This window comes from Sciurus vulgaris (genome assembly GCF_902686455.1).
Source record: "Sciurus vulgaris genome assembly, chromosome: 16".
In the NCBI taxonomy this organism is placed as follows: domain Eukaryota; kingdom Metazoa; phylum Chordata; class Mammalia; order Rodentia; family Sciuridae; genus Sciurus; species Sciurus vulgaris.
In genome coordinates, this window is record NC_136477.1 from 74,896,835 (window position 1) to 74,968,923 (window position 72,089).

The window sequence follows — 72,089 nt, forward strand, 5'->3', positions numbered from 1 at the left end:
TAAACTTTAATATTCACTGGAACCATGTGGGATATGACATAGCTTAGGTTCTTTTGACCCAGCATAAAGAGGGATGTCACGCAGACCAAACATTATGTTGTCTATGACTGGAAATTTCTCTCATAGGTTGCTCTATGACTGAGCACCCCTCCAGAATCCCTCAGCCTGACCAAACACTCCCTGCTTCCAGGACCCTCACATCAACTGACTACTCCCTGCCACCAGGACCCCCTGAACAACTGACTGTGACCTATTACCAGACCCCAAACAAATTGATTGCACCCAGCCTCCAGGATTCTACAACCACACCAAACACACTCGACCTCCAGGACCTCTGCCTGTCCAACCAAACCCACCTCCAGGACCTCCAGCTGACCATGTCCACACCCTGAGCTGCAGCTCCCCATTTGCCAACACATTTGGAAGCCAGAGCAGCCATCTTGAATAATCCTGGAAGCTGTAGCTCTGATCTTTAGGTAGCATAAATCTCATTCTGGGATGCCTGCTGAAGACATGAAGCTCATTGTCAGGTACCTCTCATGCATCAGGCTACTGAAGACTGGGATGTTTGATTACTATATGACTGTTACACTGTAGATTTTCTTTTTTCTCCTTATTGAAAAATTTTAAGTTTTTATTTCTTTACTTTTCTTGCTCTCTTTTCCTTTTGTTTACCTGTTCCCTCAGAGTCTCTTTCTCCTTTTTGTATGCTAACATCCAATTTCTTTTGATTACACTCTCATCCACTCTATAATCTAGATCTTCTATCATTTCTTATCCCATTAACAGCTACATTCTACATTCCTCTGCATCCTCTTTGTCCTCCATTAGAAACTGCTGATCTTATTGCAAATCTGTTTGTTTTATTGAAAATAGTATTTGAACTCATTCTGTTTATGAAGACAATATTGTTACTGTCTTCATAGGGATTATTTGGTCTAGGATTGCACAGAGTCTGAATTGAACACTGCCAATATTGATCTCCCCTTAAAGAAAAGGTTTTGAAAACCTATAGGGCCACTATAAGCCTATAAGGGGAAATCTGCAATACCACAGATCTGCACTCCTAGAGGGGAAGATACATGAACAACATGAAAAAACAAGGGAAGAAAATGATCCAAACAAATCTAGATTCTATATTAAAAGAACCCAATGACAGTATGGTAGAAGAAATGTCAGAAAAGGACTTCAGATTATACATGATTATGATGATTCATGAAGGAAAGGATGATATAAGAGATCAAATGCAGGCAATGAATGGTAATACCAATAAGCTGAAAGAGCAACTGCAAGAAGCAAAAGATCATTCAACAAAGAGGTAGATTCTTAAAAAAGAAAAAAAAAGGGAAATCCTTGAAATGAAGAAAACAATAAACCAAACAAAAAGTCAATGGAAAGCATTACCAAAAGTCTGGATCACTTGGAAGGCAGAACCTCAGACAATGAAGACAAAATATTTAATCTTGAAAACAAAGTGGGCCAAACAGAGAAGATGGTAACAAATCATGAATAGAATCTACAAGAACTATGGGACATCATGAAAAGACCAAATTTAAGAATTATTGGGATTGAGGAAGGCACACAGATGCAAACCAAAGGAATGAACAACCTATTCAATGAAATAATATCAGAAAATTTTCCAAATCTGAAAAATGAAAAATCAAATCCAGCAACACCAAATGCACAAAATCACAACAGATCCACACCAAGGCACATTATAATGAAAATGCCTAACATTCAAAATAAAGATAGGATTTTGAAGACCACGAGAGAAAAGCATCAGATTACATATAGGGGGAGACTAATATAGATAGCAGCAGACATCTCAACCCAGACTGTAAAAGCTAGAAGGGCCTGGAACAATGTACTTCACACTCTGAAAGAACATGGTTGCCAAACAAGAATCCTATATCCACCAAAACTAACCTTCAGATTTGAAGATGAAATAAAATCCTTCCATGATAAACAAGAGTTAAAAGAATTTACAAATAGAAAGCCTGCACTACAGAATGTTCTCAACAAAATATTCCATGAGGAGAAAATGAAATACAACAATGGAGGTCAGCAAAGGGAGGAAATATCTTAAAGAAAAACCACTCAAAGGAGAAGCCAAGCCAACTTAAAAACCAAAAATAAACACAAATGACTGGGAATTCAAATCATGTCTCAAAAATAACCGTGAATGTTAATGGCCTAAACTCATCAATCAGAAGACATAGACTGGCAGAATGGATAAAAAAGGAAGACAACAATATACTGCCTGCAAGAGACTCATCTCATAGAAAAAGACAACCTCAGACTAAAGGTGAAAGGATGAAGAAAACCTACCATGCACATGGACTCAGCAAAAAAGCAGAGGTTTCCATCATTATATCAGATAGAATGGACTTCAAGCCAAAGTTAGTCAGAAGGGATAAAGAAGGACATTTCATACTGCTTAAGGGAATCATAAATCAGGAAGTCATAATGATAGTAAATATTTATGCTCCAAACAATGGTGCATCCCTGTACATTAAACAAACCCTTCTCAATTTCAGGAATCAAATAGACCACAACACAATAATTCTTGGTGACTAACACACTGCAGTCACCACTAGATAGATCTTCCAAACAAAAAACAAACAAAGAAACCATAGAACTCAATAACACAATCAATAACCTAGACTTAATAGACATATATAGAATATTCCATCCATCAACCAGTGAATTTACTTTCTTTTCAGCAGCACATGGAACCTTCTCAAAAATAGACCATATGTTATGCCCCAAAGAAGCCCTTGGGAAATGCAAAAAGTAGAGATACTGCCCTGTTTTCTATCCGATCATAATGAACTGAGAGTAGAATTCAAGGACAAAATTTAAAAAAAAGTTATTCCAACACATGGAGACTAAATAATATGCTATTTAATGAAATATGGATAACAGAAAACATCAGGGAGGAGATAAAAAAATCTTAGAGGTCAATGAGAATGACGATACAACATATCAAATCTCTAGGACACTACAAAAGCAGTACTAAGAGGAAAATTCATTGAATGGAGTGCATTCCAAGAAAGAATGAGAAGTCAACAACTAAATGACCTAATATTACAACTCAAAGACCTACAAAAAGAAAAGAATAACAGCAAAAGTAGTAGAAGACAGGAAATAATTAAAATCAGAGCTGATATCAATGAAATTGAAACAAAAGAAAGAATTCAAAAAATTGACAAAGCAAAAAGGTGTTCTTTGAAAAAGGAAACAAAATAGACAAAACATTAGACACACTAACAAAAGAAGAGTGAAAAATCAAATGACTGAAAATTGTCATGAAAAAGAAAATATCATGACGGACACCACTGAGATACATAAAATAATGAGAAGCTACTTTGAAAATCTGTATTACAACAAATTAGAAAATACCAAAGACATTGACAAATTTCTAGAGACATGTGCGCCTCCCAAACTGAACCAGGAGAACATACACAATTTCAACAGATCAATATCAAGCAATGAAATAGAAGAAGCCATTAAAAATGTACCATAGAAGAAAAGCCGAGGACCAGATGGATTCTCAGCCGAGTTCTACAAGACCTTCAAAGAAGAAATCATTCCAATGATTCTCAAAGTATTCCAGGAAATAGAAATGGAGGGCACCACACCAAACTCATTCAATGAAGCTAATATCACCCTCATACAAAACCAGGCAATGACACATCAAGAAAAGAAAATTTTAGACCAATATCCTTGATGAATATAGATGCAAAGATCCTTAACAAAATATTGGCAAACCGTATCCAAAAAAAATATTAAGAAAATCATGCACCACAATCAAGTGGGGTTCATCCCTGAAATGAAAGGATGGTTTAACATCCATGAATCAATAAACATAATCCATCATGTCAATAGACTTAAGGATAAGAACTATATGGTTATTTCAATTGACAAAGAAAAACTGTTCGACAAAATGCAACACACGTTCATGCTCAAAACACTAGTAAATATAGGGATAGTAGGAACATACCTGAACATCATAAAGCCTATGTATGCTAAGCCCATGGCCAACATAATTTTTAATGGAGAAAAACTGAAAACATTATCTTTTAAAATGGGTTCAAGACAAGGATGTCCTCTTTCACCACTTCTATTCAATATTGTCCTCGAAACTCTAGCCAGAGCAATTAGACAGAGTAAAGAAATTAAAGTATATGAATAGGAAAAGAGAAACTCAAACTATCCCTTCTTGCTGATGACATGATTCTATATTTATAGGATCCAAGAAACTCCTCCAGAAACCTTCTAGACATCATCAATGAATTCAGCAAAATAGCAGGCTATAAAATCAACACCCATAAATATAAAGAATTTTTATATGCAAGCAATGAAACATCTGAAAGTAAAATGAGGAAAACAACTCCATTTGCAATAACCTCAAAAAAATATATTTTGGAATCAATCAAACCAAAGAGGTAAAATATCTCTACAATGAAAACTACAAAACATTGAAGAAAGAAATTGAGGAATACCTTAGAAGATGGAAAGATCTCCCATGTTCCTCGATAGGCAGAATTAATATTGTCAAAGTGGCCATATTACCAAAAGTGCTATACAGATTCAATGCAATTCCAATTAAAATTCCAATGATATACCTTACAGAAATACAGAAAGCAATCATGAAATTCATCTGGAAGAATAAGAAACCCACAATAGCTAAAGCAATCCTTAGTATGAAGAATGAAACAGGGGGTATTGCAATAACAGAACTTCAACTATACTACAAAGCAATATAACAAAAATGGCATGATATTGGTACCAAAATAGACAGGTAGATGACATGGACACAAACCCAAATAAATACAATTTTCTCATACTAGACAAAGGTGACAAAAATATGCAATGGAAAAAAGATAGCCTCTTCAACAAATGGTGCTGGGAAAACTGGAAATTCATATGCAACAGAATGAAACTAAACCCCTATCTCTCACCCTGCACAAAATTCAACTCACAATGTTAAGAACCTCGGAATCAGATCAGAGACCCTTCATCTTATAGAAGAAAATGTAGGTCCAAATCTTCAACATGTTGGCTTGGGATCATACTTCATTAACAGGACTCCCATAGCACAATAAAAAAAAATCAGGAATCAATAACTGGGATAAATTCAAACTAAAAAGCTTTCAATCCGCAAAGGAAACTATCAGCAGTGTGAAGAGAGAACCTACAGAGTGGGAGAAAATCTTTTCCACTCATACTTCAGATAGAGCACTGATTTGCAGAATATATAAAGATCTCAAAAACCTCCACATGAATAATACAAATAACCCACCAACAAGTGGGCTAAGGAAATTAATGGACACTTCACAGAAGAAGATGTACAAGCAATCAACAGATATATGAAAAATGTTTAACCTGTCTAGTAATAAAAGATATGCAAATCAAAAGTATCCTAAGATTCCATCTCACCCCAATTAGAATGACAATTATCAAGAATACAAGCAACAATAGGTGTTGGAGAGGATGTGGGGAAAAAGGTACACTCATACAATCCTGGTGGGGTTGCAAATTAGTGCAGCCACTCTGGAAAGCAGTGTGGAAATTCCTTAGAAAGCTTGGAATGGAACCATCATTTGACCCAGCTATCCCACTCCTTGTCCTATACCCAAAGGACTTAAAATCAGCATACTAGAGAGATACAGCCACATCAATGTTCATAGCTGCTCAATTCACAATACCCAGATTGTGGAACCAGCTTAGATGTCCTTCAATTGATGAATGGATAAACAACCTGTGGTATGTATATACAATGGAATATTACTTAGGTATAAAGAATAGTAAAATTATGGCATTTCAGGCAAATGGATAAAATTGGAGAATATCATGCTAAGTGAGATAAGCCAATCTCAAAAAATCAAAGGACAAATGATCCTACTGATGATGACACATAATTGGAGGTTTGAAGAGGGCAGGACTGGCAGAAGGAGGGACTGTATAAAGGGAAAAGAGGGGTGGTAGGGTTTGGGGGAAGTAAAAAATAACAGAATCAATCAAACAACATTACCCTTTGTAAATGTATGATTACACAAATGGTATGCCTTTACTTCATGTACAAAAAGAAACAACATGTATCCCATTTGTTTACCATAAAAAAATTTAAAAAAATCAATACCAGAATTTTTTCAACCTTTGAAAAAAGGAGAAAAAAGAGGCAGGTAAAGAAGATGTTTCAGACGAGGAAGCTGAAAGTACAGAAGGAGCAAAGACTTTTCACAGAATGGAATAAGACAATGCTCTGTGGGTCCATGGTTGTCCATTGATAAATCCTAGTTAATTTTTATGGATATCTTAATATCATGATTTTAACAAAAATGTGAAGTTTGCTTATTTGTTTTTATGTGAACTGTGACATGTATTACAGTGTTTGATCTAGATTATTAGACTGTACATTTATTATTAAAAATAAAAGGTATAAAAGTCTGTAATATGATTTCAGAATATTGTGGTGATTTAAGCAATGTTTAATTTTGGAAAATATCTTGGCAAGCAATGAGATTTGTATTTTTGTTTTATAATAACCTGTTTCAAGTCTGAATTGAAAAAAATTACATTTCCCAAGGTTTTCATTATTGGGGTATTTAAGATTAGAGAAAAATTTTTCTCATTTGATATGATTTTTCTCAGTTTCACTGTGTAAAACAAACAATATATTTCCCCAAAATTGGAACTTTTTGCCCATTGTTTTGAGAAAGGCATATTTTAGTGATAACTGTGGTCTTTTACAGATATAGTTCAAATTTTCTTCATATTTTAAAAATTATGCAAGTAATAAAAACTACCTTGCTTTAGTTGTAGTTTTCTGCACATCATATACATAATATGGTACTGAATGAGGAAGGTTTTATAAATGTAGGTGTTTTCTTGATTCCTTTAATGGTTGACTTCTTTTTTTTGTTCTCTTTGTCAGTGTATTTTTTGAATTTTTAAATTTTCCATGGATTATATTTCTCAAATTTGGTGATATGAACAGTATCAGAGTTTTGGTCACTCAGTCTAGATTTTACATTATTATTATTGAAACTTGTCTTGAATATTTTGATTTTGTTATTTTTTCTTTTATTTGTTTTTTTTTATGTGAAGGTGGATATTCCTCATTTTTATTTAACATAGGAAATCTTTGGTATTTTATACTTTGGAAGTGCAAAGCTTAATTTGATACAAAATAAAGTTTGTTTTCTACTCAGGAAAAGATATCGTGTACTTTATGTTTTCAGAGTATCTTCGTTCTTCTTGTTCAGAGAATTCCTTAATTGATTTTTTAATGAGTCACTTGGTGTTTTAAAAATGTTAAAATTTTATGCTTTCTGGAAGCTAATCCAGTGCAATGATGTCTGAGAGGATATGCAGTAAACAGGACCATAAGAAGTTTGAAAATTGGGTGTTTTTTTTTTTTTTTTTTGCTACCTTTATTTTACCCAGGATCACATATCCCCTGAGCCATCACCTCTTCCCTTTGTACATTTATATTTACAGACATTAAGTTGCTTAGGCCCTCCCTAATTTAGGAAGGCTGGCTCTGAATCAGAGAACCTCCTGCAGCAGCATCCACAGTCCCTGAGATCACAGGCCTCTGGACCTTTCATTTTAGCCAAGTATCTGCTGGTAAGTATCTTTGATAGGGAGTATCCAGAAGAAGGAAGAGTGGGTCAAAAATGAACTGATTGTGGTTTTAAAGGCTTGGGGTTCAGGTTTGAATTAACCCAACAGTCTTCATATATAATAATGGCCTCAGAATATAATGTGCCTGAGATTTTCTTGCCTCTCCTCCCTCCCCAGGCCACCATAGATCAGTGATAAATTTCTTTGGTCAGAGTTCAGCCACAACCCTTTTCTTACTTACAAAGATAGAAGGAAATCTTTCTCTTGTGATACCCCCTATGACAGCAGGTCTTGACATGCAACTAAAGCTTCTGGCAGTATTATTTTAAATATGAAAGTATAACTTTATTAGAAAGTGATTGTTTTGTCTTGGGATGGTTTTCCTAGAAAGTGGCCCACAGAGGCTGACTGGAAGAGGAAAGGATAGGAAAAGAAAAGTGATTGGTGTTTTTGTTTTGTTTTGTTTTTTGTTTTTTGCAGACATCAAAAGTGATGTTCAGTGAGTAGTTCTTGAAAAATTACTCTTAGGACAAAGACAGTAAACAGTGTGAAGTTTCTTCTTTCCATTAAAGTTTAATATTTTTTCTGCAAAATATCCTTTTTCCCTGAGTGGATGAACCTTTGAGTCATTATATGCATTGAAAATGGTGACCTCTAGTGTCTCTGAAGTATTTGAGCAGCCTAATTACTCCCTAAATAAACCAATATGCTCTAGATGCAGAGAGGATCTGTGTTAGCAAATTCTTGGGAAGATGAGGCAGGCTGATGTCAGGTTTCCAGTCAGCCAGGAAATTTACAAACCTTCTGTCTCCAAATTTAAAAAAAGGTCTGGAATTTTCAGTATGTACATGTCCCTGGGAATGATCACCAGGCTGAAACAACAATAAAATGTTTCTAACAGCATAAGCATTCACCAAAAATCAAACTTAATTTAAAATTCTAATTGTAAAAATGAAATGATATGATTATTACAAATATTCCTTTTTATTTGGCTAGATTTTTTACTCTTAAAGTTTTAAGTAATTAATGTAAACCTATGCATTCATCAGCAGAGTCACATTTGCACATGTCACCAAGTAGAAGAGCAGGAGAGGTTGATGGAACAGAAAATACCCAGCAGCAGGTAAGTAAATGTGTCAATTTAAATTCCTGGTCTCATTTGCCTTGCAAGCACAAGGCCCTGGGTTCAATCCCCAGCACAACACACAAAAAAGTAAATTCCTGGTGTCTCTCTCTTCCTTGCTTCCAGAAAGTAAATTAGGCCAAATGAAATGACTTCATAAAATACTGTTTTGGGAATCAAACATTATAACTTAACACTTAAATATAAAAGAATTTAACTAGACATCAACATGAAAATCACACTAGAAATCATGGAAGCTTAATGGAAAACTGTGTCTTAGCAATTGAGGCAGTCATTTGATTATTGTTTCTGCTTTCATCCATGATGACCTCCTTATATGATAAAAAATAAATTTGAGACTTAGGAAAAAACAGTTGAAAGTATGAAAATACATAACTAAAATGGCCAGTGAACACATTCAATGTTAAAAGACCATCATTCCCAAAACCTCAAAATTTTATTTTTGAATTACCAGTTACCCATGCCTGGGTTCAAGATTTCATTCTCCCTTGACAATAGACTTAAATCAGACACACAAGTGCCTATTAATGGAATCATAAATAACTTTATACTTCTTTTTTTCCATGCCAGAAATCAATAAATTACTAAACATGTTCATTCTACCTCTTCAGTGGATGTTAGAAAGAAGATCTTGGATGAAGTTATTGGGAACTTGTGAAATTTTGCTGCTATCTTAATGACTCCTTTTCTTCTCTTTTCTGTGTTAGTAAGCTGAGGTTTTGCATGTATTCAAATGGATTTCTCTTCCACTGGCATTTGTGTGTAATTTTAGTGTGCAGACTTATCTTCAGGATATGTCTGGAGCACAGGTTATATCCCAGCATCAAGTGCACACATGAAAATGTTCTATATTCAAGTTTCACTCACCAGCAGGTCTTTAAAGGAAGAGAGTAAATCCAACAAAAATTGCAGTTTAAAAGAAAACATTTATCACCTATAAATAAAATGTATGCTTTAAATGATTACTATAACACCACAAAATGAAAAGAAAGAATAGAAAAAAACAATATACACCTTACTTGAAAATAAAAAGACCTTAGGGTAAATAAAGTTATCACAATCAATTTTCAAAAAGAAAGATGAATGAAAGGGGTGAAGACAAGCAGAGACTAAAGAGGAGATGATGAAATTCAATAAAAATGAGAATAAGAAATAATTTAAAATGAGAATGAGAAATCCAGGGACCAAAAGAAAGGTGTGAATGAAACTATCTTAAAAATGTAGATAGAACATGAAAAAATAATGTGGAAACCTCATACAAACAACAGACCAAAAAAATGACAAGAACAACAATAAATCTTCAGAACATTCTTATATTAATGTAAAAGAAATGGAGACACTTCCATCTAGGATTTCTAATTTTGGAAACATACAGCTTTTAGGGGATTTGGGGAAGCAAACATGGTCCAGAAGTTTCCTTATCTGCTCTAGCTCAAACAAACCTAACCTGATGGTGGAGCACATAAGCTGAACTCCTTGCTCCCCCACACGAACCAGGAAATGCTGAGGGAACACTGAAAGTTGAAGAGGACATGCAATCTCAGTACTGTTTTTTTTTACTCAGAGATATGGATCTATCTATATGAAGAATTGCATTATTAACCCTCTGGACCATGGAGACTGAGGACTAGTCTGTAATGCAGACCTCACAGAATCCTGTAGTCATTGATCTTGTAGTATGTAAGATTCTAAGTCTGAGTAATTTTCACACACAGTCTTGGAGCATAACAGACATGACTTGATTCCAGAATCTTTGACTTCTGGGAAATGCCTAAAAAATATCATTCCACCTGATCCTCCCCAGCACTTCTAGAATCTTCTGTCACTTGAATTCTCCCCAGCACTATTCCCTCACTGTCATTATTTTTCTTCAATGGAAGTGTGTGTGGTGTGATGTTATGTTTAAGTTAAATATAGACATGTTTCCTTAGTATATTTCCCTTTTTTTTAAATGAGATTTTGACTTCAGTAAATATTTTGCTGAAGAAATTAAATTTTGAAATACTCTGATGACTCAAATGAAGCAAGTGCAATATCTTTCCTACACAAGGTGACAAAATTGAAACTCTCAAATCCAGTATCATAGTTTATGACAAAAAATTTGACCTTTCAGTGTTTAAAATTGCTCTATATAATGAAGTGCATATTTTCAAACAATTTTAAAGTTTTATACAGTGTTTGTAGAACTGTGAGGCAATACAAAGTTGACTAACTGAAAATTGATGCTACTTGTTTTGGATATATATGTACATCAGTGTGTTTGTTGAGAGGGAGCACATTTCCTGGGTTCCTCATCCTGGTTTAACTCCATCAGTAGCCAGAAGAATATAAGAGATCATATCATTCTGGAGTGACTAGGACAGTTTTACAGGGAAGATTTTCTTGCTGAAAGTGTACTCATCTAATTTCCGATTCCAGTGATTTCACTATGACATATATATGGTTATGAATAAAGAGTGATGATGAAATCTTGATGCAGCTCATTATTGACATTACTTTTACCAGAGTACCTGTGAGCAACATCTAGAGGTGTGTGCTATGGCGGGTGAGACCCAGGGCCCAGGGTTACGCCACGTGCATCTAAAGATGGTGACTGGCAGAGCACAGAATGGCATCCTGATTGCACCTGGAGAAAGGCAGGAAGCGTTTACCATTGGCTGTATGATAATCAGTTCAGCCGCCTAGCGCATGGACAGATATACTTTACATGTATGCTTAAGCTAGTGATCGCTTGACCTTTAACAGGATTGGATGGACATATCTGGTTACAATTGCTTATGCGTGAGACTGCTTATATATTGAGGGTGTTATCTGAATAAATGGAAAGCCGCTTCATGAACTTCTGAAGAGTACATGTCATTTGTCCCACTGGTCGGGCCATAAGAGTGAGAAGTAGTGGCGAGCTGCTTAGAGCAACCTGGGCTGGGAACGGAGGAAATCTGCAGTGTGCTTCATGTTCATCTGGTTTGTCCTATCCAGGAGCAAAGAATAGAATCAATGGAACATATAGAAGGTAAGAACCACAAATGATGCAAAATACATTGGTGAGACTATTGCCTTAAAACATGAACACTAGTATATTCTAATTGTTCAAAGAATGTACTATTAAATAGCTAGTAAGGACAAAGAAATATAGTAAGAGTCATATCTTATTAGGTTTTTGTCACAGGTTAAATTGGGGATGTGACTAGAGAAACTGAATTATGAGTTACATTGTGATACATGCTTCAATCAAAAGAAAGTTGAAATAAAAGAGAAGAGGGAGTGAACACTAGGCTTTATCATGTTTTTCTTAGATATCTTCACACAAGAGTGGAAAAAGAAATTTGATGTTGGGTAAACCAGAGTATCCAGGAAAAGAAATCTCACCAGTATCCCATATGGATATGGAAAAAAAAAAAAAAAAACCATACATGTATTAGCTGTTATTATAAAGCATACCTGACCTAATTAGTTCAGAAACTCTCCCTGGTGACAAATGAAGCATACCTTCCCTAGAATCTCATCAGCATTATAGAGCTACAAATTATAAGACAAATGAGGAACATGATACATACCTATAATTAATTGGACTAAATAATTTGGTTAGGTTTAACACAAGATATTTCCTGCATCAATTTTACTTCATCTTTGATGTTGAAATCTTCAGGTTCCTTCTTTCCTTCTCTGTGTACATATCACTATGCTCTCCAGAATTCTGCCTCTTCACATTGGTTATATACCAATGTCTTTGTTTTAATGGTAATTTCAAAATGAATTTACCATTGGATACTTCACTGTGAATTTTACAGAACCTATGTTCCTGATTTTGTTTAGTACTTTTGAGTCTTGTGGCTTTACACAACACATATATGATTTATTTTACTGATTTTATGTAGAATGAATCCATTACTTACAGGAGATTAGCTTTTCAAGAAATTTTGACTAAGTCTTATAAATCAAGGAAATACTTGCACATAGGAATTAATTATTTGTTCATATTTCTATGACATGTTTTATTTCCTTATGTACTTCTTAGTGGTGGGCACTGACTTAGATCCTTTTGCATTTCAAGCAGCTACTCTCCCACAGAGCCTCTCCCACAGACCTCTGTGATTCTGTTGTGGTTTTGTATGTCCAAGTTTCAGAAAAATGCCCACCAAGGTCTTAAAAGATCTCCCTCTTTATAGGAAGATATTACCACAGGAGAAACTATATGGTAAATGAAAGCAACATTCGCATTTGCTGCATTTTATTATACAACACACTTGAAACCTTCAGTTACACTTGGGCAGAATCTCAGTTTCCTTTGACCCAGCTTTTTTCTTTGTTTCTTCATTTAATCTTCATTTTACATAAGCCACTAAATTTTTTCTATCCTCTTATTTCTGGAAACATTCCCTCCAATCAGGCCTGCATCAACTTCCTAGTGCCCTGCTGTCTTCTTGGTGTTCATCTCCACTGAGGCCCATACCTCTCTGTTCACCTTTTCACATAGTATTAACATTGGTCCTGCTGTTCATGCATATACTGTACATAATGACCATCAGCTCTCTTTAAAACGTGGATGTCCAAGCATCTTACATTTGCTGTGAGTTTTTCATAATACAAATTTTGCCTCATTCTGTCTCTTGTTCCCTCTCTGCCTGCAACATCCTCTGGAAGTTCTCTTTCCCAACCCCTATATCATTAGAGAAACACCTTCCATTTAAAAACTTTTCTATGTACAGCCTTTTGTGCTCTCAGCATTTCCTGTCTCTAGCTGATAACCTCAATTTTAAAGTCTGCATTCATCCCCATCTAAAAAAGTCTCCATCCCTCCCTGCATCTTTTATCTCCTCTAGCTATTACCACAAACTCATATATAAGGGGAAATAAATAAAACTCTTGACAGTAATGTGATATAAAAGTGGTGCCCCCAAGTCCAGGCACTAATGGACAAGACAGGAAAAGGAATGCTTTACAGGTCACATGTTGATTATTACCCAGTGTGGAAGCTGTAAATATCTGAGGTAGCCCTAGGGAAAGAACAAATAGTTCATGCCAAGTATAATGGCAATAATCATGGAAACTTCATGAGATAGTGATTTACCTTGAGTGAATCAACCGATGAGTTTTTATAGGCCTTGTACATGGTGGCACCAACTATCTCCACTAGTAGTGCTCTGAAGTATGGAATCACTAAAATTACACCTCAATGATGTCTATATCTGCTGGGTTCAGAGGGGCACACCTGTAATTTCAGGTACTTAAGGGGCAGAAACAGGCCCCTATCTGGTTCCCAGCAAACCTGGGAATGTACAAACACTGTCTCTAAGGATGAAGACCTGGGGTTTAAAGAAATTGCTATGGTACTTGCCAAGGATACACATGTCCCTGCATAAAATACACAGCCCCACACTCTAACAGCAATAAAGTATTTCAAATTATAGATATACTTACCTAAAATTATGCTTAATTTAAAACTATCATTGGGAAAATAAAATTTTATTACAGCTACGTTTGCTCTTTACTTGGATAAGTTGTCATTCAAATCAATTTTTTAGGTAGTGTAATTAAATCTTCATTTTCCAGCAGAGTCACATTTGAACCTGTCATAAGAGGAAGAGCAGTAGAGGCTTCATGGCACTGGATTTAGCCAGCAATGAGTGTGCACATGTGTCAATTTAAATTCCTGATTACTTCCCTTTTTGCTTCCATAAGGTGAACTAGGCCAAAATAAATGGCCTCATAGCATATTCTTTGGGCATTCAAACCTTGTAATTTAATATTTAAGTATAAAATATTTAACTCATCATGAACATGAAAATAATTTTAGAAATCAAGCTGGATTAAGATAAAATTTATGCAAGCATTTACACTGATATTTTTGATTAATGTTTGTTTTCATTTTTGTGACATCCTTAAATTGGGATTGATAAACTGAAGATTTAGGAATAAGCAGTTGAAACTAGGATTGCCACAAATGCAATGACCACTGAACCCATTCATGTAAAAACAACTTCATTTCCAAAGGCTTAGCATTGTCTTTCACATTGCCTATCATCCATGCCAAGGTTAAGAACATCATTCTTCATGATTTCCCCTGTCTTGATCATGGAAGAAAATAGACTTAAATTAAACTCCAACCTGCCTCTTAACAACATCATGCCCACATTCATGATGGGTACTTTTCTGTTAATTTATAAACTGTATCTTCATTTCTATATCCTTTAGCTGCAAGAATGCAATAAAATAATTAAACATATTTACTTTACCTCTTTTACATGATTGTTTTGGATACAATTATTGGGATATTGTGAAATTTTGGAAGTGTTTTCTTGCCTCTTGTTCTCATTTTGTTTCTCTCTTACATGTGTAAGTAGGTGGAGGATTTGCATGTATTGGAATGGATTTCTCTTCCACTGTTTCATTTGGATTTTTTAAATGTGCAGGTTCATCATAAGGATATATCCTTGACAGGATTTATTTATATCTGAGTATCACTTCTGAAAAAGTGCATGTTTTGTGTGCTAGTTTCATTCACCTGTATTTCTTCATGGGGAGAAAATAAGCTCCAACAATGATCACAGCTTAAAGCAAAATATTTATCACCTGTAAATAAAATATATACTTCAAATGATCTCAAGAATACCACAAAATGAAGAGAAGTGAGAAAACACAGCTTCATCTGGATGGCACAGGACAGTGTCTTCTATGGAAAGTATTGTTGCAAAAAAAATGGTCTAATTTCCAATTCCAGAGACATCAGAACTATAAAAATGGAGATGTCTAAAATGTGATGATGAGATCTATATGCAACTTCTTATAATCATTGTTTTTCCAAGAGCGATTCTGAGCAACATGTAGAGGGGTCTGCTTCTTGGATAGCTGGTGAGTTCCATCCTAGCATGAAGAAGAGAATAAAAGGATTTTACAAGGTAAGAACCACACAGGATACAAAATACTTTGGAAAGAAAATTGCCAAAAAAAATGAACAGTTGTATATTGTAATTGTTCAAGGGATGTGCCTGTTAAATAGCTAGTAAATAAAGAAAGATAAGGAGTTGCATATCATATTAGGTTTCAGACAGATTTAATTGAGTATATTAGTAAAGGAAGTGAATTTTGAGTTAATTTAAGACATGCTTTCATCACCAGTAAGTTTTAAATAAGGAAAAGGAGAGAAGATGAAGGAAAGAAGAATGAGAAATGCAGTAAGTACACCAAATCAAAAATGAAAAAAAATCAGTGATACTCAGGAGAGAGTAGAAATTCAAGCAGCATATGAGAAGGGAACAGAGCAGGTTTTCAAAATGTGGAATGCATTTGTGAGTTTCAGCTTCCAAAGATGAATGAAGGGGAGAGTAAATGTTTCCCAAATTTGGTGACTTATTCACATTTTGAAATTGATTGAGGAGTGAAGACCTGATTCCTCAAAGATCAGTTAATTTACCATAAATGAGTAGGAAAGTATAAAAAATTAATGACATGCAATATATTGCTACTCTTTATGTTAAAAAAATATAGGGCAGACACAGCAAATGGAAAATTATAAGTATGAATGGTTATGCATCAGTCCCCAAATTCACAGGTATCTGAAATTAATTTGGGAAAGATTACAAAACTTTCTAAATTTTAAATTGAGGGAGAAATCCTAGGGAGGATTCCATAGCTACATTCAAATTAACCTACAGGAATCAGAAGCTGGAACTCTGAAAGTGTATACAGTCATCTCTTGGGTACCATGTTCAAAAACTCATTATTACTCAGCAGGTCTTTTCTTCTACATGTTCATTACATTCCAAGGTGATTCCAATGCTCCTGGTCTGCAGAAAAAATATTAGGAGCCAGGGAATGGATGCCCTTTTGAGAAATATACTAAAACTGCTATAGATTCCTACAATTCAGGACACAAGCAGTTCAAAGGCAAGTATAAATCTCACTTTCATTCCTGAGAAGTGGTAGGGACACAAAAGACTAAGATGAAGAAATTGTTTTTATTAAGATATATTTTTTTATTTTGGAACCATGAAGGATTGTCAAAAATCCATATGAGGAGTGTAAATAGAAGAAAAAAAAAAAAAAAAACAAGCTCCCACCTCTAGAGATTCCTTTGGAAAACCTAAATGGATGGGCAAATGAGAGAGGGACTAAATAGTTAACTAGGAAATATTAAGAAACAGAGAGAATGCTTTTCACCTCTTTTCAGTTTTTCTGCTTTGAAATCAAAATATAGTGCAGAGGTAATTGGAACCTGTGGAGAATAGAAGAATCAGGGAAACCTACAACTAATAGTTTCTCCCCTTCATATCTAGTAGGCACCACAGTGTGTAAGGCATTCACATGTCATTCAGACGAGCAGCCTTGCATTTTTTTAAAGAAGGCTAATATTTATATTCATACTTTCCTTATAATTATCATTAATAGTTTTGTTTCTGTCACTTTTATTGGTGCTTTGTTGGGAAACCAGGTCCTTGGCATGCCAGGAATGTACAGTATTACTGAGAAAAATTCTGATCTCTAGAAAGCAAATGTTGTGATCACTGGGACTTTCATGCAAATACATGAAAAGCTGTTTAGATATGCCACAGCAGACTTACTTTGTAACCAGAAGCCACTATGGAGTTCCTCAAACACCAGCACTGTACTCTTAGTGTATTTACCAATTTCTTTAAAACAAATGCATCTGTTGATATCTGATAATTCTGCAAGCTTTCAGAATACTTTTGCTTTTGGGTATCTGTGTTTGATCCCCTTATGCTTTATCATACTTTTTTTTTTTTTTATAAATTTTGGACCACTGTCTTCAAGAGTGAAAAAAAGAAATATAGTATTGATTAAACCAGAGTGTACAGGAAATTAAGATGCACCAGATTCCCACATGAGTATAAAAAAACACCCATACATGTATTGGCTGTTATTCTGTGAACATATTTCTCAATTAATTAGTTCAGAAAACTCTGAAGAGCAAACAATTATACCTTTCCCCGCAATCTCATCACAACTTTGGATTTATTAGTTATATAAGGCAAATGAGGGACCTTTCTGATTCTGTGGTAGGTTTTGTATATCCATGTTTCAGAAAAATGCTCACCAATTTCATAAACAAGTTTCCTCAACGTAGGAAGATATTGACATAGGAGAAAATACATGGTAATGAAAGCAATATTCACATTTACTGTGTTTTGTTACACATCTGATTTTAAACTTTGAGTTGCAGTCAGGAGCAGAATCTCACATTCATATGGTCAATCTTCTTTCTCTGTTCATGTAATTAGTTTTCATTCTACACAGGTCATTGAAAATATTTTATTCTCTGTTTTTCTGGAAACATTCCCTCCAGTCAGGCCTGCATCAACTTTCTCGTGTACTGCTGCTTTCACTTTATTCATCTCCATTCATGCCCATGCCACTTATGTTCACCAACTTGTAACACTGAGTTTGGTACTGCGATTTATGCATGTGGTGATATGTGTATATGACCATCGGCCCTCTTTAAAACATGGATGACCAAGCATCTTATCTTCCCTAGGAAACTTTCATGATAAAAATTCTGCTTCACTCTGTAATTTGATCCCTCTCTCTGCCTGCACTGTCCTGTGGCAGTTCTTACTAATCTCTATATCACCATAAAAACACATTCCCTTTTAAACCCTTTCTCTAGATACAGCCTTTCATGTTCTCAGCATTTCTTACCTCTTGTGCATAACATGACTTGAATTTTCCATTCATCTCCATCTGTAGAAAAGACATTATCCCTAGTACCTGTTATCTGTTTTAGCTCCTACCACAAACTCAGTTATGGGTGGAAATAAATACAACTGTTGACAACAACATGGAGTAAAAGCAACCCCCTCAATTCCATGAACTGATGGACTAGACAGGAAAATAAATACTTTAGAGGTCTCCTATTACCCATTCTGGAAGCTGAAAAATGTCTGAGGTAGCCCCAGGGAAAGCAAAACCAATTTATGTCAGGATTTACAGGCATAATCAAAGTTTGACAAGACAGATTGATGGAAGAATCCATATTAAAAAATATTTAAAAAAAAACAACCAAGTTCCCATCTCTGGACGTTTTTTGGACAACCTATGTAAAAGTTAAAATTAGGGAGAAACAATAGAAGTTAACTAGGTAATTTTGAATGGAAAAATGATGAAACTGTGATAATGCAATTCAGCTTTTTTTATTGTGTAAACCTTAAACCAATCTCCCTGCTATATTTAACCAGATTCCATGACCTACATGGTATCCATTTGTCATTCAGATAAGAAACATATCACATTTGATCATAGGTTGTTTTTAAGAAACCTATTTTCTTAATAATATTATTATAATAAATATTACTTATCTTTTTTTATTGTAAACAAATGGGATACATGTTGTTTCTCTGTTTGTACATGGAGTCAAGGCATACCATTTGTGTAATCATAAATTTACATAGGGTAATGTTGTTTGATTTATTCTGTTATTTTTTTTCCTTCCCCCAACCTCTCCCATCCTCATTATCATTATGTTTACCATTATTATTTTCTACATGCTTTGGAATGAAACCAAGTTTTTGGCATGATAGTAATTCACTCTGTTACTCAGCAGAATTCTTCTCTACAGATACTGCTGCGTCTATTTCCTGCCATTCTGACATTTGACACGGTCTGTTGGAGTAGAGGCTCCGACACTTGACACGGTCTGTTGGAATAAAGGACTCAACACTTGACACAGTTCTGTTTATTGTTCTCCCTTTTGGGGGCCATAGGTATGGCATGTCTCCATGTGTAGTTGCTTTTTAATATTAATAATCAATATATTATTAGAAATTTATTGGAAAAAAATATTGGTAGGTTTTACTGTATTGGGACACAAATAGTGCACAATGAAAATTTGGCAGTAGTACACAGATAAAATATATGAAAATAAAAAATTGTGACTGCGCTTGAGTTTAAAGAAAACTGTGATTGTTTTAGTATAATAACAGACGGATAAAGAAGCATTCCTCTGAGCTTGGATGTGGTGTTTAGCCTTTGTTGTTTTCCTAGTTTCAATAGTTGATTCTAGAGATACTTTACATAATAAAAACATTTAGGTTAGTCATAGATATAATTTGTGCTTTTCCTATGTTTAGTCTAATTCTTTGAGAATCAGAATAAGATTGTAGTCTGCCATAATATGAAATTAGAATAGACTAAATATTAATTATAAGTTGATTTCTTTGCCCTTTAATAATATTAAAAGTTTCTCACTGTTAAACACTAGAGTTTGTGGTGGGAGTGATTTCTCAGAAAATCTAGTAACATGTTTGTTCTGAAAGTTAACGACTGGCAGATCATAGTGCCCTCAGTTTAGCTGGGAGACAAGGTTATTTTAGTTTAACTGAGAGAGGGGTTGTTTTAATCTAGCTGGAAAATAAGGTTGTTTTGGTCTGGGCTGTCATACAGAGAGAATGTGTACTTTGAGAAGAAGCACATATTGTACTTTTGAAGGTTTTTCTTATTTTAAACTAACCAAAACTGACATAATCATTACTAAAGAAAAATATCTATAAAACAACTGGCAGAAAAAATAAAAGATTCAGATTTAGCCTCAGAACACTTGGTGTCTCTATGTGCTGATTCTCCACCATGTCGATGCCTTCCATCCACTAGGACCCCAACACCTGCTAGGGTTGGACCCCAGCAAGATACCTAACTTTTTGATCAGCCATCCCTTTTATTAAAATACTTTTATATTTTATTTATTTATTTATTTTGCATTGCTGGGGATTGAACCCAGGACCTTGTGATTGTGAGGCAAGAACTCTACCAACTGAGATATGTCCCCACCCCTATATTTTATTTTTGATAACTTGTCAAGATAGGCCACACCAGACTCATTTTTCAACTTGATTTTTTATGAAGTTTATTCCTTGAATAACAGGACTGTTACTCTTAGAGTTTATACCAATGACTGAAATACAAAGTTTATTGATAATAATTCTGCAATCTTTCAGGTCCCTTTTTCCTTTAGATTGCCATATCTCAATACTTTATGTTTTATTATATGTTATTTCTTTTGTGGGACATGTATCTTTGCAAAAGAGTGGAAAGAGAGAGTTGATGTTGGTTGTGCCAGAGGATACAGGAAAAAATATGCACTAGTTTCCCACATGGGTATGAAAAACACAAAAATCTTATTAGCTGTTATTCTAAAACATATATCTCAGCTAATTAATTTAAAAAACCGATGAGAGGTTAAGTATACCTTTTTCTGAAATCTCATCACAAATTTGAGCTTATAAAATTGTAGGACAAATAGAGGTTCTGTACTTGTAATAAAGGATTAATTTCTGATCAGTTTCATGGAAGATATGTGCAGCTATGTTTTTATTTCAGCTTTCATATTGAATTTTTGAGAATTTTTATTCCTCTTAATACAGATAACTGTGCTCACCAGCATTCTGTATTTTTCCATCGGTATATGTACCCTGTACCTATGTGTTTATGGTCATAGTAACTGATCTTAACATGGGAAACTTAATTGCAAGTTTACTAAACTTATATTCCCAGTTTTTGTTTAGCACATTTTAGACATATGACTGTATTCAACAAAAAGCCCTTAAGAAACAGAGAAACCCCAAAGTTAAAATCATGTTTATTATATGTAACCACTGGGAGAAATATTGAGTGGGAAGATGAGGGTCGTTTTTATATAGTCTGGTGGTGCAGAGTGTATATTTCCTTTGCTTTTCAGGACTCAATGCTTCCTGCAAGTTAATAGTCTTTGATGATTATTTTATATTATTCACTTGACACTGGATTAAATACACACCATATATGTAATATCTTGTCTCCAAGCACAAGAACCCTAACATCAGGTCAGAGAATTTCCTCCATATAAATCAAAATCTAAGAAGGAAATAAGGATGCTCAAATTAGGTAAATTTTAAAGTATATCATCTGTGAAAGTTACTTGAAAACTTTGGAAATACTGGCAGTTTCCTTATTTCTATTTTTTCCCAAATTTAATTAGAGGATTTATCCTCCAGAAGCCCAATATCAATAATGGTATTATTGTTTTCTTAAATGAGAAATAACTGCATAAGAAATTTTTTTAAAAATTGGAACTTTTTCTCAGATTTTCTATGCCTTAAGCGTCCCACTGTAATCCCTTCACCATTTTTGGATTCTCAAAGGTAAATTTTCAGACTGTAATCTTTTTAAAATAATATAGTTTAAAAATTTCTTATTACAGAGATAGGAAGTGAGGAAAACTATAGTCCCAGCAGAAGATAGGGTTTAATTTGGGAAATATAGAGATGACATCGCTAAAATAATTTAGTTTATTTCTAGTATAAGACCCAACCTATTGAGTAATTGCAGTGAATATATGTTGTACTTTAGGTAACAGGTTTTTTTCTTTCCCCTTGAGGGGAGGATTGAAACCAGCCTTTTCACATGCTAAGCAGTTGTTGCTCTAGCACTGAGATTGACTGCCAGCCTTCTCTTTAAGTTTATGATCATGTAAAATTATTTTATCCAATTTGTTCAGAGAAAATACCTAAATTATTTCACTGAAAATAAGAAGATATTTCAATACTGATTATTTCAATAGATGCAGAAAAAGCATTCGATAAAATACCGCATCCCCTTATGCTCAAAACACTAGAAAAAATTGGGGTAGTGGAAACATTCCTAAACATTGTAAAGGCCATCTATGCTAAGCCCATGGCCAATATCATTCTAAATGGTGAAAAACTTAAAGCATTCCCCCTAAAAACTGGAACAAGGAAGGGATGCCCTCTTTCACCATTTCTATTCAACATCATTCTTGAGACTCTAGTCAGAGCAATTAGACAAACCAAAGAAATTAAAGGGATACAAATTGGAAAAGAAGAACTCAAACTATCCCTGTTTGCTGATGACATGATTATATATTTAGAGGATATGGAAATTCCACCAGAAAAATTTCAGAACTCATAAGTGAATTCAGTAAAGTAGCAGGTTACAAGTTCAATGCTCATAAATCCAATGCATTTTTATACATAAGTGAGGAATCTTCAGAAAGAGAAATTAGGAAAACTACCCCATTCACAATAGCATTAAAAAAATAAAATACTTGGGAATCAATCTCACAAAAGAGGTGAAAGACCTGTACAATGAGAACTCCAGAACACTAAAGAAAGAAATTAAAGAAAACCTTAGAGGATGAAAAGATCTCCCATTTTCTTGGATAGACAGAATTAATATTGTCAAAATGGCCATACTACCTAAAGTGCTATACAGATTGAATGCAATTCCAATTAGAATCCCAATGATGTACCTTACAGAAATGGAGCAATCAATTATGAAATTCATCTGGAAGAATAAACAACCCAGAATAGCTAAAGAAATCCTCAGTAGAAAGAGCTAAGCAGCGGGTTTCACAATGCCAGATCTTCAACTCTATCACAAAGCAATAGTAACAAAAACGGCATGGTATTGTACCAAAGTAGACAGGTAGCTCAATGGTACAGAATAGAGGACATGGACACAAACCCAAATAAATACAATTTTCTCATACTAGACAAAGGTGCCAAAAATATGCGATGGAGAAAAGATAGCCTCTTTAACAAATGGTGCTGGGAAAACTGGAAAACCATATGCAACAGAATGAAACTAAACCCACCCTGCACAAAACTCAACTCAAAATGGATCAAGGACCTCAGAATCAGCCAGAGATCCTTCATCTTAGAGAAGAAAAAGTAGGTCCAAACCTTGTTGGCTTAGGATCGGACTTCCTTAACAGGACTCCCATAGCACAAGAAATAAAAGCAAGAATCAGCAACTGGGATAGATTCAAACTAAAAAGCTTTCTCTCAGCAAAGGAAACTATCAGTGATATGAAGAGAGAGCCTACAGAGTGGGAGAACATCTTTGCCACTCATACTTCAGATACAGCGCTAATTTCCAGAATCTATAAAGAACTCAAAAAACTACACCAAGAATACAAATAATCCAATCAATGAATGGGCTAAGGAAATGAAGACACTTCACAGAAGAAGATGTACAAGCAATCAACAGATATATGAAAAAATGTTCAACATCTCTAGTAATAAGAGAAATGCAAATCAAAACTACCCTAAGAATTCATCTCACCCCAATTAGAATGGTGATTATCAAGAACACAAACAACAACAGGTGTTGGCGAGAATGTGGGGAAAATGGTCCACTCATACATTGCTGGTGGATTTGCAAATTAGTGCAGCCACTCTGGAAAGCAGTATGGAGATTTCTCAGAAAGCTTGGATTGGAACCACCATTTGAACCAGCTATCCCACTCCTTGGCCTATACCCAAAGGAGTTAAAATCAGCATACTACAGAGATACAGCCACATCAATGTTCATTGCTGCTCAATTCACCATAGCCAGATTGTGGAACCAACCTAGATGCCCTTCAGTTGGTGAATGGATAAAGAAACTGTGGCATATATATACAATGGAATATTGCTTTGCTACGAAGAATGATAAAATTATGGCATTTGCCGGCAAATGGATGAAATTGAAGAATATCATGCTAAGTGAGATAAGCCTATCTCAAAAAACTAAAGGACTACTGATCTCACTGATAAGCGGATGAGGACATATAATGGGGGGTGGGAGGTGTTAGCATTAGGGTTAGCTTTAGGGTTAGCGTTAAGAAGGGTTTTAAGAATGGAGGAAGAAAGGACTGTATAGAGGGAAAAGAGGGGGGGAAGGGAAAAAAGGAAAAGAAATAAGAAATTTGAAAGGAAACTACATGAAAAACCCAAGCAACTTAAAACAGCTCAGGTGCTAAATTTTACATTTTATTTGTAAAATGTAAAACAATTTTTTTTTACAGTAATGAACAGAAAATAATTTCCAGAGACCCAGAATTTTTTTTACTCATTAAATAAAACTTTATTCCTCACTGGGTTACTGAAAATTTTGTATCCCAAATATTCTGGAAATATTCCCTTAGTTCAGGCATGAACTGATGCATGCATATGCCCTTCACATTCATCTGCCCACATTCTGGGTGATCTACTTCCAATGCAAATATGACATCAACCACTGTTTAGAACAAGAATATCACAGCAATTTACATTTACTATAATTCTTTCTTATGATTGCTGTCTAGTTATCTTATTCCTTTCCTCCCTCTAACCTTTCCTCTGGCATTGCTCTTCACAGATCCCTATATATTTAGAAAAATATAGACCCCTTTTAATAGTCATCTTCCTCAGTTGCTAAGGCTTTTCAAGCTCTTATCCTTTCCTACCCACTGACTGGTAACCTCAATTTTTATTTCTCTGCTCAGGCATTAGTGCTAGACATTATGTCTAACATCATTTATCTACATAACACTTACCAGTAAATCAAAAATAATTAATGAGTCAAATAAACACTATTTTCACATAGATGACTTAGAAGATAATCTCTTCATAAGCTAAAGGGACTGACGAGAAACAGTGTAGTTTAAGTCGTAAGCATACAGTAGAAAAAGTGATAATGTTGGCTTGAGTTAAGAAACACTTTTTATTGTGAGAACTAGAGCACGCATCAAGTAAAAGTGCATGAAACACACTGAGTCTTAGAGTAGAAAAGAAATTTTTCAAAATTTTGGATAAAAATATTTCAGATAAGGAGCAGGATGATCAGAGATAAAAGTGTAAAAATTATCACTCACTTTGGAAACTATTAATGATGAACAGTAGTTGCTTAAAAGTTATTTTTATAAGGTAGAAAATAGTAAACAGTGTGTATTTATGTTTTTTATATGTTTCTAAATTTTGTTTCTGAGAATTGGTTCATTCATATTGACTAGGTGTATTTGTGGAAGAATTTTGATGCATTTCTTTGCGTTGAACATCCACTTTCTCCAGAAAGTGGATATTTTAAGTTTTGGGTAATCAGAAGTATTTCCTAAGGAGACAAGGTTTTTTGGGCACAGTAGAGCACATCCATGAGACTTCAAGTTAAGCAAGAGATTGGGTCTTATAACATCTGTTTGATATATAGAAAATAGTACACATTTTAGGTACTGTACCTTTTTTCAGTGTAAAATAATGAATGAAAATATACATTCATATATGCAAATTACATATTATTAGTGTTTCCTTCCTGATACAGATTCTGTTATCCAATTGAAACATCTGAATGCATATTTGTCATTTCACATAATAAAAAAACTAAAAATATTCACTGCTCACAGTGTTTACTACATATAGAAAAAAATTGCAAAACTGGAAAATGAGTTTTGTGAACTTAAAAAGGAGTATTCTGAAGCAAAAATAGTGACATCAAAGATTGCACAAGAAAATGGAATTTGGAATCAACTCCAAAATTTGAGGTGTGATATGCTACATTAAAAGAAGGGGTGGAAGTCTTTCCTTTATACTACTGGTTCATGGGAGAATGTTTTTAACTGCTCACAATTTTTTTGGAATTTGGCAAAAGAGAAAACATTTTACTCAAGTGGAATATAAAATTCTAGTGAATAAGACAATCGTTACTTCTAAGAATTGAAGGCATATTCTTCCCAATCCCAGTTTAGAGGGTGTAGAGAATGCTATCTTATAGGAATTATTTATTTATTTAATTTTGATCTGGGATACTAAGTTGTTGAGACTAATTTTGTACTTGAGATACTCCTGTCTCAGCTTCCCTAGTTCCTGAAATGAGAGGAATGTGCCACCACACCTGACTAGGAACTAATTATATAATGAATAGATAGTTGGGTGGTTTTTTAATTAATATTTTTGCTTCTTGTGGTACAGTCAATGTTTCAAGGAATGATATTTAGAAAAAAATAATTTTCTGTAATTTTTTACTCTACATTTTCTTTGTAGAATTATTGGTTTAGAGAAACTTTTAAAAAAGATATTTGATCCAGATTTCTAAATTGTTCTCAAGAAAGTTCATGAAAATTTACAATTCTCCTAAAGATAATAAAATAGGTATTTTTCACTGCCCAGAAGCATGTTTTTAAACATATATAGATTTTCTTCTGATGTTTGGGATCAAACACAGTGATTGCTTCAACTAAGTAGATATGCTGGTTCTGAACTAGACCCTTAGCTACAGTTTTAATATTTATTTGAAAATATGTACAGTTTTAATATTTATTAGCTACAGTTTTAACATTTATTTGAAAATAAAATGGAAAGGGATTACTGATTATTTTATTCAAATTCAGTCTAGTTTATTAATAAAATTTCTTATTTCTTTGTTGAAAAGATCATATTCTTAATTATTGGATTAAATATTAAGTTCAGTCTTGTTCCAAAGGGGATTTTGAATTGTTTGTAAAATATATAATACTCAACAAGCTAAGTCAAAGTGCTACCATAAAAGAAACATAAAAGTTGAATAAAGTCTTTTTTTATCTAGAAAAATCAATTGAAAGATAAACAGCTCTTACTGTAGATGTGCCTTAAAAAAAGAGAAGTGATTATTCTTTGAACAAAATAAAAACCAGTTAAAAGAAAAAGAAAATGAAATTAATAAAGAAGTGAAAAAGAAACTTGAAATACCTGTTACAAAATTTGATATAGAATTAAATACTATGAGAAATAAGTTTAATCAGATAAATGAGCTTTCTATAAAATTTCATATTTCTTAAAATTTTAGTGAACTTATTTATAATATCCCTTTAATGTACTATATGCAACCATGTTTCACTTCAAGATGGGATATGATCTGAGAAATGTGCTTTTTGTCAATTTCACCTACATACAATCATCACAGCTGTGAACTTCCAGAAACTTCAGACATCTCCCACAGTTCCGGGAAATATAAATTTCCAAAATCTCCATTGTACATACAGTGTATTTTCTCCCAAAGCATAGTTATGTGGAGTGTGACATTACTATTTAGGTTTAAAACAAAATATTATCTCACTCTGAAATTAAGTGATAACATTTGTGGCAAAATTAGTTATTGCAAATCTTGGCATCTGGTAGATGTTCAGTGTTTGTTTTCTGAATGAAAGAGTTGAGTTTAATCTCTGAAATAAATATCAATTTAGGGCTTTAAATGTTAAAATACAAAATAAATAGATTTGAAACATGTTAAATATTTTGTTTAAATTTTTTTTCACCATTGCATCTCTGCCTGTATTTAAGAAATATTTTTTACTATTTGAGGATTTTTTTGTCATTTATGCAGTCAATATTTGAGTAATTCATGCGTGATAAATGTTTATGTATTTTAATAGTTTACTTCTTTTCAGTGTTGATTTATTTTGAAGATACCACTCTTAATTAAACTCTTAGATTTTCTACCCTCTGCTGAGATGTTTTAATTTGCATTATTCTAATAGCAAGAGAGGTTGAACATTTTTTCACATATTTGTTTCCCATTTGTATTTCCTCTTCTGTAAATTGTCTCATCAATTCCTTTGTACATTTATTGATTTTTTTATATTAAGCTTTGAATTATTGTTTGTCCTGGAAATTAACACCCTATCTGAGGAGAACATAGCAAAGATTTTCTTGTCTTGATTTGCTTATTTATTTATTTTGTGGTACTGGGGATTGAACCCAGGGCTTTATGCTTGCTAGGCAATCACTCTACCAACTAAGCTATATCCCCAGCCCTTGTCTTTTTACTTTAATTTTTGTGTTTTAAGTATATTTTTGAGGAGTCAGTTTCCATAAAAATATGTTGCATTGTTGGTCTAAAAATTTTTTTCCATTATGTGTAGCATTTCTGATCCAGTACTATGCCCTTGATCCACATTGAGTTGACTTTTGTGTACGATGAGAGATAGGGTTAACTTTCAATATATTACATTTGAATTTCCAATTTTTCCAGCACCATTTGTTGAAGAGGCTATCTTTTCTCCAATGCATGGTTTTGGTGCTTTGTTTAGTATGAGATAACTATATTCATGTGGGTTTGTCTCTGTGCCTTCTATTCTACTTTATTGGTCTCTTGTCTCTTTTGGTGCCAATACCATGCTGTTTTGTTACTATAGCTCTAGAGTATAAAGGCTGGTATCATGATACCTCCTGCTTCACTTTTCTTGCAAAGGTTTGCTTTAGCTATTCTGGGCTTCTTATTTTTACAATTTAATTTTATGATTGCTATTTTTTATTTCCATGAAGAAGGTCATTGGAATTATTCACTGTGTCTGAATAGTGCTTTTGTTACTATGGCCATTTTGGCAATAATAATTCTGCACATCCAGTAATGAGAGGTTCTTCCATCTTCTGAGGTCTTCCTCAATTTCTTTATTTAGTGTTTTTTTTTTTTTTTTTCACAATAGAGGTCTTTCACTGCTTTTGATAGATTGATTCCAGTATTGTATTTATTTCTATTTGAGGGGTTATTGTGAATGGGTTACTTTTCTTAATTTATCTTTTAGCTGATTTTTTCTTGGAGTATAGGTGTACAATTGAGTATAGGTGTAAAATTTGAATCTTGATAATTTTCTGATTTAACTTATGAGTTCTACAAGTTTCTGGTGTATTTTTTTTTGGGGTCTTGTAAATCTAGGATCATGGTGTTATCAAAGAGGGAGAGATTTAGCACTTCTTTTCCTGTGATTCTTCAATTTCTTCCTTTTGCCTAATTGTTTTGAGTAAGTATTCTAGGACTATGCTGAATAGATTGTAAAAGTGGGTATACCTTTCTTATTCCTCTTTTTAGAGGAAATGGTTTCAGTTATTCTCTGTTTAGAATGCTGTTGGCTGTGGGGTTGGTGTATATAGCTTTTACAATGTCGAGTTATGTTTCTTCTATCCCTACTTTTCTCTAGAGTTTTGATCATGAATGTATTATGCATTTTGCCAAATGTTTTTCCTGCAGCTATTGAGATAATCATGTGATTCCCATCTTTAAGTCTATTGATGTGATGGATTATGTATATTGATTTCCATATGTTAAAAGAAACTTGCAGTCCTGAAAGAACTCCATTTAACCGTGGTGTATACCTTTTTAATTTTTTTATGTAATTTGCTAGTATTGGTATGAAGTTTTCTTTCCTTAATATGTCTTTCTCTCATTTTCATATCATGGTGATATAAACTACATAGAATGTGTTTCAAGGAGTTCCTTTATATTCTTTTCTGTAGAATAATTTAAGGAGGTTTGACATGAATTCTTAAAAGTTTGATGTTACTCATCTGAGAATCCACCTAGTCCTGGGATTTTCTTAGTTGGTAGTCTTTTGATGGCATCTTCAATTTCATTACATGAAATTTATCTGTTCACATTTTTTATGTAGTCCTGGTTCAATTAGTGTATGTCATATGTCTTTAGCTATTTGTCAATATCTTCAAGATTTTCTATCTCATTGAAATATAAATTCTCAAAATAGCTTTTGATTATCCTCTGTATTTCAGTAGTACATGTAGTAATATTTCCCTTTTTATCACAGAGTTTAATAAATTAACTTTTCCTCTCTTGGTTAGCTTGGTTAAGTGTTAATCACTTTTACTTATTTTTTCAGAGAATCAAATTTTTGATTCATTGATTTTTAAATTTTTTTTAAATCTCAATTTCTTTGATTTCTGACTCCGATTTTAAATATTTCCTGTGTTATACTGATTTCCGTGTTGATTTTTTGTTGTTGTTGTTTGTATTGGGGTTATAAGATGTAATGTGAGATTATTTATTTGGAGTCTTTCAGGGTTTTTTTTTTGATGTATGAAGTTATTTTGATGTACTGAAAGTTCAATGTTATGAACTCTCTTCTTAAAATTGCTTTCTTAGTATCCTGGAGATTATGGTGTTTTGCATCAATATTCTCTTTTGCCTCTATGTAATTTTTATATTACCCCTAATTTCTTCTGCTCTCCATTCAACATTCACTAGTGAACTTTTCAAATTTCAGGTATTTAGGTAAGTTTTACTTATCTCAGCCCTTATTTCCAATTATTTTTCCATTATGATATGATAGAATGCAAGGTATTATCTATTTTTTGAAATTGCCTAAAGTTTCTTTGTGTCCTAAAATATGGTCCATTTGAGAAAATTTTACAGCGACTGTTGAGAAGAAATTGTAGTCAGTTGCTGATGAATGAAATGTTAGACATATATTAATATATGTATAACTATATAGTCTACATTGTAGTTTTTAGTTCTGTATATTGTTTATTTAGTTTTTGTTTATATAATCTAATGATAGATGATTTTTGAAATCACTGAGCATTATTGTCTTGTGGTCTTTTTGATTCTTGGTAGTGAGAAGGGTTTGCAGAAGCTTAATCTTGGGGGCATAAATAGTTACAACTGTTAAATCTTATTATTTGATACTCCCTTAAGCATTATGAAGTGACCTTTGTCTCTTATGATTAACTTTGGCTTGAATCCCACTTTATCAGACATGAGACTGTAAACACCTGCTTGCTTATTGATCCATGTGACTGATAAGTTTTTTACCATCTATTTATCTTCAGTCTGTGTATGTTTTTGCCTATGAGCTGAGTCTCTTGGAAACAGCATATTGTTGGGTCTAGATTTTTAATCCAATCTATATCTTTTGATTGATGAATTGAGCCCATAAAAGCACAGAAATATTAAGAGATAAATTTTATTTCATCATTTTGATTTATTTCTAGTTTAAAATTTAATTTGATTTTTCTTTCATTCTCCTGGTATAGTTTCTTCCTCTGATGGTTTTCATGTTTTCTCCATGTCTTCTTCATAAAATATTTTATTGAATATGTTTTGTAGTTCCAACTTTTAAGCTGTGAATTCTTTTAACTTTTGTTTATCATGGAAGGTTTTTATTTTATCCTCAAATATGAACCTTAATTTTCTGGGTTATAGTATTCTTGGGTAGTGTACATTTAATGTTTTGTCCTTTAAAGTTTTATGTAAAATATTTCAAACCCTCCTAGCTTTTAGCATTTGGGTTATAAAAATGAGCTGAAATCTACAATGGTTTACTTCTAAATGTGACCAGTCATTTTTTTCTAGGTGATTTTCAAATTCTGTTCTTTTTCTATAAGTTAAGCATTTTTATAATAATGTCCTGTAATGCTTAATTTGAATTGTCAACTTGACTGGATTAAGAAATGCCAATGATTAAGAGGCTTCTGGGTGTGACAATGAGGGTGTGTGTAGGAATGATTGGAATGTGGAATAGTGAACTGAAGTGGAGACCCTCCCTAAGCATGGATGGTACCACGCAATAGGATGGAATAAAAGCTGTACAAACAAGGAAGCAGATGCAGATGCAAGCTCCACTCTTCTTGAAGGGATTTTTGATCAGTGCTTGGATCATATGAGGACATCAGACTCTCCCTTCTTCACTCTTTCAAAGCAGACTCTGACAGTGATTCTCCACATAGTTTCCAGAAGCCTTGTTCTTAAACTAGGGTGGCACTGTTGATCCTTCTTATTCTGGGGTTTCTGTGTCTTGGACTGTGCAGCTTCTGGTTCTTACAGCTCTCCTGCTATAGACAGCCATTGTGGACTATCCAGCTTCTGGTCATGTAAGCCAATCTAATAAATCTTCTTTTATAATCATACTTCCTGTTGATTCTGTTCCTCTAGAGAACCCTGACTAACATATGTCCCTTGGAATGGGTTTGTTGTAGTTTTGCATATTTGGAATGCTGTATGACTCCCATATTTGATTTTCCTTTACTTTTTTAAGATTTAGGAATTTTTTCATTATTATTTTATTAAAAATATTGTGCATTTCTTTAATTTGTGCCTCAGAGCCCATGTAAATCCTAGATTTCACCTTGCAACATTATCCCATATTTCTTTTTTTTTTAAATGTGATTTGGTTTTTATTGGCTATTTTTTAATAGCAATTTTAGGCATCATTTATATAAATCCTTTCCTTGTAAATACTATTTTGGAAAACCTTTCCTTCATTTATGAACACTATAATAAGGTACAGTTTATTTTTTTTTTAGTGTCATATTTTTTATTAAAAATCATAAATTTATATAGGGCAATGTTGTTTGATTCATTCTGTTATTTTTTCCCTTTCCCCCATCCCTCCCACCCCTCTTTTCCCTCTATACAGTCCTTTCTTCCTCCAGTCTTACCACCCTCCTTACCCCAACCCTAAACCTAACCCTAGCCCTAACGCTAACCCCTCCTACCCCCGATTATATGTCCTCATCCACTTATCAGTGAGATCATTCGTCCTTTAGTTTTTTGAGATTGGCTTATCTCACTTAGCATGATATTCTCCAATTTCATCCATTTGCCTGCAAATGCCATAATTTTATCATTCTTTATGGTGGAGTAATATTCCATTATATATTTATATATATATGCCACAGTTTCTTTATCCATTCATCAACTGAAGAGCATCTAGGTTGGTTCCACAATCTGGCTATGGTGAATGGAGCAGCAATGAACATTGATGTGGCTGTATCTCTGTAGTATGCTGATTTTAACTCCTTTGGGTATAGATCAAGGAGTGGGATAGCTTGTTCAAATGGTGGTTCCATTCCAAGCTTTCTGAGGAATCTCCATACTGCTTTCCAGAGTGGCTGCACTAATTTGTAACCCTACCAGCAATGTATGAGTGTACCTTTTTCCCCACATCCTCGCCAGCACCTGTTGTTGTTTGTGTTCTTGATAATCGCCATTCTAATTGGGGTGACCATATTTCTTGAAAATTCAGTTCATGGTCTTTTAACATGTTTTATCCATGGTCAAGTTAAGTTTTAAGATTATGTATATTGCCTTTGTTGCCTGAAAATCTTTCAAATGATCTAGTCTATTGGTAATGCTTTCCATTTAATTTTAAATTTGTTCTATTCTTCCATTTCAAGAATTACCATTGGGGGCTGGGGTTGTGACTCAGTTGTAGAGCACTTGCCTAGCATGCATGAAGCACTGGGTTTGATCCACAGCACCACATTAAAAAAAAAAAAAGAATTACCACTTCATTTTTCTTCAAAATCTCTGACTCTATAATGAAGTTATCTTTCACTTCACTTCTTGTATTTTCTCTGATTTTACTCCTTCCATAATATTTTACCTCTTAGATCAACTTACCTGTGTATTTTCTAAATTCCTTACCTGACATTTTCTGCACTGCAGTGTCAGTGGAGTCTATTGTTGAATCATACTGTTTGTTTTGGATGTTTTCTTTCATTGTTTTCACATATTGTTTATGTGTCTACCCATCTGTTCAAATGGATCTGAAGAAGGAGGGCTTCTACTCTACAAGATTTGAGGAATCCTGTAGGCTTAGGGTACCTCACAGATTGGGGGAGTTAAATAAAAACTAAAACTTATGTATATGACATATAGGATTAAATTACAACTTATTTCCTGATGTGACATCTACAATGTTTATTGGTATAATAAACACAAATGGTAGGATAGCAGTTTCTATCAGTAAAGACCCTTGGTAATCATAAATTATATCTGTCATAAAATCAAACAGTAGGTGTTATCTTTGACTTCCTGTATATTAATTTTTGCTATAGCATTAGTGATGCAGTCTGACATTTTATAAACTAACCAATATTAAGAGAAGTTAAAAATAGAGTTAATTAAGAGGGACAAAGAAGAGATAAGTGAGTAGAAAAAGGTTTGCAATTTAAAAAGTTAAGCAGGGCTGATGCAGAGGTCCTATTATGTGTTGTTTCTGAGGGGGAGGACAAAATAAAGGAAAAAAATTAAAGGAAGAGTAAAAGAGAATGATGTGGTTCACTTCTATTGATTCATCTTCTATTTATTTATAGATGTTTAAATTAGTGATTATAGGTATACATAAAATTGAAATTCACTGTGCTTTATTTATATATGTACATAAGAGTTTGGTTTGTTTTATTCAACTATTCCTCCAACTTTTTTCCTCCTTCCTTTGCTATAACCCCTTCCTCTACTCCACAGATGATGCTTTTATTTTTAATGAATTACCCCTTTTCCCCATTATTTCACCTAGCTTTCACACATGGAGAGAAATATTTTACATTTGAATTTCTGAATCTGGCTTATTTCACATTGAATGAAGTTCTCCAGTTTCTTCAATTTTCCACCAAATGCTATCATTCTTCTGTATGACTAAGCAAAATGACACTGTGAATGAACACTGTATTTTCTTTATCCATTAGTCTGTTGATGGACATGTGGGCTGGTTCTGTAATTTGGTTATTGTGAATTGTGTTGCTATGAACACTGAGGTGACTGTTCTTCTACAGTATGCTGATTTTAGATATTTAGATATATATCAGGGAGTGGGATAACTTGGTCATATGGTGGTTCCATTCCAACTTTTGAAAGGGATATCCATAGGGCTTTCCAGAACTATTATACTAATTTGTTATCCTACCAACACCACATAAGTGTATATTTTCCCCCACATTATTCCTTTTGATCTTCTTAAAAATTCTTTTTAGATATATGTAATAGTAGGGTATATTTTACATATTATACACATATGGGGTATAACTTCTCATTCTTGTGCTATACATTATGTGGAGTTACACTGGTCTTATATATATAATCTTCCCCCAAATGTTCTCTCTGATACGTGGATAGCCCACATTATTCTTGAAAATTGCTATTATGAGTGAAGTGAGATAAAAATCTCTAATTATTTTTAAATGTAATAATGTTATTGAGGTATAGGAAAATAGCAAGGACACAATAATAATACACTCTCCTCCATGTAGTTTTGACTTGCATTTCACTGATTTCTAGACATGTTGAACATTTTTTTTCATATACATGTTGGCCATTTGTGTTTCTTATTTTGTCAGAGTGTCTTGTAAAGAATGCCATTGATATTTTGATTGGGATTATATTGAGTCTATTTTCTGATGTAGGTAGTATGGCAATTTTGATAATATTAATCCTACTTATTTAAGAACATGGGAAGTATTTCCACCTCCTAAGATCTGCTTCCATTTTTTTTAAATTCAGTGTTCTGTGGTTTTAATTGTTAATGTCTTTCACCACATAGGATATAATTTTTCCCAAGTATTTTTTACGGTACTGTGATTGAGATTTTTTTTGCAATTTCTTTTGCAGCAGGTTTACTCTTGCAATATAGGAATGCTATTGATTTATGTATGTTGTTCTTATATGTAGCTCCTTTAGTAAATTTGTTTATCAGCTATATAAATGTGCTATTGTAAAATTTTAAATCTTCCATATTAAGGTTTGTATCATCATGAAACAGAGACAATTTTTTTTTCCTGTGTGCATGCCACACATAGACTGATTGCTCTGGTTTGAATTTCAAGTTGAATAGGAGTGGTGAGAGTTTATATCCTTGTTTACTTCTTGTTTTTTAGAGAAAATGCTTTAATTTTTCTCCTTTCACTATAATGTTAGCATTGAGTTTCTCATATTCAGCTCTTATAATGTTGAAGATATTTTCTTCTAACACTAGTTCCTCTAGAATTTTAAAGATGAATCGGTGCTGGATGTTGTCAGAAGATTTTTCTGCTTCTGTTGAGATAATCACCTGAATTTGTACTTAAATCTGTTTATGCAGTGAGTTACACACACACACACACACACACACACACAGAAAGTAATATGTAAGATATTACTCTATACAGTCATATGAAAATTTTATTTTTTTGGTACAGGGGATTTAACCTAGCCATGACTTGCTGACTAGCAACATATGCTACTAGTCACTTTTTAAATGTTTTCCATGGAAAATTCCTTTGGCAATTTAATGATTGGCTTATTGTATGTAAGTGTGTGTGTGTGTGTGTTAAATTTTTTGAGTTCTTTATATATCGTAGAGTTTAATGCTCTACCTGAAGTGCAAGTGGCAAAGATTTCTCCCATTCTGTAGGCATTCTGTTCACATTCTCATTTTCTTTTCTGTGAGGAATATTTGTTTGATGTCATGCATTTATTGATTCCTGATTTTACCTTTTGTGCTTTAGAAATCTTGATGAGGGTGTCAGTTCCTAGGGTAAGATGATGGACAGTTTGTCCTTTTTTTTTCTACAAGATAAACAAACTTTTGTAATATCTAGGTCCTTGACCTAAAGTGAGTTGAGTTTTGTGCAGGCTGAGAGATAGGGGATAAATTTTACTCTACATGGATTTCCAGTTTACCCAGCACCATATGCTGAAGAGTCATGTGTTTGTGGCACCTTTTTCTAGAATGAGTTAACTGCATTTATGTATTATTTTTCTGTATTTTCTGTCCTGTTTATCTTCATGTCTGTTTTGCTGCCAATAGCTTGCTGTTCTTGTTACTATAGCTGTGTAGTATAACAAGGTGTAATATTGTGTTGCTTCCTGCTTCACTGTTCTAATAAGGATTGCTTACTTATTCAGGTACACTTGTTTTCCAAATAAATTTCATGATTGACCTTTCTATTTCTATAAATAAAAACATTGGAATTTTTATAGAAATTGAATTAAATCTCTATAATGCTTTTGGTAGTATGGCAATTTTGGCATATTAATTCTGCCTATCCATGAACATGGGAGACCTTTCAATATTCTAAGTTCTTCTTCAATTACTTTTTAAAATGTTTTCTATTTTTCATTGTACAGGTCATTCACCTTTTTTTTTTTTTTTTTTTTTTTTCGGTACTGGGGATTGAACTCAGGGCCTTGTGCTTACTAGGCAACCACTCTACCAGCTGAGCTATCTCCCCAGCCCCTCATTCACCTCTTTTGTTAGATACCTGAGCATTTTTTGAGCCTATTATTAATGGGAGAGTTTTTTTAATTTCATTTCAGCTGATTCATCTTTGATATGAAGGAGTGCAACTGGTTTATGGGTATTAATTTTATATCCTGTTAATTTGCATGATCTTTTAATAAATTATAGAAGCCTTCTGGTGGGTCTTTTGGGTCTTCTAAATATAGAATCATGTCATTGGCAAATAGAGATAATTTAAGATCTTCTTTTCCTATTCATATCACTTTAATTTCTTTCTTTTGTTTAATTGTTACAGCGAGATTCATAAATACTAAGTTGAATGGAAGTGGTAAAAAGGGATTCTCTCTCTTGTTCCCATTTCTAGCAGAAAAAAAAATTAAATTTTATCCATTTAGAATGATAGTGGCCTTGGGTTTAGCATATATAGCAGTTACAATATTGAGGAATATTTTGACTATCCCTAATTTATTTTGTATATACAGCATGAATGGATGCTGAATTCTGTCAAATGCTTTTTCTTCACCTGTTGATAATCATGTGATTATTGTGTTTGATATATTGACATGATTAATTATTTTATTGATTTATGTATGTTGGACCATTCTCTTATTCCTGGCATGAAGCTCACTTGATCATAGTACTCCATCTTGTTAATATTATTTTGTATGTAATTAGCTAGTATTTTCTTTAGAATTTTTGCATCTCTATTCATCAGGGATATTAGTTTGAGTTTTCTCTCCTTGATGAATTTTTGTCTGGTTTTGGTATCAGGGTGAAACTAGGATAATAGAATGAGTTTTGAAATGTTTTTCCCTTTTCTGTTTCATGGAATAATTTGAGAAATATTGGGATAAATTCTTCTTTGAAGGTCTGGAAGGACTTGACTGAGAATCTATTTGGTCATGGTTGGTTCTTTTTTTTTTGGCAGACTTTTGATGGCATCTTCTATTTTCTTGCTTGAAATTGGTGTGTTTTAATTTTCTGTGTCCTCCTACATTAATTCGTGTATGTCATATTTCTCTAGAAATTTATTGATCTCTGTGATTTTCTGTTTTACTGAATTATAGATTTTCAAAATATTTTCTATCATCTGCATTTCATTAGTGTCTGTGGTCATATTTCATTTTCATCATAAATTTTAGTAATTTGAGTTTTTTCTCTGTTTTCTTCATTAGCTTGACTAAATGCTTATTAATTTTATTAATTTTTCAAAGAAGCAACTTTTGTTTCATTGACTTTTTGAATTTTCTGTTTCAATTTCATTGATTTTGGCACTGATTTTAATTATTTTCTGTCTTACACTTTTTTGGTATAGATTTGTTCTTTTCTTAGGCTTTTAGATGTAATTTTAGATTATTTAGTTGGAATTTTCTATTCTTTCATCAAATGAACTCAATGAAATAATCTTTTCTCTTTGAAGTTCCTTTGTAGTTTCCCAGTAACTGTGTCACTCTTCTCATTTACCTCTACGTATTTTTTTAAAATTTCATCCCTTATTTCTTCAGCTATCCATTAGCTATTCAATAGTGTAATATTTATTGTCCAGTTGTCAGGGTAGCCTCTCTTTTTCAACTTTATCAGTGATTTCTCATTTCCTTCTTTTATGATCTGATATAATTCAAGGTATTACAGCTATAGTTTGCTTTTACACAGAGTTGCTTTGTGGTTTAAAATATAATCTATTTTAGTGAAGGATCCATGTGCTATTGAGAAAAAGTTGTTGTCAGTCACTAATGGATGAAATATTCTATTTGTCAGTTATGTCTGAATTATTAATTGTATTGTTTATGTCTAAACCTCCTTTATTTAGTTTTTGGTTGGAGGATATATCAATTGTTCATAGGGATGTATTAAAATCACCAAGTATTATCATGTTGTGGTTTATTTGATTCTGGAAATTGAGAAAGTTTTGATATATGTAGATGCTCCATTTTGGGGGGCATGGGTATTTATAATTGGTATGACCTATTGATTCCCTTAAGCAGTATGATATGACATTCTTTGTTCCTTTGATTATCTTTGACTTCAATTCCACTCTATCTGATATAAGGATATTAAAGCCTCCTTGTATATGAGTTCCAAGTGAATAATATTTATTTTCCATCCTTATACCTTAACTTGTGAATGTCTTTGCCCATGAGGAGAGTCTTTTGGAGATAGCATATTGTTGGGTCTTCCTTTTTAATCCAATCTTACAGACTATGTATTTTGATTGATGGATTATGGCATTTACATTCAATGTTATTATTTGCCACATCTGTCTTCTACCACTCCAATGCTTGACACGGTTCTGTTGGAGTAGAGGATTCAACACTTGACCTAGTTCTGTTGAGATATCATCCTCCCATTCGAGGCCATAGGCATGGCATGTCTCCATGTGCCGTTGCTTTTAATACTAATAATCAGTATATTCTTAGATTCAGATTATACAGAATACTGGGGGGACTCCATGGTACTGGTTCACAAAATAACATACAATAAATTTTAATATTAATACTTAGATGAAATAATAAATAAGCAATTATGGTTTGCTCAAATTTGTAAGGAGCCTGTGAATTCTTTGAGTATACAAATTCTCTAAAAGTTATGTATAGGTGTATGAGAGTGTATTTCTCTGGACTTTGATGTGGTGTTTGGTCTTCATTGCTTTCTTAGTGTTTATAATGAAGTTTAAGAACATTTTCCCACCTAATAAAAATAAATAGGTTAATAATAACTACAATTTGTATTCTTCCTATGTCTAGTTAGAGTTTTAGTCCATCAATAAGTACATGGAATAGAATAAATATTAACTATAAGCTGATTCCTCTATTCTCTTTTAGTAATAACAAAAATATTTCACTATTAATAACTAACATTAGAGTTCTTGGAAGGGGTAACTTCTATAGAATCTTAATGACATATTCTTTCAGGGAAGTTAATACTAAATGGAACATAGTGCTCTACCTTGCTGAGGACTGTTTTTCTCTTTATTTAAGCTATCATACAGTAAAAACATGTTTATTGAATAAGATCATTAATTATACTCTTGAAGATTTTTTACTTAATATTTCCTTGTATTAACCATGAAACGATGTAATCAATACCAAAGAAAAAACATACAAAAAGACTCTGTGAACAATAAAGATTCAGACTCAGCCTCAGAACACTTGGTGTCTCTGTATGCTGTTTCTCCACCACCCCAATGCCTCCCATCCACTTCAGACCCCTGACTGCTGCTAGGGTTCTACCCCAGAAATTATTGAGATATGATTTTTATTTCCTATCATTTTGAGTTATTTCTCATTTTTTATTTGTTTTTATAAGGCTATTTTCAGTTCCTTGGATCACCTGTTTTATACACATCCCCAAAACATGCACAGACACATTTGCCATGTTTTGTTCCCGAATTAGCCTTAACAGTTTAGATTCCTAAAGTTGTCATTAGGTCAGCCATCAGAAACTTCCTCCTCATGGATCTTCAGATCTCAGTTCTGTTAGCTTTAATTTGTTTCCAATCTGCCCACAAATTTCTCCTTCAGTTGTTAGAGATGTGGGCAGAAGGTATCCAGAAAATTGGGGTCCCCACTATCAGGTTTTTTTCTTTCTGGCATTACCTCTCACTTTCCATGATCTGGGGATTAACTCTGTTTTCTGGGTATTCAAGAACCCAGGTTACAGGTTTCTTTAAAGATGATTTATCCCCCACCACCCTGTGGCCTCTCCTCAAGCAAAAAGAGGAAGGAAAACCTGTGCCATCTCAATGCCATGACATTGCCTTTTACAAAGTGTTAAATGGACCTCTATTCTCTGTCCTGACTTAGTCCTTCTTTAGTGATTTCAGGTAGGATTCCTTTTGTTCCTTTGTCTAGAGTTTATAATTGTATATGTGCTGGAGATAGGGATGAAGTGACTCAGTCCCACTAAGAAATACATTTATAGAGCTCTCTTTTTATATTAAAATGGTGTGAAAATCCATGAACCTTCTTGTGAAAATTAAACACATATGACATCCAAAACTTCTTGGCACTATATTCTAAAGTCCTAATGTCCTCTCCATCTTTCTAACTTCTTCCTATTTTTCTAATTATATATATTTTCCCATATAAACCCATCTTCATTTTTGTTCAATGCACTCTGCCAGATGTTTTATCTCTTGAAATCTGCCTCACTACAGCAGCATGGCTTCTTTTCCTTAACACATTTCCAGGGGCTTCCCCTCAGTCACCCTTGCTAAGCTCCACCATGTCCATGACCAGCAGCTGTCATGCAGTGTATGTTTTTTCAGTTGTCAGGTCAAGTATATGGTGAAATGGTATGTCCCAGTGCCATAAAAAGATCACATGAGAACTTTTTTAGACCTTTTATCAAGGAAACCCAAATGTGCTTCCTTGAGTGGTGAGATCTGAAGATCATTTTTAAAAGATATTCTAGTCTGCCTTTTGCTGTGCTATTGAGGATCAGGAAAATGAATTAAGTAACCTGGAAATAATTGACTGTTATGTGTAAATTACTTGACAGTGTTGTGAACTTGATATCATCTTTCATTTTTAGAAGGCTTATTTTATTTTGAATGAGTTTCTTTTGGGAGGGAGAGTTAAGAAAATATCAAAGAAAAATGTTTTTCAACAAATTGAGCAAGCTTATCTACTATAGGAGTCACAACATGAATATTTTAATGTCCCTGTGCACTAAATGAATACTCATCAAATATGCAAAATTTTGCAGAGGAAATAGGGAGCTGAAATGTTTATGAAAGAAAAATCCTCACCTTGGATCTTGTAAAATAATAATAGAATATTTCAGAACCAATACCATTATAATTGTATGTTTTCTTGATTGTATTCATCTTTCTTATATTATTTCATTCTGTATATAATCTTGATATATTTTATTCTGTCAAAGTATGACATGTGAATGTTTTGAGTAATAGTTCATCTTCAGCACATGCATGTTACAAGCAATGAAGCATCTGTGATTATTTTATAAAAGAAAACATAGCATTCATTGTTTATCAAATAAATTTGGATAACATACTCTGTCCAATAAGCAGTGCCATAATATTTAGTGTTGTTCACTCTTCAATTATTGAAGAGGAATAAAAACCAAAGCAAAACTATAGTATGATATTTTCACAAACTGAAATTAGAATGTTCTAATGTACCACATAAAAGAGTATGTTTAGATAACACAAGAAACTAAAATTAATTTGTACTCATGGAAAATATTTAAAACTTTTAGTTAAGAAATTTTTCAGTGCCATATTTATTAAATCACATTTGTGCTATATTATGATATTGATCAATCTCTTTCACAGCTGTCAGAAAGCTGTGTTAAAAATGTATTCTGCACTATATATTGTATCGTCGTCCAGCGGTGATAAAACACACACACACACACAAACACACACACACACACACACACGTAGTATGGGTCTCTCTCTTTATTCTGTGTTCAATTTCATATATATCTTTTTAGTAAAACAAACTGATAAGCAGAAGCAAAGCATAAGCCAATCAGAGTAAGTGCACATGCACATGAGTGTTCATGTGAAAGATGCATGGGCTCCAGGCTAAGGAGATGGGTGCATGCACTGGTCACGAGCTCAGCAAGGACCAGGAAAGGAATCAACTGCCAATCAGACGCGCTTCCTGTATATTAGCATTGTGCTACAGACTCATCGTGGCACTGTGCCAGGCGCCATCTTGGAGAGAGTAATGTTGGGAGGGTTGCCAGCAAACATGCCCAAGATCTCCCCCTTATTTATTTAATTTCATGGCTTGGGATCGTGTCTGTCTTGGGTTGTTCATGGCGAACTGCATCCTTACCCGTCATTGGAATCCTCACCTCCAGGCGACAGAACCTTATCTTAGGTTGGTATGAGTTCCCACAAATCTTACCCGCCTTTGACTACTGATCCAGCATATTAAGCCATATGTGGGGGGTATTTTCTGTAGTTAGAGCTGCAAATGCCTGTTTAATCACAGTAGCTTGACGTCTTTGTAATTGGAGGGTTTGTCTAATCTTGTTGTAAATCAAAATACTTGTTATTAAAAATATCACTCCTAAGATAGCAGTCTGTAGCCAATTTTGTCGGACCCATCCTAGAACCTGGTTGGATAGTGTATGAACAGTAAACGCCAGGGTTGGGATATCTATGTTAGTGCAACTAATTGTAGTGATTTGATGTTGTAATTGTGTGGTTAAATTGTCAAATTTATGGGTCCAATTACCCAATAATAGAGAAGATAGCTGTTTAGAAATATTAGCAGCAAGAGATAAATTGTTATAAGGAGCTGTAGTAATACAGAGGGCAATAGAATGATAAGAGCATCCCATAGAAATGATTTGTTCTACAATATCTAATTGTTTTTGGAGTAGATCTATCCTTTGGTTTAATAACAGAATTCCTGTACATAAGTGCGTACTTATCTGATCTTGAGTAAGTAATGCTTCTGAAGTAGCAGAAGAGAGTGTATTTAAAGCTTAAGCTGTAGGAACTGTAGTGGCAAGGGCAGCAGCAGCAGTTGCAGCAGCAGCAGCTGATGCAACTATTGTTGTAATAATTGCAGCTGTTATACCAAAATCTCTTTTTTGTCTATTTAAGAGAGTATCAGAGAGGGAACTGACATCCACTGGAACAGGCAGGTATTTTGGTACTCGTAAAATCACCACCAGGGTATGGGTAGATGCATTCCAACATTGAGCTAAAAGACAAGAATAATCTTAACAATTTAGTGTTGAAGAGTTGGTTACATTGGATGTGAGAAGAAACAAAAGGTGGGGACACGCACATAGGGGTAGGTGGATAGGTACGATTTTATACATCTTGATTATTCCAGTTTACTTTTACATTATCCTCCCATGTTGTATTGCCATGACTAAAACAAATATGATTATATGAATAATTGGAGTATCTCACTTGTCCCCCTAAAAGAAATGCCATGGGGGCAATATTGAAGCAGGCTAATGATCCGCACACTGTCCACAAAGTAAAAGGATTAGAAGGACCAGTTAGGGTATCATAATTTGTTATTGTAAAATTAGTTCCATGCCAAGTTTTATTTTGTTCTGTTCCTGGTCCTTGGTAAGAAAATGATCTTTGGGCGAGGCACTTTGGATAATACCAATCTACACAGGACTGCCAAATAGGTGGCCATTGAGGTGGCCTATCTTCACATCTAAAAGGAAAATTTATTTGACAAGTTTTATTATAGTCCAATCTTGGTGCAATACCTTGTAACATGGTTCCTTCTCCCCATCCATCACTTATATCTTTTCCTTGTTAAAAGGAGGGCATTTGTGATGGGGTTCTAGTATCTTTGCTGATTAAGTGTCCATCAGTATAATTAGCTAGGTAAATGCAAGGATTATGTAAATAACTAGAAATGTGAAAACACAGAGTTCCTGATAACTCAAAGGCAAACGTCCAATTCACAGCTGTTTGTATTTTATCATAAGGAACATAGGGCAATCCTGCTGAATCATTGGTAGAAAATATGGCTGGGTACACTGAAGTGTTAGTTAGAGGGAGTGGGTAGGGGAATGTCTTTAATAGCCCCCAAAACTGTTGACTAGTCACCATACCAATGAGGCAGGTCAAAATGATCACATGTCTCTGATGTCTTTTCATCTTCTGTCCTTACTTCTTCCATTTGTGGTATAGTTGTTATCACTCGCACCAGTCTTTCAGGCACCCAGATAGGCGTTGGCTTATCCTGTGGGAAAACACAAACAGAGCCTCAACTCCAGTAAAGAACTGGATCCAGGCCATGCCATTGTCTATCAAGAACATCTTTCCATCTTATGGTGGTCCCGTTGCTTTTTACGGGGTTAGCATGCCGCTCTGCAGCAGAGCGACCCTCATTATCCAAGGTTAAAAAATTTATAATAAAGAGGGAAACAGAAAGTTTGTCCTTTGGGGACTGGAAGATGTCCCCAATTCCCCCCTTTTGTTTATAAAGTGTATTTTTGAGGTTGAGATAGGCACGTTCAACAATGCCTTGACCTTGAGAATTATAAGGTATTCCTGTAGTAAGGGTGATGTTAAATTTTGTAAGGAATAGTTTAAAAGAAGTTGAGGTGTACACTGGGCCATTATCAGTTTTGATTTGTTTAGGTACGCCCCAATTAGAGAAGGCCTGAAGACAATGGGTGATCACATCTCTAGTTTTTCTCCTCTATGAAGAGATGCAAATATAATTCCTGAGTGAGTGTCCACAGACACATGAACAAATTTAAGATTACCAAATTCTGGGATATGAGTAACATCCATTTGCCACAAATGATTAGGTAAAAGTCCTTTTGGATTAACGCCTATAGAGAGTGGATGATGGAGGACTGCACATTGGCCACAAGATTTAACAATAGCACGGGCAGCATCTTTTGTAATGTTGAACATGAGTTTTAGAGTGGTGGAATTAACATGAAACTGTTGATGGAACTTTTGAGCAGCTTCCACCGCAGAAAAAATATGTATATCTCTAGTAGCCGTATCTGCTAAACTATTTCCTTCAGTTAAGGGTCCAGGCAGATTAGTATGGGCTCTAAGATGTCCAACAAAGAAGGGGTCTCTGTGATTCTATATCAATTGTTGTAAAGTCCGTAAAGGACCAGAGATGGTAGAGGTGAGAGCAATAAATCCTGCACATTCCAGATTAGAAAGAGCTTGAACCACATAAAGACTGTCTGAATATATGTTAATTGGGGTGTCAGAGAACAATTTAAAAGCCTCAATAAAAACTAGAATTTCAGTATGTTGAGCAGAGGCAACTGGGAAAATAAAAGTTTGAACTTTACCCTGGTAACTAATAGATCTGGTCCCTGTCTTTGAGTCATCAGTGAATACCACAGGAGCCATCAGAATAGGCTGATGTCTAGTAACTTTTGGAAAAATTACATGATTATTGATACAAAATTGAAGATAGGGATGCTTAGGAAAATGGTTAACAAATATAGCTTTGGTGGAACATTAAATAATAGTCCATGAATCTGAGGAATTATAAAGCTATGAAAGCTGGTTTTTGTTATAAGGAGTTATAATGATAGTTGGATGAAATCCAAATACATTAATAGAAGATTTTAGTGCCTTTAATATTAGTTGAGCTATGGCTTCAGGATAAGGTAACAATGTTTTAGCAGGGAAGCAAGCTAAATGAACCCAAAATAAAGGCTCTTCTTGCCAGAATACTCCAGTAGGTAATTTTCTATCTGGAATAACAATAAATTATAATGGCTTTTTTGGATCAATCCTGTCTACCTGTGCTAGGTCAAGTTTTGTACTAGCTTAAGAACTTGGCATGCCTCAGGAGTAAGTACCCTGGGAGATGTCGGATGAGGATCTCCTTGAAGGACATTAAGTATAGGAAGTAACTCCTCAATAGATAGATGTGGGTAAGGTCGGATCCAATTTATATCTCCTAACAGTTTTTGAAAGTCATTTAAAATTTTTAGATGATCTATTCTAATGATAGTTTTTAGGGGTTTAACTATAGTTCTATTTAACAAAGTTCCCCCAAATTCCTGAGTATTGCCAAATTGTACTTTTTCTGGAGCAATAATAAGCCCCCAGGATTTAAGTTGTTTCACCATCTGAGAATAGACATTCTTTAACTCATCTTCTTCAGGATGACATACCAATATATCATCCACGTAATGATAAATAATTAATTTAGAATACAATTGTTGAATTGGTTTTAAAGCTTGGTCAACATAGATCTGACACATAGTAGGACTATTAGCCATACCCTGTGGCAATACTACCCATTCAAACCGTTGATCAAGTCCACGATGGTTTAAGGATGGAAGAGTATATACAAACCTCTCACTATCAGTAGGATGTAATGGAATGGAGAAAAAACAATCTTTGATATCTACAATTAAAGTAGGCCAGCCCTTAGGTAAGGCTGTGAAAACTGGAAGGCCCAATTGAACTGGACCCATGGGCTGCATTGTAGCATTAATAACTCTAAGATCATGTAGAAGTCACCATTTCCCTGATTTCTTTTTGATAACAAAAATAGTAGTATTCCATGGAGAGGTAGAGGGTTTAATGTGTCCCACTGCTAATTGTTCCTGCACCAATTCTTGGGCCACTTTGAGCTTTTCCTGGGTAAGAGGCTACTGAGGGGCCCAAACTGGTGAATCAGATTTCCAAGTTATTTTAATCTTTTGTTGTTCAGTGGCCCCTAAGAAAAACCCAGGCCCTTGCGACCTTGATTACTTTTGGACTTTAATGGGTTGAATAATTCCCTGATTATGATGATCAAGCCCCTTACCCCATATATGTCCCTGTTTTAGCATAATAGCCTGAGCTTCAGATCCATAATAACCTTCTGTCGTAAGTTTTAATTCCATTTGTGTAAGAACATCCATGTCCCATAAATTGACAGGCTTGTGTTCTAAAACATAAGGTTGAAATGTTCCCTGTTAGCCTTCTGAATTTTTCCAGGATAATAGGGCACTATATCTTTTTGGACTTGTAGAAACGCCCAGTCCCCTTAATGTTTTTTTTTTTTTCTGTTTCATCTAGAGGCCAGTCTTTTGGCCAATCTTTAAAAGTAATAATTCTGGTATCAGCTCCTGTATCAAGGAGTCCAGAGAATTTTTTTTATTTTTAATTGACAGATTCATCATAGGTCTTTGTTTTAGATCCATAGTAAGGCAAGCTAAATCGACCCCAGTGGATCCTAGGCCTGTGTCTCCACAAATTGTCGTGGCAGACAGATAATTATTATGGCAGCTGGGGACAATGAGGAGTTGGGCAATGCGATCCCCAGGTGTTATAGAAATTATTCCTTGTGGGGAGGATGCAAGAACTTTAATTTCTCCTGTAAAATCTGGATCAATAACTCCAGGGACAACTATAAGTTCTTTAAGTGCACTAGAGCTTCTTCCCAATAGAATTTCCACTGTCTCAGGGGGCAGAGGGCCCTTTAAATCTGTAGGAATAGGTTGTACTCCCATCTCAGGAGTTAATATTGCTCTGGTGGTGGCACAGAGGTCCAATTCTGTGCTTCCTTTTGTGGCCCTTCTTGGCTTGTTAGAGGATAATGAGTCCTGGCCAATTGTTGAATCACCCCATACATTTGTGTTGGGCCCCAGGGAGATGGGCCCCGATTCCCATTTTTTGTCTGGCCTTGTTGGGGAAGAGGATGTCCATCTTCATCTATTATGGATCTACACTCAGATGCCCAGTGGTTACCTTTTTTACATCTAGGGCATAGTTGGGGTTTTTGTCTCATAGGGGGCTGACTGGCATATCCTTATTTGGGGACAATCTTTTTTAAAATGTCCTCTCTGTTTACAATAAAAGCAAGGCCCCATAGGTCCTCCCCCTTTAAATGTAGATTGTAATCCCTGAATTATGGCTGCTGCCATAACTTGGCGCTGTATAACATTTTCATTAATATCTCTTCATACTTTAATATAATTACTCAAATCCTTACTTTTCCAGGGGTGAATAGCCTCCTTACACCACTTGTTAGCTTGTTCATAGGCCAATTGTTTTTATTAAAGACATGGCTTGGTCCACATCCCCAAATATGCAACCTGCTGTTTGCAGCAGTCATGCTACAAAATCAGCATATGGCTCATTTGTTCCTTGTAGGACTTTTGAAAGCTGCCCCTGTAAATCCCCACTTCCTTGAATAGTTCTCCATGCTTTAGTAGCTGCTGCAACAATTTGCATATATACTGTAGAATCATACTTAAGCTGTGTCTGCTGTCCTGTAAACTGTCCTGTTCCCAAAAGCACTTCTAAATTCCATGCTGGATTACCTGCCACAGCATTATGACAGGCAGAGTCAGTGGAATATTCTTGCCATGCTGTTTTCCATACTAAGTATTATCCTCCTGACAGTGTAGCTCCTGCTATATTGCCCCAATCATCTGGGGTAAGATTCATTCCTCCTACAGATTTTATCAATGAGAGAGTAAAAGCTGCTTGGGGGCCATATGACATAACAGCCTCCTTAAGTTATTTTATAATTTTAAAATCCAGTGGTTGATGATATCTATGGGTATTTTGGTCTTCAAAAACTGGGAAAACTGCTCCTTGTTGCAGAGTATCCCATTCATTTCATATAGTTTTTGCACAATGACACACTGGCATACACCCACAATATTGAGGACTGTAAAACAGGGGAGCATGAGGTGTGGGTTTAGTAAGAGTTTTTTTTTTTTTTTTTTTTTTTTTTTTTTTTTTTTTTTTTACTAAGTCTTTCCCCATTGATTCCTTGATAGCAAGGTTTTTTGTTAATTCTTTAAGGTCCTCATCCTCATCTGAATCCCCTTTTTCTGATTCTTCTCTTTTCTCTATAGTTCCTCTTTCTAATGCCTTGGATTGTTTCTCTTTTAATTCCTCCAGAGCCTCCTCCCCTTCTCTAAGGGCCTCTCTACAGTGCGGCCATAGAGTTGTTAAGCACCCTCTAATTAAAGTCCAGATGGCTAATGTTTCCGATGATAATGGACTTATCTTATTAGCTGCCTTTAAATCTTCTCCCAAATGATCCCACTGAGGAATGTTTAACAGCCCTTTATTTAAAAACCATGGTGCTATTTCTTCTACTGTTTTTAAAAAGAGTCTTGCTGTTTTTGTTTTTAGGGGCATCCCATTAGCTTTAAGGAGATCCCTCAAAAGCCCCTCCATTTGTGCCCATGACATTTCAGTGCCCATTTTAAAATACAGCTACGTAAATCTATCAGCATACAAAAATAAATCACCTTAAGAGCAATTGCAAAAGCGAAAGCACACACATTAACTTTACAATAAACACAAATCTCAGTCGCAAATTCCTGCGAACTTTATCTCGTCACAAATTCTGTGAAATTTATCTGGTCGCAAATTCCAGTGAACTTAACCTGGTCAGAATTTTTCTTTTATAATTTTACCTGATTTATCTCCTGCTTTGTTTCTCTGAGTTCCCAGGTTTCGGCACCACTTATCGTTTTTTTCAGCGATTAAAAAAATGCACGCACACACACACACACACACACACACACATAGGAAGGGTCTCTCTCTTTATTCTTTGTTTGCTTTCATATATATCTTTTTAGTAAAACAAACTAATAAGCAGAAGCAAAGCAGAAGCCAATCAGAGTAAGTGCACATGAGTGTTCATGTGAAAGATGCATGGGCTCCAGGCTAAGGAGATGGGTGCTTGCACTGGTCATGAGCTCAGCACGGGCCAGGAAAGGAATCAACCGCCGATCAGACATGCTTCCTGTTTATTACCATTGTGCTGCAGACTCATTGTGGCACTGTGCCAGGCGCCATCTTGGAGAGAGTAATGTTGGAGGGGTGCTGGCAAACGCCCCCAACAATATTGCTCAGTGATATCCTTTCCTTTATCAATACTAAACTTATTTCTGTAGTTCAAAAATTCTCATGCTGTCTCAATACCTAAATGTTTATATATTATAAACAAAATATATTTATTATTATTTTTTTTTAATTTTGCAGCCACTCTGGCATTAAAAAAAGGATATCTCATAAATAAAAGCTACAGTGCAATTCACTCAGTGGTTATTTTGGACCACTCCACCCCCTCCATTATTCATTTTTTCTCCCAAAACATCCCCACATCCTCACAGTAGAACCATATAATTAAAAACTTTAAGTCCCTGGGATGTATGGTTCACATCAAGACATCATTTGAGTACTTTCAAATAATGTACAGCTCTTCATGTAAGAAACACATTTTGTGGTCACATTTACCTTAAAAAGTAATTATATTCAGGGGCTAGCCTGTATGCTTTGGATGCTGGTGCTGGGGTGTAACAAGTTTTACTTTTGTTATCTAAAATAAAGTAATAGCAACTATCAAAATTATTTCCATGGGACTATTGTAAATGAAGGTTTTTCTGTTTCTATCATTATTAGTTTTCTCCCTCCTGCTTTTTACATGAAGTATTCAAACGTTTTACACTTTTGCTACATTTGAATCCGATAATATCTGAAACTCACTATTCCACTACCCAACTCTGTAGATCCAATCTAACATTATTGATATGATTCTTGGGAAATATTTAGCTAAATAGACAGCCTTTATATTTTTCACTCAGAATTGAACTCATACATGGGAAGGAATTTTTCTGTCCTCTCTAGGAAGCTTTAGAACATGTATTTTTAAAAGTTTTTTTTTTAAAGATGGATTTAATTTAGTTATGTATTTCACTTAAACATATCCAAAGTATTTTTCCACATTATCAGTAGAATAATTAAAATTTAATTAAAGTTAAAATTTTGTGAGATAATAGATGCTTACAACTAACTTAGGCAACTAAGGTTTTTAGTTTTGTAAAAATATATTTAATACGTACTGACTTAACATTATTATGTTTGTTATTATGAAAATACTTTATGTTGTCTTCCAACCATCATCATTATCTGTCTCTGAGAATTCTTTTTATCTTGTAAAATTGAAGATCTGTACCAGGTAATCAGTAATTCTCATTTCACTTCTTCCTCCAGCAGCTACCATTTCTATTTTCTATTTCTATGATATCATTATAAATATTGAATTATTTTATATTATTTTTCCTACTAAGTCTTTGAAATTTAATGTATATTTCACATTTATGACACAACTCAGTTTGTAGTAACTTGTTCAAGGTACTCATTAGCCACATTTGGATATTGACTGCTGTTTCAAATAGCCAGACCCTATGCTATAATATATACTGAATCCTATAAAATTGATCTCTTAGTATGTGGTATAAATCATTTCTGTTATGCTTTTTTAATTTTATTCTTATTTGTTATTATGAACAATAGGCAGTTTCCAGTTTTCAAAAATTTTGAAATAGGCAGGCCCCAATTTAAAAAAAAAAAAATTGTATGCCCAGAATCTGAATTGATGTCTATGTAGTTGGTTAGGCATGAATAACCATATGACTGTGTTTAAAAAGTTTGCTGATTGGATTATTTGTATTCTTGCTGCAGATTTTTTGAGTTCTTTATATATTCTGGAAATTAGCACTCTATCTGTAGTATGAGTGGCAAAGATATTCTCCCACTCCATAGGCTCTTTCTTCACATTATTGACAGTTTCCTTTGCTGAGAGAAAGCTTTTTAGTTTGAATCTATCCCAGTTGTTGATTCTTGCTTTTATTTCTTGGGCTATGGGAGTCCTGTTAAGGAAGTCTGATCCTAAGCCAACATGTTGAAGATTTGGACCTACTCTTTCTTCTAAAAGATGCAGGGTCTCTGGTCTGATTTCAAGGTCCTTGATCCCTTGTGAGTTGAGTTTTGTGCAGGGTGAGAGATAGGGGTTTAGTTTCATTCTGTTGCATATGGAGTTCCAGTTTTCCCAGCACCATTTGTTGAAAAGGCTATCTTTTCTCCATCGCATATTTTTGGCCCCTTTGTCTAGTATGAGAAAATTGTATTTATTTGAGTTTGTGTCCACATCTTTTATTCTGTACCATTGATCTGCATGTATATTTTGATACCAATACCATGCCATTTTTATTACTATTGCTTTATAGTAGAGTTGAAGATCTGGTATTGTGATACCCCCAGCTTCACTCTTTCTGCTAAGGATTGCTTTAGCTATTCTGGGTTTTTTATTCTTCCAGATGAATTTCATAATTGCTCGCTCTATTTCTATAAGGTACGTCATTGGGATTTCAATTGGAATTGCATTGAATGTGTATAGCACTTTTGGTAGTATGGCCATTTTGACAATATTAATTCTGCCTATCCAAGAATATGGGAGATCTTTCCATGTTCTGTAGTTCTTATTGTAGAGGTCTTTCACTTCTATAATCCAGTAAACAAATGGGCTAAGAAAATGAACAGACACTTCACAGAAGAAGCTGTACAAGTAATTGACAGTTATATGAAAAAATGTTCAACATCTCTAGTAATAAGAGAAATGCAAATCAAAACTATACTAAGATTCCATTCACCCCAATTAGAATGGCTATTATCAAGAACACAAGCAACAATCAGTGTTGGAGAGGATGTGGGGAAAAAGTACACTCATACATTGCTGGTAGGGTTGCAAATTAGTGCAGCCACTCTGGAAAGCAGTGTGGAGATTCCTTAGAAAGCATGGAATGGAACCACCATTTGATCCAGCTATCCAACTCCTTGGCCTATACCCAAAGGACTTAAAATCAACATACTACAGAGATACCACCACATCAATGTTTATTTCTGCTCAATTCACCATAGCCAGATTGTGGAACCAACCTAGATGTCCTTCAATTGATGAATGGATAAAGAAACTGTGGCATATGCATACAATGGAATATTACTCCACCATAAAGAATGATAAAATTATGACACTTGCCAGCAAATGAATGAAATTGGAGAATATCATGCTATGTGAGATAAGCCAATCTCAAAAAAAAACAAAGAATGAATGATCTTTCTGATAAGCAGATGATGATATATAATGGGGTGTGGGAGGGGTTAACATTAGGGTTAGGGTTAGGATTAAGGAGGGTCGTAAGAATGGAGGAAGGGAGGACTGTATAGAGGGAAAAGAGGGCTGTGAGGGTTGGGGGAAGGCAAATATAACAGAATGAATCAAACATTTCCCTATGTAAATTTATGATTACACAAATGGTGTGTCTTTACTCCATGCAGAAACAGAGAAACAACATATATCCCATTTGTTTACAATTAAAAAAAAAGTTTGCTGGAGTGGGGAGATAGCTCAGTTTGTAGAGTGCTTTCCTCACCAGCACAAGACCCTGGGTTCAATCCCCAGCACCACAAAAAAAAAAAAAAATAAGTTTGCTGTCTAAGAAGTGGAGGTTATGAGCTGTTAGGACTTTTGTAGATTTCTTCGCAACTCTGTTGGAGTCAACACACTTACCATGCTTGATGACTTGCTAGACATACTCTCTCTTGTGTCTGTAGGGTAAAGTCTTCTTTCAGACTCATTTAGAGAGATGAGAGTGACTTAGCTCGATCCATCTTAAATATCTAGTATATTTAAGTGAATGGCATTGATGACTGACCATAAAGGTAGCTGGATAAATTTGACAGTCAGATATGAGATATCATTTAGGACAGCCCTACATTAAAATGTTTTTTTTTAATTCAACTTTTGATTTCATTGACTACCTCCTTGCTTGGTAAAATATCTGTGTTATGTTATCTTTAAATCCACATCAAAACCTCCATTTTTGCCTATGATGGAGTAACTTGTAGAGACCAAATCTCCTGCTGAATCTACTAGAAGTGCTAGGAAACTAAAATACTTGTAGATCTGCTGAGTCAGTTAAGGTTCAGGAAAGGATATAGACACATTCTGTACTAGGTTTTCTCCTGTGTTTTCTAACTGTTAATCTGTGTAAAGAGAAAGGAGAAAAGCTGAGTAGGTTACAAAAAATAAGCAAAAAGCAACTGGAGTAGTTGCATGGAACTTTAGAAATTTGTTGTTCTGGCTCAGGTTACAGTGGAATCTGTTGAAGAACTGTGTCACAAGAGTGAGGAAAAAACCACAGGCAGGTCAATCTTTATAATAGTGTTCAAACTCGGTCTCAAGAAATCTCTAATTCTGATTGGATTGAGTTGATCTCTTCATCTACTTGACTTCACTCTAGAAAAGAATTAAATTTTCTTTTGTGGAAGATAACAGAATCTAGAATCTATTTTTCCTATAGGCATTTCATAAAATCATTCACATAGAGTGCTTGGCAGTCAATAAATAATTGCAAAGTGTACAGTAAGACCAAGAGAAAAAAATCAAGAACAGGAATGGTTCAAAGCACCAAAACAGTCTTGATATAGGTTACACAGAATTGGGAGTTACAGAGGCATTAAAACATGATAACTAATCTAGTTATGAAAATGCAAGGTGAGATTGAAAATTTTACTAGAGAAGGTGGATCTAAAGAAAAGAAAAGGAAATTTTGAAACAGATAAAATGTAGTAACTGTTTAATTGCAGGTTAAATAGAGTTGAAAAGAGGAATACTAATCTAAATGATAAATTAATAGAAAATATTCAGAATATACTTGTCATTTTGGTGTTATAACCAAACGAAGCTGAGGCATGAATTCTTTTCAATAATTCAGCAAAGTACATCTCCTATTTTACAGCTTAGGAGTGAAAAAAGTCTTTATTATAGTGTAATTGTAATTCTTTCTATTTCAGTATGTGTGGTTTTATATTTTTCTTGTAGTATTTATTTTGAAATGTATAGTAAATATAATATGGAGATGGTAAGGAACAAAATTATTGCTCCTTGTAAATTTGTACATGAAACCCTCCATTCAGCCTCTGAGCAAACAAAAATCATTGCACAACTAGTACCTTATGCAGAGTTCACCTGTTCAGCAAACTCAACCACTTAGAATAGAGCCTTAGCATGAGACAATAAGCAAAACACATACAGAAATAGGTAAACAGAGATGGTTGGTAAAACATGTATTTTAGCATAAAGGAGTTTTTAAAAACATTAGTTGTAGATAGATACAATTTCTTTTTTTTTTTTTTTTGTTTTTATATGTTACTGAGGATTGAGCCCAGTGCCTCACATATGCCAGGCAAGCACTCCACCAGACAGCCACAACCCCAATCCAAGCACAAAGAAGTTAATGAGGACCTTACACTTTTTTAAATTTATTTTTATTGTAAACAAATGGGATACATGTTGTTTCTGTTTGTACATGAAGTAACAGCATACTATTTGCATATTCAGAAATTTACATAGAGTAAGGATGTTTGATTCATTCCATTATTTTTTTCCTTCCCCCCCACCCCTCCCACCTCTCTTTTCCTTCTATACAGTCCCTCCTTCCTTCATTCTTGTCCCACTCCCACCCCCCATTAAGTGTCATCATCTGTTTATCAGTGAGATCATTCCTCTTTTGGATTTTTGAGATTGGCTTATCTCACTTAGCATGATATTCTCCAATTCCATCCTTTTGCCTGCAAATGCCATAATTTTATTATTCTTTACACCTGAGTAATATTCCATTGTACATATATACCACAGTTTCTTTAGCCATTCATCAATTGAAGGGCATCTAGGTTGGTTCCATAGTCTGGCTATTGTGAATTGAGCCGCTATGAACATTGATGTGGCTGTATCTCTGTAGTGTGTTGATTTTAAATCCTTTGGGTATAGGCTGAGGAGTGGGATAGCTGGGTCAAATGATAGGTCCATTCCAAGTTTTCTAATGAATCTCCACACTGCTTTCCAGAGTGGCTGCACTAATTTGCAGTCCCACCAGCAATGTATGAGTGTACCTTTTTCCCCACATCCTCGCCAACACCTATTGTTCTTTGTGTTCTTGATAATCGCCATTCTAATTGGAGTGAGATGAAATGTTAGGGTAGTTTTGATTTGCATTTCTCTTATTACTAAACATGTTGAACATTTTTTCATATATCTGTTGATTGCTTGTACATTTTCTTCTGTGAAGTGTCTGTTCATTTCCTTAGCCCATTTGTTGATTGGGTTATTTGTATTCTTGGTGTAGAGTTTTTTGAGATCTTTATATATTCTGGAAATTAGTGCTCTATCTGAAGTATGAGAGGCAAAGATATTCTCCCATCCTGTAGGCTCTCTCTTCGCATTGCTGATAGTTTCCTTTGCTGAGAGAAAGCTACTTAGTTTGAATCTATCACAGTTATTGATTCTTGCTTTTATTTCTTGTGCTATGAGATTCCTGTTAAGGAAGTCTGATCTTAAGCCAACAAGGTGAAGATTTGGACCTACTCTTTCTTCTAAAAGATGCAGGGTCTCTGGTCTGATTTCAAGGTCCTTGATCCCTTGTGAGTTGAGTTTTGTGCAGGGTGAGAGATATGGGTTTAGTTTCATTCTGTTGCATGTGGAGTTCCAGTTTTCCCAGCACAATATGTTGAAGAGGCTATCTTTTCTCCATCGCATATTTTTGGCACCTTTGTCTAGTATTAGAAAATTGTATTTATTTGGGTTTGTGTCTGTGTCCTCTATTCTGTACCATTGAGCTACCTGTCTATTTTGGTGCCAATACCATGCCGTTTTTGTTACTATTGCTTTATAGAATAATTGAAGTTCTGGTATTATGATACCCCCTTTTTCATTCTTCCTGCTAAGGGTTGCTTTAGCTATTCAGGGTTTCTTATTCTTCCAGATGAATTTCATGATTGCTAACTCTATTTCTGTGAGGTATGTCATAGGGATTTTAATTGAAATTTCATTGAATCTGTATACCACTTTTGGTAGTATGGCCATTTTGACAATATTAATTATGCCTATCCAGGAACATGGGAGATCTTTCCATCTTCTAAGGTCTTCCTTAATTTCTTTCTTCAGTATTTTGTAGTTTTCATTGTAGAGATCTTTTACTTCTTTGGTTAGATTGATACCCAATTTTTTTTTTTTTTGAGGCTATTGCAAATGGAGTTGTTTTCCTCATTTCCCTTTCAGCTGTTTCATTGCTTGCATATAAAAATGCTGTAGATTTATGCGTGTTGATTTTATAGCCTGCTATTTTGCTGAATTCATTGATGAGGTCTAGAAGTTTTCTGGAGGAGGTTTTTGGATCCTCTAAATATAGAATCATGTCATCCGCAAATAGTGACAGCTTAAGTTCCTCTTTTCCTATTCATATCCCTTTAATTTCTTTAGTCTGCCTAATTGCTCTGGCTAGAGTTTTGACCACAATGTTGAATAGAAGTGGTGAAAGGGGACATCCCTGTCTTGTTCATGTTTTTAAAGGGAATGGTTTCAGTTTTTCTCCATTAAGAATGATTTTGGCCATGGGCTTAGCATAAATAGCCTTTACAATGTTCAGGTATATTCCTACTATCCCTATTTTTTCTAGTGTTTTCAGCATGAAGGGGTGTTGTATATTGTCAAATTATTTTTCTGCATCAATTGAAATCACCATATGATTTTTATCCTTAAGTCTATTGACATGATGGATTATGTTTATTGATTTACAGATGTTAAACCATCCTTGCATTCCAGGAATGAACCTCACTTGATCGTGGTGCACAATTTTCTTAATATGTTTTTGGATACAGTTTGCCAATATTTTGTTAAGGATTTTAGCATCTATATTCATCAAGGATATTGGTCTAAAATTTTCTTTCCTTCATGTGTCTTTTCCTACTTTGGGTATGAGGGTGATATTAGCTTCATAGAATGAGTTCAGTAGGGTACCCTCCCTCCTTTTGTATTTCCTGGAATACTTTGAGAAGTATTGGAATGAGTTCCTCTTTGAAGGTCTTGTAGAACTCGGCTGAGAATCCATCTAGTCCTGGTCTTTTCTTGGATGGTAGATTTTTAATGGCTTCTTCTATTTCATTGCTTGATATTCATCTGTTTAAATTGTGTATGTCCTCCTGGTTAAGTTTGGGAGTAGCATATGTCTCTAGAAATTTGTCAATGTCTTCGGTACTTTCTATGTTGTTGGAATACAGATTTTCAAAGTAACTTCTCATTATGTTCTGTATCTCAGTGCTGTCTGTTGTGATATTTCCTTTTGCATCATGTATTTTAGTAATTTGAGTCTTCTCTCTCCTTCTCTTTGTTAGTGTGGCTAAGGGTTTATCTATATTTTTACTTTCTCAAAGAACCAACTTATGTCAATTTTTTGAATAGTTTCTTTTGTTTCAATTTCATTGATTTCAGCTCTGATTTTAATTATTTCCTGTCTTCTACTACTTTTGCTGTTATTCTGTTCTTCTTTTTCTAGGGCTTTGAGCTGTAATGTTAGGTCATTTAATTGTTGACTTTTCATTCTTTTCTGGAATGTGCTCCATGCAATAAATTTTCTTAGTGCTGGCCGTAGAGCTCCTCACGTAGAGTGCCTGACTCTCATGCTGGAGACCCAAGTTCGAGTCCCCAGCCCTCTGTGATTGTGCAAATACCAAACAAACAAGTGCACCGCATCTCCATCGTATAAATTTTCTTCTTACGACCGCTTTCATAGTGTCCCAGAGATTTTGATATGTTGTATCATCATTCTCATTGACCTCTAAGAATTTTTTAATCTCCTTCCTGATGTTTTTTGTTATTCATGTTTTATTCAATAGCATATTATTTAGCCTCCAAGTGTTGGAGTAATTTCCTTTTTACTTTGTCATTGATTTCTACTCTCAGTCCATTATGATCTGATAGAACACAAGGCAGCATCTCTATTTTTTTTTGCATTTCTTAAGGGCTGCTTTGTGGCATAACATATGGTCTATTTTTGAGAAGGTTCCATGTGCTGCTGAGAAGAAAGTGTATCCGCTCGTTGATGGATGAAATATTTATATATGTCTATTAAGTCTAGGTGATTGATTGTGCTATTGAGTTCTATGATTTCTTTGGTTGGATTTTGTTTGGAAGATCTATCTAGTGGTGACAGCAGTGCGTTAAAGTTGCCCAGAATTATTGTGTTGTGGTCTATGTGATTCTTGAAATTGAGAAGGATTTGTTTGATGTACAGGGATGCACCATTGTTTGGGGCATAAATATTTACTATCGTTATGTCTTCCTGATTTATGGTTCCCTTAAGCAGTATGAAATATCCTTCTTTATCCCTTATGACTAACTTTGGCTTGAAGTCCACTTTATCTGATATAAGGATGGAAACCCCCACTTTTTTACTGGGTCCATGTGCGTGGTAAGTTTTTTCCCATCCTTTCACCTTTAGTCTGTGGATGTCTTTTTCTATGAGATGAGTCTCTTGCAGGCAGCATATTGGTGGGTCTTTCTTTTTAATCCATGCTGCCAGTCTATGTCTTTTGATTGATGAGTTTAGGCCATTTATGTTCAGGGTTATTATTGAGAAATGATTTGTATTCCCAGACATTTGGCTTTTTTTTGGTTTTTAAGTTGGCTTGGTTTCTCCTTTGAGTGGTTTTTCTCTAAGGTAGTTCCTCCCTTTGCTGACCTACATTGTCATTTTTCATTTCCTCCTCATGGAATATTTTGTTGAGAACATTCTGTAGTGCAGGCTTTCTGTTTGTAAATTCTTTTAACTTTTCTTTATCATGGAAGAATTTTATTTCATCTTCAAATCTGAAGGTTAGTTTTGCTGGGTATAGTATTCTTGGTTGGCAAACATGTTCTTTCAGAGCTTGAAATATGTTGGTCCAGGCCCTTCTAGCTTTTAGAGTCTGGGTTGAGAAATCTGCTGCTATCCATATTGGTTCCCTATATGTAATCTGATGCTTTTCTCTCGCAGCCTTCAAAATCCTATCTTTATTTTGAATGTTAGGCATTTTCATTATAATGTGCCTTGGTGTGGATCTGTTGTGATTCTGTGCATTTGGTGTTCTGTAAGCCTCTTTTATTTGATTTTCCATTTTATTCTTCAGGTTTGGAAATTTTGTGATATTATTTCATTGAATAGGTTGTTCATTCCTTTGGTTTGTATCTCTGTGCCTTCCTCAATCCCAATAATTCTTAAATTTGGTCTTTTCATGATGTCCCATAGGTCTTGGAGATTCTGTTCATGATTTCTTACCATTTTCTCTGTTTGGGTGACTTTATTTTCAAGATTAAATATTTTGCCTTCATTGTCTGAGGTTCTGTCTTCCAAGTGGTCTAGTCTGTTGGTGATGCTTTCCGTTGAGTTTTTTATTTGGTTTCTTGTCTCCTTCATTTCAAGGATTTCTGCTTTGTTTTTGTTGAGAATCTCTATCTCTTTGTTGAAATGATCTTTTGCTTCCTGCAGGTGCTCTTTCAGCTTATTGGTATTATCATTCATTGCCTGCATTTGCTCTCTAATCTCATTTTTTGCTTCACAAATCATCTTAATCATGTATAATCTGAAGTCCTTTTCTGATCTACCATACTGTCTTTGGATTCTATTACTATAGAATCTAGATTTGTTTGGATCATTTTCTTCCCTTGTTTTTTCATGTTGCTCATGTATCTTCCCCTCTAGTGCTGCAGATCTGGGGTATTGCAGATTTCCCCCTATAGGCTTATAGTGGCCCTGTAGGTTTCCAAATCCCTTTCTTTTAGGGGAGATCAATATTAGCAGTGTCCAAACTAGACACTATGCAATCCTAGACCAAATAGCCCCTATGGGGACAATAACATCATGTAAATAATGGAGAAAGCAACTTTGAGGGAACAGGTAAACAGAAGGAAATGAAAGCAAGAAACGTAAAGAAATAAAAACTTAATTTTTTTAAAAAAAGGAGAAAAAAGAAAATCTACTGTATAATAGTCATATTGTAATGAAACCTCCCAGTGTTCAGTAGCCCGATGTATGAGAGGTACCTGAGAATGAGCTTCAAGCCTCCAGCAAGCGACGCAGGAATGGATTTGCCCCACCCAAAGATCGGAGCTATGGCTTCCAGGATTATCCAAAATGGCTGCTCTGGCTTTGAAATGTGTTGGCAAATGGGGAGCTGCAGCTCAGGGGTGGACATGGTCAGCTGGAGGTCCTGGAGACAGGATGCAGTTGGTCCAGCAGGGGTCCTGGAGGTCCGGTGTGTTTGGTGTGGTTGTGGAATCTTGGAGGCCAGGTGCAATCAGTCTGTCTGGGGTCCCAGAATAGGGCGCAGTCAGTTTGTCTGGGGATCCTGGCAGCAGGGAGCAGTCAGTTGATGTGAGGGCCCCAGAGGCAGGGAGTGATTGGTCGGGCTGAGGGATCCTGGAGATGGGACTCGGTCAGTCCGGCCAGGGGTCCTACAGGGTCTGGCTGTTGTCTCAAAATGGCGGCAGCCACGTGTAATCAAACCTGCAGGTACTGTGACAGTGAACTTCCAGGCAGCAGCAGGCAGCTGGTTCTCCACTGGCAGTCTGCAGTCAATCTGCCGGCAGCTGTCGGATGATCAGGAGGTGAACCTCCAGTGTTGGGTAATGGATAGGGGTAAGGCAGGTGATGGACAGGTGAGAGACAGGCAAATGGTGGATGATAGACACCTGACAGTGAGCAATCTGCTCTCAAAAAAGGCGTCAATATGCTGGCAGACTGCAGGTCATCACAGCAGACAAATGGGGTAAAGAGCAGGGGATGGATAAGCAGCAAAAACTGCCTCACCGAGAAACAGATATCCTCTGCTTAAATCCGGCATTGCAGAGCAACAAGGAACGCATCCTCCCTCTGGACCACCATCTTGGATCCCCTCTAATCACAGAGCCAGTATCAACCAATTACAAGATTATGGAACTATTCAACTCAGTATAGTTCAGAAAGCCTAGGCTGCACACAAGACCCCAGAGCCCTTAACTGGTGAATGGGAATCGCTAAAAGCTCAAGGACATGCGCCCACGGAACCTTCACAAGAGAAGTAAGAGGAACTGGCATCAGGCAAGTCACCACATCAGGCAGCTGGAAAGGCGGTCTCCTGCACCTGGGGGCAGCCTACAACTAGGCCGATTTAGTCCCCCACTGGCGCACTGACTCAACCTGTCACAGTGGAAGGGTATGAACGCACCGATGGCCTTACTCTTATGTAGGATAATACTTATAGTATAATGGTGATCTGGTAAACCTGCTCATTGAAAATCTGAAAGTAAATTGGAAAGAAGTGATGGGTAAATTGTTGAAGAAATGAGTTTTGTAGCAAGTACATTGTTTCATCATTCGTAAGACTACACCATGAATTGTATCATTCATTTGTATATGTATAAGAAAGAAAAAATGCTCTCAATTACATTTTGACATCCTATTACTTGTGAAATACACCCTGATTTCAGGGATGCTATAATGTGAAGGATAAAGTCAATGGCAATCCTGTTTTTAATTCTAATTATTTGTTATTTGTCTGACTTGGACCAGGGAACTTCTTTGAGAAAATTTCCTAATACATAAAAATGGGATAGTAAAAGGTCAAAGATCATTTTTATCCTTTCCTCTTTACCTTTCCTAACCTATGGTTATAGCTGAAGATATCTACTGACTGCTTCCTATGTGATTGTGATTTGTAGGGATAGAATCTTTCAGAAAGGACATTCTAAGAAAATTTCCAAACCTTCTAATTTTCATTATTATGATTAAATTCTAATTATGCAAAATTTCTGCTATTCTAATAATGCCCAATAAATTTAGCATTAATTAACAAATGCATCTTTTTAAACAAAAGGATGAATTTTGTGATGTTTGGCAAAGTAAAAATTTCCTGATTATATTCATCATATTCCTATTTTGAAGATTCCCAGGAAACCCAGAATGACTTTTTTTCTTGAGCAGTAAAATATTGATAACTTCACCTTTGTGTTCATTCTTTCAGGATTTTTTCAAGCCCCATTCAGTTGATAGGATAAAAAAGTTTAAGAGAAGGCTATCCCTCACTCTTTGAGAATGCCAGAATATTGGTGAATCACTATCTGAATTAACTGAATAAATGAGTATTGAAGGAAATAGCAGCAAGGATAAAAGTACATATTTGGGATGGAGGAGATGTTTCCCCCATTTAATTACTTTATAAACAATGTGAACTTCCTATCTAGATAAAGTTATAATAATGACCTCTTATTTCTCTCATTCTCTGGTGTTTTAGGAAACACAACATTGTATAACTTTCTCATGCTTACTCAAATATTCTACATTCACTCTAACAATTTACTATGTCTGTCTCAAGTCATAATGAATTATTCCATCCCACATTTCTGTTTTTACTAGTTCATAAATGATATATTGCATAATATTATCCTAATTGTTAAATAACTATTTTTAAATTGATATTTAAATATTTTGGTAGTCTTGTAACCTGAATTAATGCAGCTTAAAAATGCATAGAACATTTGTGAAATGTATTTATGATCTCAGCATAGATTTTCAATGTGCTATATGCATATTGACTCTCTACTAAATTCTAAGGTTCATCATGAGTAAATTCTATTGTTTTTAATTTTATGTTTGTTATAGACTCTGTAGTATTGAGAGCACATACAGCAGGTAGGCATATAATGTTTCATGCATGTGACAGTGCTTTTTACAAGTCAAAGTAGTAATACACAGATTATTAATTATATAAAATGAAGAGATTGATAAAGTGAATGAATTAAAATGTAAACTCAGTCACATTTTTAGAACAAGGCTACATATTCAAAATGAAAATACCCCTAGGAATGTTATAATTAACAGAATGGAGCTTACATGACTGGCTTCAAGTGTGTCATGACACACAGATTACCTGACAAGTCTTCCCTCCCTGTGTCAGAGTTTCTGCTGTACAGATTTGTGACAGCAGGTAAAATATGATTACCCTCACCCCTTGTATTGCATATGGATGCTTGTGCTCTGAAGGAGGGAAAGGCATAGTGGAAAGGGATCTGCAATTTAAGTCAGAGTTAATGGGTTGGAATTTGATATGCTGAAATACTTGTTTGGAAAACTCCAAAGAAGTCATTTATTCTACCAAGGCTTCAGATACCATATTTCCTTTTCTCTGAAGGGTCATTATTTACTCAAGGATACCCATCTTGTTGGCATAATGAATACTTTGCAGCCTAGTTTTCTTTGCTTCAAAGTCTACAACGTTGTATTTATTGTCCCAGACCACCTAGCTTCTGCTGAGACTTCACTGACAGCTGGTGTTTTGTGTTTAATGTGGGGCAGGAGAGATAGTTTAATAGGAAATTTAAAATAATAATTCAGATGCAGTTACACAGAGGAGGGGAGATGTTGCCTTTGTCTCAAATCCCAAAATTTATTTTATAATCTTGTATTTTGCTTGCAAGATGATATTTGTTAGATACCTGAAAGAAAATTCTTATTTTTTGTCAGAAACCCATTGAATTCTTGGTGTTACTTAAATCCAGTGTGTTCGGGGGCATTTTTTGTTTGTTTGTCTTTTGATACCAGGGATTAATCCCAGTGGTACTTCACCACTGAGTCACATCTCTAGCCCTTTTTAACACTTTGAGATGGGACTTTGGTAATTTGCTTAGGGTCTTGCTTTATTGCTTAGGGCCTTGCTACAAAGCTATCTACCTTTGAACTTGTGATCCTTGTTAGCATGCCCAGCTCAGTGTGTTCATTTTTAAGATAGAAGAGTCTTGCTGTTGAGGGCCATCTTGGACAAGATGGTGCCTGGCAGTGAGCCAAAGGACACTGGTTACTAAAATAAGAAAGTACCCAAAAAGACTGCTTGCTGTTACTATTTCCTTGGAGACTTACGATGTGTTAATGCCAGGCTCAAGGATTTGCTATCTAATATCATGTCACATGTGGACAGCTCGTGATTTATATAGTGTTATGCTGGCATTCCTCCGCATGCTCTCCTGTGTGAGAGAAAGCTTTGCTATAATTGGCTGATAAGCTAGGAGCCTGGGGGAGGAGAGAGGAAAAGAGAAGAAGAAGGAAGATAGAGAGAGAACAAAGGAGACAGAAACAGGGAGGACGCAATAAATCTCATCAACTAAGGATTGGTGGTGTCTCTCCACGCCAGTTCCACTGGATGGAACACATTGCCATTATGTTTGTCAGTGATATTCAGAAATATAATAAGCATAGTATGCATCTTCATGGGTGGTTTATGGAACATGTTTGTCTGTGTGGGGGGGGTGGTCCTGGGAATTAAACCCAGGGCTACTCTAACATTGGGCTGTATACCTAGTTCTTTTTAGTTTTCATTTTGAAACAGTCTTGGTAAATTGCTGGCTTTTGGTTTGGTGATCCTCCTACTTCAGTTACCCAGGTAGTATGAGGCACTGTACCTGACTAGGACACTTTTTCTTTTCTTTTTCGGGGGGAGTACCATTGATTGAACCCAAGGGTGCTAAACCACTGAGAAACATCCCCATCACTTTTTATTTTTTATATTGAGAAAGGTCCTTGCTAAGTTGCTCAGGGCCTCCCTAAGTAGTTGAGGCAGGCTTTGAATTTACAATCCTTCTGCCACAGCCTCCCAGGCCTCTGGGATTGTAAGCATGTACCACAACATTTGGCTAGGACATATTCTTTTAAAAAATTAGTTATTGATCAACCTTTATTTTATACATTAATTTATATGTAGTTCTGAGAATTGAGCCCAGTGTCTCACACAAGCAAGTCAAGTACTCTACCACTGAGCCACAACCTCAACATATTTATATTCTTAATGAGTATTTGACTACAAGACATACCTCTTTTTTATAAAAACTATGAATCAAAGAAAATAAACCTACTTTTTTTGGGAGCTAGTTACTATTTTAGACTGCATATTTTTTGAAATGTTTTAATATTATTTATTAAAACATGCTTAGTTTGTAACCTGGTGAAATGTTTACAATATCTAATTGTTTTCAAGTAGTTTGTATTGTTTCCTTTAATAACATTCCCTGTTACAATAGTAACTTTGACAGGTAGTAGAGAAGAAAAAATAGAAACTGTTGAATTTCTTCTTCACCAGACTTACTCGATATAATACTTGAGGATGTCATAATAGACATTGAAGAGATTGCAGGTAGCCAGGACTACCACAATCTGATATTGCATATTCCCTTGCTTTCCTTAATAACTTTTTCAGAAATTCTGCATCTTTTTGGTCAGTGCCTGATAATTGCTTCCATCACATTCTTTCCTTAGGTAGTTTAGTTTTGTTGTTGTTAGCATAAAAAAAATTTTACAATAAAGAGAAGTGTAGAATTTTTTCTGAAGTACCTGCAAGAATAGAGAATTCTGAGCCCATCAGATTTTTTAAATGTTTAGTTTTTACAATTTTTACAAAAATTAATTTATACCATTTCCCCTAAAATTTAAATATAAAATTATCATATGAAGCAGCAATTCTGTTCCCTGTTTCAAAAAAGTTTGAAACAGATTTACAAAGTCATGTTTATATTATTTGCCATTTGTAACTTCCTAACTTTTATTTTTGGATTGAACCCAGGGGCACTTAAACACTGAGCCACATCCTCAGCTTTTTTTAAATTTTATTTTAAGACAAGGTCTTGCTGAGTTACTTACAGCCTGGCTAGGTTGCTGTGGTTGTCTTTGAATTTGAGATCCTTCTGCCTCAGCGTCTTGAACTGCTGGGATTATAGGGATGCACCATTGCACCTGGCATATATAACTTTGAAGTATTATATTTTAGGAATATTTCTGCTTGGTAATAGACCTGTGATCATTTAAATATTCTTTAAATTAAAATCTCAAATTTGGAACAATAATTTTATAGTCTCTGTATAAATGATACTTAAGTTCTTTTGTTTAATTCACTAATTGACACAATTTTCTGGATGTCTTTCAATAGGAATATTAGTTCATTTAGGCAAGGATTATATATTTTATATTCTATAACATGCTTAATTATGAAGCAAATACTAGTTAGTGCATTCATGAAGGAATGGATGTAAACAATCTTGAGATAGTTAAAGTCAGCAAATGGATAAAATCATTATATTAGTTTTGTGATTATCTACTAATTTTATTACATGAGAAAGGGAGAGATATTAGATAAATTAAAATATTTTAACTATTTTTATAAATATTTTTCATAGAAATTATTTTAACTGTGCTGTTTGTATGAATAGTCCTAGACAAAAGTTTATATGTAGTGATCTCTGTTACAACTTTAGTCTTCTGTTTGCTTTCTCAATTCTTCCCATGTAATCCTGAATCTTGGGCTGGTGATGGAACAATTTTCAAATACTGTGAACCACAGAGCCTGTGGTGAAGACTGACAGGCTTCCACCATCTCACAACATTCATTCCTTTCTCCACCAGTACATGGGGTTTTTCAAGAAACCCTCATTGCGGAGACCCCACAGTGTTACTGGAGAAAGACTTGGTTCCATCATGGCAATGACCAGAAATGGAAGTAGATTTAGTAATTTGATTATTTGTCTATTTTATCTAACTTTCAGCTTGTAGAACATGCATGTTGTTAGATTTTAGTCTGCCAGCTTTTATTATCTGTTTTCTTTGACAGTTAAAAAAAAAAAAAAACAAGTTAAGAGTAGGAAGGACAACAGAAAGATGGAAGATTCTAGAGAGGGTATTTTTGATAATACAGAGAAGTAATATTTGATTACCTGTCCATCAGAAAGGAACCAAATCCTATATGAAAAACGTGGAATTTCAAAATGATTGACAGCCTAGTATGGTTCTTAATTTAGGATCATAACTCATTAATGCTTGAAACAATCACTATGGACTCATAAAGTAATTATATTATCACCTCAGTTGTTACTTTTATTATTATGTCCTTATAAATATCCAGAAAAATACATATCTGAAAATTTCTATTTATTTTGTGCCTACTCCTCTGATCAATTTTGGTGGTGTCTATTTTTTAAATTTTCAAAATACTTTTTGTTGGGGGCCGCTGCCCTGTAGGGCCCGCAATGGTGGCTGGCCTTGCCCTAAGATGGCAACAAGAAGCCCAGCTGCAAGTGCTTTCTATTGGCTGACTGATCTCCTCTACGTCCGTGCTTAGCTCGTGATTAGTACATGTCCTCATTACCCACCATTAAGTCTCCACGAGCCAAACGCCTGACCCATTAAGGTGATTGGCTGTTTTATCCCATAAAGCTGCATACTTTGTGCAGCGGTGGGAGCAAGTAAGGCAGAGCAAGCAAGGCAAGGAGGGCAGGCAGTAGCTGCAGGACGAGAGAAGAGGAGAGGTGGCTGCAGCACGAAGAGAGAGGAAGAGGGAAGTGGCAGCTGCAGGAGAGAAAAGAAGGAGAGAGAAAGCTGCACGACAAGAAAAGAAGGAGAGACAGAGCTGCACAACAAGAGAAGAAAAAGAAGACTGCGGCGGTGGAGGAGGAGGAAGAACCAGGCACTCGACTCAGAAGAGCTCCCATAAAAATAAAGACCTTAAAACTTCATTTGAGAGCCGAGTCTTCATTGTACTCGCTGGACGAGACAACTTTTTAGTTGCAGATGGACACAAGGCCTTTCTTTTGTTTATTTATTTTTATGTGGTAGGGAGTGAAACCAAGTGCCTCACATGTGCTGGGCACACACTTTACCACTGATACACAACCATAGCCCTGGTGATTTCTTTTCTAAAATTCATGTTTGATTTGACTTTTGCAGCATGTTATGTTTTTAAACATAACAATTCACAATTTGTTGAAATTTCTTTGAGTACCAGGATTGAATTCAGGGGCACTCGACCACTGAACCACATCTCCAGCCCTATTTTACATTTTATTTAGAGACAGGGTCTCACTGAATTGCTTAGTTCCTTGCTTTTGCTGAGACTGGCTTTGAACTCACCATTCCCCTGCCTCACTGAGAGATGATTCTTAAATTTTTACCAATTTTGCCTCTTAAACATGGCTATTATTAATGTTTAATCATATGAACTTATAATTAAGGTAATTTCAGAAACAAAAGTAATGAATATGCAAGAGTAATTATTTCTGATTGTTCTAGTGCTTTTTTACTATTGTCATCTATGCAGTAAGAGTTACTTCTGTGGTATATTTACTGCAAAGTACCATGTAATGGTGTGCTACTGCATGTTCTTCCCATTGCTATACATTCAGCATCATGTTGGTAGCGTAAAGTCTGCAATGGAGGAATGTTGCCGAAGGAAATCAGAAAACACTATAGGTCAGGGCTTAGCTGACTGACGATTGCCTAAACCAGGGGCTTGTTAGTATATTTTTAGGTTTTTTTGACTACATTCTCTGTTGCATATTCTTTTCTTTGATTAGTAACATTTAAAATGCAAAAACAGAACAAAACATGTTTAGTTCAGGAACTATACAAAAACATGTATTCTTGTACTGAACTCTTGGTCTGGATTTAAGAAAGCAATGTTGAAAGTGTTAGAAAATGAGATGAAATTTAAATTTACTGGATGTCTAGCTATTATGTAGTGAATGGCACAAAAATTGAGCACATAAGTGTTCTTCTGGTTCTCAAAACTACCAATGAGCAGTTGTGTTTGAGTCATACTTTTTTGTTAATAACATAATAACTTGGTTGTGTCAGGTAGTATTCAAGTTTTTATTCATAGTCTGAGACTACCAAACTTATCTCATAATGCTTTTGTAAGAGTCTGGTGTTTCTGTGAGGACTCAGTTGCAGTTTAGACAACCAAGGCTTCACCTTTTATCCCACTGTGCACCTAAATCTAAGCACTTTCCTGCCAGTATCAGCAACCCCTACCAAGAAAGTGACAGTCTGTCTATGCTTAAAAGTTCTTGACTTTCAGTTCCTTCTTTGTTAAATTTCCTTCCTGGGTATTGCCTATACATTCTTGCAAACACCATTACATATTGAAGCATTATATTTTGATCTACATTTCATTGAGTTAGGAAAATTTTCAAATGTTGCTAGAAATATAAGGAATGTTTAAATTACTTAACTTTTAAGTGTAACAGAAAAACTTGTGACTGTAGATGTATCTGATATCAAATTTTAAGAGATTAGAAATCAATCACCAATGCAATGATTTTTGCTGCCAAGTTAATTTTGTCTAGATGTCAACATAAAATTTCTCCAGATCTCTTTATAATAGAAGCGTATTCCATTACTATTTGCAACAGCTTATAAATATGAATTGGACTTTTTTTAGTATTAAGCTACCAAGACAAAAATACAGAAATAAGGTACATTTTAATATGGATTTGGTAAGAAACCCTTGGGTTCAAGTTATAAAGTACTATTTTTAAGTAAATATTATTCATTAAAAGTTTAAATGTATAGTTCCAGGCTGTAATTTTTATTCAACTCTGGATAATGACTTGAATGCAAGTTCTTTCACAATGTTTCATAATTCAAGAGCATAAAAGGATATTTTAGTACTTTCTATTTGAAGACATTTGAGTTAATGCTTTGATCTCTTAACTGCACACATATTCACCTGACTATAAAAGACTGTTATGCTCTGAGTTTTGTATGTTGGTTTTCTATATTTTACCTGCAATGATAATTACATAGTATGATAAAATATTCATTAAGTTAAACATTGTCTCATTTTCCAATACAGTTATTGTTCACAAATAACTAAAAATAGGTCAGATGTTGAGAGTGACCAACTTCTGGGAAGTCATCTGATGAAGTCCAGTCACCTACAGGTGTTTGTCTGAGAAATCATAAACACAGAGAGCTCTCAATGGAGATAACACTTTAAAATATATAAATATACATTTATATGTGTGTTTTGTATATAAATAAACACACACATATTTATGTATACATACACATATCAAGCAAATAAAGCATAATTATGTATACATATATATAAAGCAAATAAAGCAATTTGAAAATTTTCATGAAGAGAGCTATTATAATTATATCAGTGAGTTGTACTCTTAATATTTCCTTTTTTCTAATTACTATTCCAAGGTAAGTACACATTAATCATAGTATTCTGTATTCTACAGAACACACAATATTCATTTTTAGTTCTCTGTTAAGGAAAAGTGATTTTTTTTTTAAATTCCACAAATCTAGACTGACATCATTCTAGAGGGCCTTACCAAAGTCCTCTTTTCAGAAAATGTATTTTCAGTTATATCTGTTTGAGATTCATTTGGATACTTCATAGTCAGATTTTAAGAGAGAAAAATAAAATAGACACCAGCATTTTTTCCCCTTGCTTTATAAGTATCAGTATCATTTCCTTTGTGGTTCATGGCACCTAGAAATCCCTATTGTACTTAGTAAATTATTTCTCCATGTAAGTTATGTAACATATTTCCTTTTTTTTATCAATGGGATAGTATAATATTGAAGATAGAAATTGACTATTATCATTTCAGTATGTACTGTATATTAATATTTTTCTACAAAAGAAATGAAATCTTTAAAAATGGAAGTTTGTTTCTTTTCTTCTAGCTGTAGAGACAATGAAGATTAGAGTGTCGGTCCTTCTGCTTGATTATATTTTTATTGTTAAAAGATAGTGTTTAGGCCGGGGAGATAGCTCAGTTTGTTGAGTGCTTGGATTCAATCCCGAGCACGGCAAAAAGAAAAAAAAAAAAAAGTTTCTGAGTGAGTTAAGGAAAATAATATCAGTGTTCTCTGTAATAAATT